Source organism: Amborella trichopoda, chromosome 3 (genome assembly GCF_054954075.1).
Source record: "Amborella trichopoda isolate Santa Cruz 75 chromosome 3, AtrichopodaSantaCruz75HAP2 v2.0, whole genome shotgun sequence".
NCBI classification, from domain to species: Eukaryota; Viridiplantae; Streptophyta; class Magnoliopsida; order Amborellales; family Amborellaceae; genus Amborella; species Amborella trichopoda.
Genome location: NC_142338.1, coordinates 1,548,793 through 1,609,740, shown reverse-complemented (window position 1 = coordinate 1,609,740; position 60,948 = coordinate 1,548,793). Strand labels below are relative to the sequence as shown.

Below are 60,948 nucleotides of genomic sequence, written 5' to 3'. Positions count from 1 at the left end.
TATAACGATTCACATCCCAAGGTCACTAGGAGATCCAAGAGGAGAAGGCCAACTTTTTGAAGGAATTTCTTTTAGTTTATTTATTTTTATATAGTCTTCAAGTTATTTATAGTGTTTGAATTAAAATTTGGGGTAGTTTAGGGATCTTTTATGTTTTACTGTAAGTGAAGGGACTTGTGGGGTATTTATTATAATGTTTTTAACTTGAGTGGGGGTCGTTTTGGTCTTTTTTAACATAATGTAATAAAACGAACCTGATAAGTTAGGGTTTCTAGAACTTTGGGGCATGAATAGTAAAAACAGACTAGGAATAGTGTCAGCAAGTCATATCTAGGGTTTTGGGGTCACTTTTTTGTGCAAGAAAAGCCAGATCAACTCAAATCTGGCATTATTGAATTGTTTTTTGCCCCTTTCTGTATTTTCCTACATTGGTAGTAAAATTTTCCAAGTAGTCGGTCTCCATGTATTTCACCCATGCAAAAATGATGAATGACCTAAAAGGATTTGATTAATACACCAAACAATAGATGAAATGAGCAAAAAAGATGCTAGCCTATGTAACAACCCCTCAATCAATCCTACAGGTTTTCTATGCATAGCAATGGAAACTAAGAGGCACAAATTTGACACTAGGCCCTAGAATTATAGGAGACCAGATGCATGTATAATGAGTGGCATATAAACAAGCGTGTGTGTGCGCACACACATGTACAACATGCAGATAATGTATGGATAGAAAAAGAAGTCTCGATAAGAATATAGAAGATCCTCAAACAGAATAACCAATAATGCAAATAGTTACAAGAAAAACCTCAATTGTTATGTTAAAGCCTAGAAAAAAGAAGTCTCAATAAATGTCTCAAAGATCCTCAAACAGAATAACCAACAATGCAAATAGTAACAAGAAAACCTCAATTATTATGTTAAAGCCCTTCACAAGAAAACCATATTCATGGAAACTGAATGTCCAGGTTTTTCAACTATGTAAAACTTACGGGAAGCACTTTGAGAGATCATACGATAATTAGAAAAATGAGAAGCACGTGTATGAACCAGCTCTCACAATAGACTACAGGTTGTTGTTGAATTCTTTTATTTCATGGTTATACTCTAATGATTAATTAGAAATAGAAAACTCATCACTTCATAGCTAAATAAATCAGGAAGTTGCATACAATGAGCATAGAGGTTATAAATCAATAAATACTACTGATGGGAGGTAAGGGAAATGGCAACTAATTCTCATAAACATAACCCCCGACCAAACTAGAACATCATTACTAAAACACTCCACAATCTAGGTAGGCAATGAATCACATAGGCAGTGAGGACAAACCTTAAAACTAAAACAGCCAAAATAACCAGAAGTCCAGAACCCATATGCCCATTCATCGCAACAACATGTCCACAAGGCACAACAACAAGAAAAATACACAAAGACAAAATTTGAGAACAAAAAGATCCAGAAACAACAATACTAAGTAATTACTTCAAAATCCATATCAAACCTACCTTCTAAATCAAAAAGATTAGTCTTTCCAACAAATAGGGAAAACCCAATTTTCATCATCACATCTTCCCTGAAGAATACAATTGAAGAGGAACAAAAAAGCATTAATGATTCTCCTCTCGCTCCTTGTTCCACTGTTCGATCCTCGCCCTCCTTTCCTCACTTCCTTCGCGAACTGGACTCCTCGTTCTCTTTGGACTCCCATGCCTTCCATGCCTGTCATGCCTCCCATGCCTATCATACTTGTCATAGCTCCCATGCCTATCATGGCTTCCGTGCTTATCATATCTATCATAGCTCCTTCTACCATGATCCCCATAGCCCTTTCTCTCTGATTCCCTCCTGTGACCAGGGCTCACACTCCTACTCCTACTCCTGCTCCTCCTGTATCTCCTGTTCCTTCCGAACAGCTTTCTCCGTAATTCCCTTCCAATTTGCTTCACATGCATGAAATTGCAATACCCACCTCTGTTACAGTTGTTCTCTTCGTATTGCCTACAAGTCGCTTCTCGAAAATCAGTAACAGGCGAGAAATCAATGATTATGGGTCGACCTGAATAGTATCGATATTGCATAGCTTGCAGAGCGGCAGCTGCTTGCTCCTCTTCTTTGAACTGAACATAGACATTACCCACCATGTGATCTGCTAAATTGTCGCACACATTGAGGCTTTCGATCTCACCAAACTTGCTTAATTCCTCGTATATGTCTTCATAGAAATCTTCAAAGTGTTCTTGGATTTTTTGGGGTTCCATGGCTTGGCCTTGGGGATCAACACCTGGTGTCATCATGTCGGGTCTCTGATACATGTTAGAGAGAAGGAGAGTGGGGCTTATGGTTGGGCGATTATGAAGACGAGAACATCGATCACCATGCCTGCAAGCTCCAATCTTGAAATAGAAGGGGCAGTTAACCCTGTCCTTCTCTGTACCAAATATTGAAGCCAAATGCTCAGCCATTGATGGAAGGCCTAACTTGCGGAAAGCCTGAGTTGAAAAAGCCCTGAATTGTAGAGACCCTGAACAAAATTTCAAAAACCACTGGAGCCAAGAAGCCCAAATTTGCAAAACCCTGATGACGCAGCGTCCCAAGGTTGCCGATTCACTGAGCCACGGAAACCCTAAATTGCAGAGACCCTGAATGCAAGCAGTATTATTGATGAAATTCCGATAACCCCAACTTGCATTTATTAGCTGTGGAAAGAAACCATAAATTTCAGCGCTTTGCACACCCACGCTGCAGAAACCCCAATTCACAAACCCTACGCTTCACAATCTCAAGTTGCAGACGCGTGACATGCACTTTCTAGACCCGAAACCCAAACTTTCGAAAACCTTAAATTGACGAAACCCTAAACCTCTACTAACAGTGTTTAGGAAAAGGAAACACCGACATAATGCTGCATTGTCTTAAAAAGTCCATGGCATCACTGTTCAATCGTATTCGTTGGTTTTCATTGGTTTAATAGTAGCCGTTGAAAAAATAATATATTTCTTATTGTTCTTGATGAAATATCATGTCGTCCTCCCAAGCCGCATTCGTCCGTCCTCCCCCCGTTTTTAGGGGCTTAGTGATTTGTCAAGCCCACACATTCTAATTTGGGGTAAGGTTTGTATAAGGTTTCCTCTTTAAATTGAAGAAATGAGGCGCGCCTAAAAAATTTAGGGATGTTTTGGTGTGGAAAATGCTTGAAAATCTCTTTTCATCTTTCGTTATAAAATTATTTTTTTTAAAAAAAAAAATCTAGATAATTAAATTGGTGCCCACCTCAAAATTTTCATTAAAAGAGGTTGTTTTGATCCCCAAATATCTTCAAATTGATTATCTCGGCATCAAGATGCATGCACATGATAAAAAAATGGATTTCAAGTTTTTAAAATAGTGCATCTTGTAATGAATTTTTTGACAGCCAAGTCTCAAGATTTTCAAGTTTTCATAGATTTGCTCTTTCTATATTATTTTTTAAGCTTTAAATTTTATGATTAAAGATGAAAAATATATTTTAAGGCTATCAAAAAGATATCCAGTATTGAACCCACATTTCTCAACATTATTTGAATGTGTATTTTATTTTGATTGTTTAGAGCCTCGGCTCTATACAAACAACACATTTTAAAAAATTGTACAAATAAACATTTTAAAATCTTGGAAATTGACGGTCTAGATAACTTGTTACAAGATACATTGTTTTTTTTATTTTAAATTATTTTTTGTCTTTGTGTCCATTAATCTCGATATCGAGAAAATCACTTGGAGTTCCAATACCAGAACACTCTCCTATGTAAGACTTTTGAGATGCACCTTACTTCAACATTATAAAATTACAACTTTATATAAATTTCAACAGTATAAGATTGCACCTTACTTCAACAATATATATATATATATATATATATATATATATATATATATATATATATATTATTTAAAATTTTAATTAATGTATTTTTTGGCTCCAAAAATGAGATCTAACCTTTCAAAATTTATCATTTGTTTTTTTTATCATGTCTTGCTTTCCTAGATAACCTATGTTTGTTGCATTTTCTATATCCTCAAAAAAAACTATTTTTGGATAATTTTTCAAATAAATTATTTTGGAAATTCTTCACTAAGAAAAAGTAGAGCAAAACGACAACGCCTGTTCTCTCTCTCTATCATTCTCTCTCTAGTATAAATATCTCCATCCTTATTTCATGCTTAAAATGGATAAGGAATTTATTTCATTTAAATAAATAAATTTACATTTTCTTGACTGTCTTTTTAAAAAGGGTGCGGTTTCTATAAGGATGCAACCTTAAACAATCTAATTAAGGCGCACCTTAAAAATTTATCATAACATGTAATTTTGTTATAAAAAATTCCTAATATTATCATAAAATCTATTTTCATACCTAATTAAAAATTTTAAATTTAAAAAATAGTTAAAATCAAGTAGATATATAAATATATGAAAATATTGAAAATGGGCGGTCTAGATAATGTGTTGCAAGATGCATTATTTCCGGGAACCTTTTTTTTTTTTTTTTTTTCATATTCATAAATCTTAATGTCGAGATGATCGACTAGAGGTTTTATCAACATTAAAATAATATGTTCGATAGATTTTTGAGGCGCACATGTGATTCTACATTTGAAGGTTGCAACCTTACGTATACTTTTCCCTTAAAAAAATTTGACAAAATGACCTAAGATATTAACTTTAACCATTTATCCAATTCTTTAGTTAACTTCAAAGTGCCATCAAAATACACATATTTTGAGTTGGAATAGTAGACATAAATGGTAAATAGTTATAAATAAGGAAAAAATTTATATAGAGTGAGGCTCTAAACAATTAAAATAGAGCCCACCTCAAAAAATTCACTATAAGAGGTTATTTTGATGCCTAGATATTCTCAAATTAATCATCTCAACATCAAGATGCATAGACATGAGAAAAAAATGAATTTAAAGTTTTGAAAATAGTGTATTTTTTAATGTATTTTTTTACCGTCAATTTTCAAGATTTTCATAGATCTGCTCAATCTACACTAATTTTTAAGCTTTAATTTTATAATTAAAGATAAAAATATATTTTAAGGCTATCACAAAGATTTCCCTTATTAAAATCATATTTCTCAATACTATTTTAAGGTTGACTCTAATTGATTGTTTAGAGCCTCAACTCTATACAAACCGCATCCTTTAAATAAATATGATTTAAATATTACATATATTGATATAATATATGTATCAAATATATTTAAATACCAAACAAGTTCCCACACATATGTAACTTATCACACATTGTTTTTTAAAATTGTTACCAAACATGATGAAAATAAATTTTGCTAACGTTTTCCCTGCAAAGAGTTTACATGTATAAATATTTGTTCCGAGGAAATATTTATACACCAATCAAACTTGCCCTTATTTCAACCCAAAATAATGTGTATTTGGATGGATATTATGAAATAAAATCAAAATACATATTAAATAGTTATTATCTTAGGTGCATTATGATAAATTTATTTTGTCCAAGTTTTCGTTCATATAAATCGCCCCATGTATAATTTACATCATTTGAAAATGAAAAAATTATATAAGTTTGAAAAAGGTGCATTTAAATAACTCAAATGATAAGGTTGTTCTGATGTTAAAAAATCTAAAATTGATCATTCAACCTTGAGATTTGTGAATATGAAACAAAAAAGTCTATGAGTCCTAAAAATAATGTTTCTTATAAACTCCAAACTAATAATTATCGAAATTTGCAAGTTGTTGAGCTTCAAATTTCATAATTAAGGATAAAAATAGGTATTTAGGCCATCATAAGGATTTTTAGCACTGAAATTGGCATATTTTAATGAGATTCAGAGGAGTACATTATTTATTTTTATTTTTTTTAAGTAAGTAAAAATAATAAAAATCAATGAGGATTCGAGGCCTTACCTTATAGTGAGAATGGAATAGAAGACCTTACCATAAGGCTCGATAAATTTGATCATTTAATGTTGATACCATTTACAAATCACACCAATCTAAAACTTATGATTAATAAAATTTCAAATCTCTTATGAACCCATACAAAAATCATGATTAATATATTCCAAATCTCTTCAGGTGCCAAAGTAATTTTCTCTCTCTAGAAAATCACAATTTCTCTCTCATCATCTGTCTCGTACCTTCTCTCACCAACCCTCCACTCTCTCTCTCTCCTAAAGTTTATCAGTTATTAAAATAATCGCACTTTCCCTCTTCTCCACTCTCTATCTTCATGACTTCGGCACTTTCCTATCGTTTCAAAACTTTCTCTCACTTAAATGATCGCGCTTTCTCTCTCATCTCATTACCACGTGGCGCTCTGATTCGAACTTCTGTTTAAAATCTTGAAGCCCGTTGCTGGTGCATCTCTCTTCTCTTCTTCGTGGTTAATGCATAGAAAAGGCCATGGCCATGGAAGCTGTTCTCGTAGACTGTATCAACACAAGCCTGCGCCTCTATATGTACAGAAATGCCACCTTCTTATGCGAGCGCCTCTGTGCAGAGTTCCCCTCCGAGGTAAACCCCCCCTAAACCCTATTTTGAAGTTTCATCCAGCCATTGAACACTGAAACCACTAGTTACGTTACCCTAGGTTTGTGGAGTGTTTGTTTTTCTAAAACCCTAGTTTTTGTGTAAGAGTTGGTTTTATTTGGTAGCAGTGATGGAAGTTTTGATGTCAAATACGTTTTTTGTCCCTGAAAGTCTGGTTTGTGAAATGGAAAGGGGTTTTAAGTTCAACAATTGGAAATGGATCTCCTTGTTTGGATTAGAGTAGTTATGAAGAGCAGTCATGGTGGAGAAAGGACATGTGATTATCTTTTTGCGTGTTTTAATGTTATGGAGCGCTGGAATCACTGAAAACGAGACAGGGACTGGTTCCGTTTAATGCAGGAATCTTATGGGATTGAATTATATTATTGGAGCTGTATTATTTTTATGGTTACATCTTCAGCGGCCCATTCAAAAAATCATAATATTCATCTAGGGTAAAAATTGTTCAGAAGAGTATCAATTTTCAACTTATTTAAGTGTCTAGAAATTACACTAAAAAAAAGTGTCTAGAAATTAGAGAGCATTCTAGCATGGCTCTCAATGCAGTGAATTGCTCTGTGAGAACGCTTTTAAATCCCTTGATTGTGGGCAAAACATAGGTTTTCTGACTTTGCTGAGTCTTCTGATGCATACGTTTTGAGATTATTGTTAAGCGTGCAAAACCCCACAGAATGAAAGAAGAGCACGAGTTTTTGCAAAACTGGTATATGCAAATGCAAATTACCTTCCAAAATTTGAATTTCATGCATTTAGAATGAGGATCAAGGTTTCATATGTTTCTCTGTTTCTTCTACATCCCGATCTGCTTCTACCATTATTTTAGTGCTACAATATTTTGGCTCAGTTCAAAGTATTGTGCTTCTGCATTCAGCCTCTACCTGGCAAGTACTGCATTGGCAGTTGGCATTGCATTTAGTGTTCTACTTTTTTAAGAAATGAACTTTTCTATTCGGCCATTCGACACTCTCTCAGGAGTTAACATTTTCCCATCATCCCTTTCAGATAAACTTGCAATTGTTGGCAAGCTGCTATTTGCGCAATAATCAAGCGTACTGTGCGTATCACATCTTAAAAGGTAGGCATTCTCAGAAGTACCCTTTTGCAAGGTAGTTTTATGGAACCCTTTTCCATTTAAAGTTGTTTGATGAGATGTATTCTCATACCCATGTGGTTTAAAATTTTATAGGAACAAAAATGGCACAGTCGCGCTACTTGTTTGCATTATCATGCTTTCAGATGGATCTTCTTCGTGAAGCTGAAGTAGCCCTATGTCCTCGCAATGAGCCCAATCCAGAGGTTGTGTTCCATGCTAATAATTTATAAATCTAGGCTTTATGTTTGAAGAGCTATTCTATGTGGTGTAATGTGCTGCATGAGTACAATACCATGTCGCATGGCATGGCTATTTGGCGAGGCTTTGTCCACATTGAAATGTGTGGTTCCTGATTATACTTGAATATGAAAATACTTTGGGACAGTTGGGTTGGTACATTCGGCAGTTTATTTTGTTGGTTTTAATTGATCTGCACTCTGATCCGTGCGCTCCAGTTGATTTTTTTAATACAACCAATTGCTGTAGAAGATCTGCTAACCAGTCTTTTTTATTTTTGGTCTATACAGCTTCCAAATGGTGCAGCTGGACATTATTTACTTGGGTTAATTTATAGGTTGGTATCCACTTGGTTTTGTAATTCCATGCGATTTTTCATAGACATCTTTTTTTGCCTATGGCATTTGTAGCTGATATATAAGCGTGAAGTTATCGTGTGAATGTTTAATCCGTTTAAAAGATCAAGCAGGTGTAACAAACAATATGTTGCTTCTTTTTCTCCAATTTTCGACTCACTTGTTCATTGCAACACTGTACTTATTACACAGTATTAGTGGTAGAGCTACTTGACTGGCTTGTCTGTTCTGTGTCCTATCTTTGGCGTTGTATCTAGAAAAGCTAATAAGGTCGACAAGTCGTCAAATTACTTGTTGACTTTGAAGTATCCGGGACTGCCATTGAGTTAAAAGTTAGCTTCTTTGTTTCTTTCTATTTTTTCAAAGGTTCATCTAGTGTTTATTTGTGTCTAGGAAAGCTGATTGGGTTTGGTACCAGGCCAAGTTCTTCTTGGAGTCCACTTTTTAAAGTGTGGATGTAAAACATTGCCATTAGCATGATACATTATAGGGAGATTATGATCTACAAAATGCTAGTTGTTTTGCTTGTATGGGACTATGATATGGGCAGATAATTCTATTATGGCTGAGAGTTTGACTGCTGATACAACTTTGACCGAGGCTCTGGTCCTCATGCATTTTGAAATTGGATATTGGTGGTATTGTTGATGGCCTCGTAGTGATTGAATTGATGGAACTTAGAGAGATAACTGCAGGATGTCACACATCTGGATTCTTCAAGTCCATATAGTCTTCCTCTTCCAAACATTTCATATGTACCTGCATTTGGGCATTTCCTTATACTTGTTATTGTGGTGTACCAGACAAGGGATTTGACACATGCTAACATCATCCATTCTTCTCTCTTGTTGTTTGTCGAGGGCATGAACTAAATGTACCACCTAAAAGTTATGTGATTTAAGAAAACAAAACTAGAAGGGAATGATATTGACCTCTAGCACTGATGCAATAGATGGATCCCTGAAATACATAATCACCTCCATATGATAGTTTTGTCTGTTAGAAGCTGGGGAAAACCCCCTCTTTAAAACCATAGTCCCAAATAACCCCTTGGTCCATGAAAAACCCATGGAGCCCCACCATGGTAAAAGAAAAGGGCATTTAACTGCCTATGCATCTTTTTCTTGGCTAATTACAATATTTAATTTATTTTTCTAATGATCCCTTCATCAAAATCCTAGAAAAGCTCTCCCTTTTGTTCTCTTGCTTCCTCACCTATGAACCTCTTTTTCCCTCTCTCTCTCTCTCTCTCTCTCTCTCTCTCTCTCTCTCTCTCTTGCAACTTTCATTGAATCCTCATATCTCTCTTTCATCTCATGAACCACACAAGTAGGATAAAATAGGCATTTCAAATTCCATTTATATGATGGGGTTATTAGAAAAAAGAAAAAAGGGAAATTTTATAATTTGAACAATGAAAAAGGTAAGGAGGCGCTTAAATGTCCTTTTCTTTTAACTTGTAGGGGTCTATAGGTTTTCCATAGGCTCAAGGGGTTATTTGGGTTTGTAATTTTAGAGAGGGGGTTATATGTCTTTTTCACTAAAAACTATTTATGCACTCAAAGGTACATGATGTAAAGCAGCTGAGATTTTGCTGAATGACCTTTATGATTTCCAGGCTTCTCTTTGTAGGACCTTGTAGGCTTTGTGGCTTAGGAATTCTTCACCAGAATGGGGGGAATCCTTTTTTTTTTTTTTTGTGATAAAGTTAACCTTTAATTATAAAGATAGAGAGTACATAAGAGTAAAAGAACGAGAGACTAACCACAAGACAGAAAACTCAATATACAAAAATCCCTTCTGAAAAAGGGGGGTGAAAGAGGAGAATCAAAAAGCCATCTTTTTAATAGTTACAGTGAAATATTATCAAAGCAACCAACAAAAAGACGCTGATCCCCAAACAACAATCCTAAAAACTATCTTGCGCCGCTCCTTCCTTAGCTTGTGTGTTTATTGCTTGGTTTCCTTCCCTTCATATAGGGCTCCATAAGACGTGCATATCCATGCAAAGGTGGTTAATCTCATCATAAATATGAGCTATAACCCAGGGTGGTGGAGAAGAATTTGTAGCCCAAGCAATAACATTCTTGGAGTCTTCCTCTATAATAAAAGACTCTAATCTGATGGGAAGAATCTGATGGGAAGAAGGAGCTTAACGCCCTCAAGAAGCGCAGTTGCCTCCTCCTCCATAGAGTCGGTATGACATATGAATTTGGAAATGGAAGCAATAGTGGAGCCGGACTGGTCCCTGAGAATGGCACCAATTCCTACGGGTCCGAGGTTCCCAAGAGAGCATCTGTTGAAGTTAAGCTTGAAATGACCCGGGTTAGGTGGTCTCCTCAGAGGTAGTCGCATACTACCATGCTGCATGGTCACAACCCAATCCTGGATAAAACTGGATGGGAGGACCCCTTTAAAGCTCTTGTGGTTGGTAGCCCAAAACACAACCGAAGATTTAAGCTTAACAAAAGTATTGTACCAGGAGAAGTGATCTCCTTGGAAAATTCTATTGTTTCGCTTGATCCATATAGCCCAAATAGAAGTTGCCACCGCAAATTTTCACAGTAGAATACCTGGCTTAGGTTAATGTTAAAGTTGCATGGATGTAGGGATAAGGGGTATCGAGGCTGGTAACACCCACCAGACGTTGAAGAGTTGTAGCAGTTCACCCCATATCCTAAAGGCGAACGGACAGTGTAAGAGCAAGTGTGCGTATGCAAAGAACACATCAATTAGGTAAAGGAATACCATATCTTTGAAGCTGGTCTATAGTAAGTACCCTTTGGGAGAGAGCAAGACACATGAATACTTGAAGCTTGGGAGGGGTGAAGGATGACCATGCTAAAGCTACACTGGAGGAGGGAGAAAGAGGTAAGGTGGGTGGTTGGGTAAGTTTTGATAGAAGGATGAAATTGTGAAGACTCTTGTGGCACTAGGAGTCCAAATGATCTTGTCGTCTCCCTGTGGGGCTAGTAAAGCAAAGATGCAGGGCTGCGGCAAGATCCGAGAAATTAGAGATCTCAGTCTTGTTAACCGGATGCCTGAAAGTTGGATTCCAAGAGCGAGATGACCCTGCGGCTGCCATCTCGTCTGCCACAGATGCTCCTTGTGAGCAGGCGAGCAACTAGAGGTCTGGGTACCTATCCCTAAGAGTTTCGTGACCGATCCAAAGATCATGCCAAAACAGAACTGGAGAGCCACCTCTAGGGTGGAAGCGAATGCAGTTTTTGAAAAGCTGAAAAGAAGAGCATAACGATCTCCAACTTCTAGATGATCCACGGTTAGTTTTGCAGTCGGGTACTCAAGGGGAAGAAGGAATGTGATATTTGTGCCCAAAGATGTCGATCCAAAGTTGATCCCTTTGGGTAGCCAAACGCCACCATCACTTACCAAGAAGCGCTAAGTTATGTTTTCTTAAGTTTCTAATCCCGAGTCCTCCTTGCCTTTTCGGTTCACTTAATTTATCCCAAGAGATGAGGTGGAATTTGTGATTAGCTGCCTCTCCTGACCAAAAGAACCTTCGAATTAACTGTTCGATCTGAGAGCTCACTGCTACAGGCATGTGAAATCAGAATGGGAGAACTTTGGAAGTTTACATATGTACTCATTGGGAAGCCCCTTAACTTGGTATTTTAAATTCACCTTTGATGGCATCTCTCTTGAGAACCCTGACCCAGTAGGAGGTGGCAGTGCACTAGAGATTGCTTAGAGTGATGTGGAAGACTTTCTTGGGTTATTTGTGACTCATCTCCATTGGGGTCGATTCCCTCTTGGCTTGCTTGAGAGTCTTTGTTTCCATGTTCTGTAGAATTCTGCTGAACTACTGGTGGAGAGCAAGTTGCTCGATGTCACCAGGTTGGTGTCTTGAGATTCTGCATACCCTTGTAGATTTGTGGACTTGGGCTTCACAGGAGACCTCGTTCACCTTATCCACTCTATTTGACTTTATTTCTCTATTTAGGGTTTCTCTTCATCATATGCTTTACTGATAGGTTTGCTAAGGAGGTTGTGGTGTTGGACAATCTCTCATCATGGGGCATTCTCTCTGGCTGGTGACTCTGCTGTTCCTCCCATCTTTCCTTTTCATTATCTCCTCTGTCTCTTGTTGTGTGTGCACTCTGTTTGTCTATGCTTTAATTACAACATATGGTGTTCATCTTTCAGTGGATGGATGCTTATTAAGAACAGAAGCTGGTCTCGTGCGGTGGTCAATTGTGGTGGTTACAGACGTTTCGTATATGATGTATCATAAATCAGAAGAATTGGATAAAATATGAGTGGGGGCGCTAAGTTGGTATTTGATGGATTCTGTAAATTTGGGATTGGGTGCAGAGTGAGTGGTTTTTGTGGACTTTGCCTTCTTAGTAATTTCTGTCTGACATCATCTGCCATGGAGTCAACATTCATTGGAATAAAGCACTGGGGATATGTACATTAAATGGAGTCTTAAGGTACTATTGTGTGTGTAATAGTACCTTAAAATGCTTTATAATGGATTTCCATATCGAAAGGATGACATTTTTGAGTGGTTCTTGAAATGATGTATGATGATATACATATTAGTGTGATTATCTAGGCTATATATAAGATGGAACTTTGCTGATCACTTTAATTCTTGATTCTTCAATCAATGTTACATGTTTCTTGTGATGGATTAGCCTTTTGTAAGTTCTATGACTCATGAAATGATATTCTGTCAAAACTATTGAGCATATGTTTCGATCAAAGCTATAATTCTATCATTTATGCCTGTCTTGATCAAAATTTTAGGTACACTGATAGAAGGAAAATTGCAGTGGACCACTTTTTGAAAGCATTGGAAATGGATCCATTCCTTTGGGCTGCGTATGAGGAACTCTGCATACTGGGTAAGTGTGTTGCTGGTTTTTGTTATTTTTTAAAGTATAAAGATCAATGTTTCCAATGTTTCATTATGAAGCGTGCAAACTAATTTCAAGCATGGCAGCTGGAGCTGGTAATAATTGCTTTTAATCTTGGGGTTATTAGGTATGTAGTTTCTGACACAATTCCTCATGAGGGGTCCTTGAATTCGAACTCAGGTGTATGAGTTGCAGTTTTATGCATGCTACCGCTCCCTTGTCTGTTAGCAAAATATGAGATGTCCAATGTTGGTAGACTGTCTGTCAGTCCTAAGCATGAATTATATGTCACCAAGCATTCTTTGATAGCCGTTTTATGAATATGATCCTGCCTGTATAGACTTGGAGGAGCAATATTCATCATCTCATAAATCTTTGTCCTCAAAGGTTTTTACTATAGTTTTAAGTTTGATTTTGTTGGTTTTTATTTATTTATTTAATTATTCAATTTTTTTTGGGGGGAGGCACTTTGGCATTTTAGATAAAAGATTAAAACACCAAAGAAGTGGTGGTGAACACCATCAGGAGCACTCTTGTAGCAAAAAAAGACAGTTTGATGTAGTGTTATGAGATTTGCTTCGTTTTGGTCTCTTCATTTGAAGTCTTTAGGTTTTACAGTCAAATTGACGCAAAGCGAATCACTTCCTGATATACTTCAATATACTTATTAATTTAAAAAGTCCCTCTGAAATATATTCAAAATTTGTATAGAATACCTCGACAATATTGAGATTTGCTTTGAACTACCTCTATGATAATGGGAATTTGGTAAAGGTACCTTGTATATCAATACGTTTTGAATTGTACATGTTGTTTTTTTAAATTTTTATTTTTATTATTTTTTAAAACACACCCAAAGACTTCCCTTGTATTCGATGAAGAGCCGAAGGTATTTCCTTTCCTGGCCAAAAAAAGAGCTGTTTGAAGCGAATATGACAACAGTGGTTTGAAGCATGTGTTTGGTGTTTAACGTCAAAGAACTGTATTGAAATTGTTAACTTAAAATATTTTTAAGTTGAAAGTATTCTTAGAAATTTGTTTGTATAAAAGCATGTTACCAAGAAATTTGTGATCAATTAGAAAAATTATCCAAAAAAAGAACTTGGATATACAAAATTTGGAATAAAATGCAGTTTTTGGAATTTTAAGTGCTTCGGTAGTATGTCCCTTGCAGGAAGTGCCCATTTTCACGTGAATTTATATGCATCTTCTCACCTTTCATCCTTCTTAATGCATATATAAATCTTGGATAACGATAATTAATGCTTAGGTCTACCATTATTATAGTTGTGAAAATATATATGTGAGAAGCTCAAATGTGCCCGAACTTCATTGAGGTTTGTATCTTGATGTCTTTTGGATTACTGCGAAATTTCTTACTAGGTTTAAGAAGCTTGTGTTTTGGTGGGGCGTAACAGGCTGGGCCACGGTTAGTCCCCCTGCTCTAGACTCTGGTGGCTTACCCCTGGCCCTGTTTGGGGCATACCCTGGCTCAAGTTCCCTGGCCCTGTTTGGGGCATACCCTGGCTCAAGTTCCCTGGCCCTTTTGGTCTATGGGTGGCCTTCGCGTGGCCGAGCTCTGCCCTATTGCCCAGTATTTCTATCCTTACAATATCTTCTAATATAGATATTGTTCCTGTCATGTAATATATATATATCTCTTGCTGATTTAGGTTAATGTAAATTGATTTTTTCCTACATCAAATGGCCCTCTCTCTCTCTCTCCTCTCCAATCTGTTACAGCATGTTCTATATTTTTCTCGTTAATTGATTTTACCTCATACATAATCCATCCATCTATCTCTTTAAAAGGAGTCAAAGAAATTTTCAAAGAATGAAATAACAGAATATATTAAATTTATTTTCTCTGTTAATAATTTTCTCTCTAATTCACCTTTTGTTCTTTAGGGCATTAAGAGAGATATACTAAAAATTTGTGAGGCTTCCCGCTAGATAGATTAAAAGATATGGAGAGATCTCAAGGAGTCTTGTTATTATTGGAGGATTCTATAATACTCCTTTAAAGTGAGATACTTACTTATTTCCCTTTTTCTTAGTTGCTTCAGTGAGAATGACATGAGATAAAAAGCAAGATAAAAAACATTCTCATCTTGAAAGATAAATTATTTGTATGTTTAGATATGAGAAGTTTTAGACTCTTCAACTGGGCCTGGATTTCAGGCTTGGGCCCTACATGTGGGCCAAAGCTTGATTATGCCGGGCTGGGCCAGGCCGGCCAGCCCATTGCCATCCCTATTTGTTTGGAAATGGAATTGTTCTCAAGTATTTTTAAAAATATTCATGCTTGACTCTTTGTGTCACCATTGCATGATGGTTTTGGTGTCTTATGTTCAAAAAATTGTTTTTAAAATATTTTAATAATTCATTTCCCTTGTGATTCACCCACATTAGATCTTTTAGGTGGCACATAACTGATCACCCTCTATGCCTGGTTATGTTTTTTAATGTCTCCATATATACCTTAATTGAGGTTCAGGGTGTTTCATTTGTGTTTTTAAGGTGCTGCAGAAAAGGCATCTGACATCTTTGGGGAGTCAGCTGTACTCCGCCTTCAACAAAAGCATCTGTCATGGGACATGAGCTCTAAGTACTCAGAGTCTGGAGCTGATGATCACAGCACTCTGTTGGGGACTAGGTCATTATCTGCAAATGATTCAAGTCCAAGGCATTTGAAGCAATTACATGATAATGGTCATAGAGAAATAGCTGCCCATTCTCAAGGCACTACAGTTGGAACAGGGAAAGGGACTCAACACTCAAATAGTGGGCCACCTAATGTATCACTTTACAGTACTCCTTCTCCGGTTTCAACCCAGGTAATAAAAGAATTATCAGTTTCCTTTAAACATTGCTTTTTGTATTAATGATGGGAGTATTTATCTAATGAACTTTTTTAAAGTACTCAAGTTACAAAGATTGGGAACATAAAGTGATCTCTTCTAAATCTTGTTGCTTATCTATTGTCTTTGTTGGTTTTGCAGTTTTCTGCTGCTCCTCCGCCTTTGTATAGAAATGCTCATGCTCAGTCAAACATGAGCATGGTGGGTGGAGAAGGTTCTCCCAGGTCAGCTGCCAATGCTGTTAATCAAGCCCCTAGGAAAAAAATTATGGATGAGGGGAAACTGCGTAAGGTACCCATCCTTCGCTTATGACATTTCAATTTTAAGTATCCATTTGAATTCCTTGGAATCATTCCTTTGTATCGATGGCAATTTGATATTGGGGTGTGTTACTCCCTGTAAGAGAGTTTGTAGTCTTGTTGAACAAGTCAAACCTGCAAATGGGTTCTATTGGTTATGTACCATTGTGTAGCTTTGTATTATCTGGTAGAACCAGTCCGTAAAATTTTTGTATCAGGCTATAGTTTGATAGGTCAAGAACCATCAGAATGCCTGTTATTTTCCCAGAAGTATCATCAAAGATTTTCATTGTTAGAGACAAGAAATTGATTTCAGCTTGCACGTCTTGACCGTTGTGAATTATGTGATATAATGCTACTAATTCTGCATTTTCTTGGTCTGCATGTTCCCTTTCTTTGGATTTCCATGAGTTAAGCTTGACCTCATCTTGATGGGCAAGTGTGTTCCAAATCCAAATCATTCCTTGTTTTCTCCACATTCTGTTGCCATGAAGTATCAGCAGGCATCCTAAAGCAATTGTTATTTCCTGTCACCTGTCATTGATGACTTTATAGTTTTCCCTTAATCATTCCTGTTGGTTGGGGTTGAGTGCAGAGTTCTCGATCATCTTCTGCCCGTGCTGCCTATTCTCAGGTGCATGCTCTTTCTTGTCTTTTTTGTGTTGTGCTGTCTTAATCTTATTACTCTTTTCTGGACCTATTTCTTGTTCCTCTCTTTATCTATTTTCTGTATCCCTTTATCCATATATCATCCTTTGGTGGCTAAACATGAGATGCATACTCAAAAACTATGATTTGAGACAGTCAGAAAGAGAGACCCCATTAGGAGACAGATTAAAACCCTTCTTATCTTGTTCCTTGTGTTCTTTTATTTATTTTTGGTTTAGTTGATGTTTGTTAAAGTTCCTCCATTGGTGTCAATGCATTGAGGAATACTTGTTTCCCTTGTTAGTTATCAGTGGCATCAAGGTACCCATGAATTCCTCAGGGAAAATGATAATCTTTGCATGTGCTTATGATATTATGTGTTGTGATTTGAGTTACATATATTATATATATGTACATGTACTTCTGAAGTGATGTTATGGCTTGAATGCTCCAATGTCAGGTTTCTGGGAGATTATTTTCTGATTCTGGGCTTCGGAGAAGTAGCAGGCTTGCAAGTGACACATCATCTCAAGCAAGTTCAAATGCTTCACACGTAGGGGGAAATGGACCCAGTCATTCTTCTGCCAAACTATTTGGAAGTTTTCCTTCGACTTCTAAAATGAATTCTGGATCAGGTCGTTCAGGGACAGCTCGCAAGGGACATTCCTGGAGTACTGAAAATTTTGATGAAGGTGACATGTCCAAGTTTTCCACCAGTTGCTCATGAATTTTTGTAACTCACTGTTGTATTAAGTGATCTAGTGAATTGCTTTTTATGTTGTCTTGTCAATTCTTATAATACATTATTAGTAAAGAATCAGCAACTAGTCTGTGTATAAACAACAATATACTTAAATAAAAAAAAAAGGAAATACTTATAACATCTGTGATAAATGTAATATTACATTGGAAGAATTTATGTGAGAAATTGAGTTTCCCACAGTTTTGTGACATCACCCAGCCATCCAATGTCAACAGCAGACTGCAGTGGTGTGTCATTCCACCACTCAATGTCCCTCAAAAGAACTTGATGGACTTTGAGCTGAGGAATGACACGCCCTAGCTGTTGGAATGGTGTTAAAGAACTGAGGGATGCTTAAGTACGCATACTGTATAAAAACTTATGATCTATTAATTTTTTATTTTTAGACTTATGAGTTGTTCTACTTTTCTGGCACAACTCTCTCTCTCTCTCTGCCTCTCTGTGAGCGCGTGCATACTTGTGTGCATATGTGCGGGACTGCAGGTGGATGGCTGTGTACCTGCATGGTGTGCATCCTGTAGCAATTTGTATCATTGTGTAAGGTCTCATTTGCTTTATTATATTACATTTTGGCTGACTTAATTGTTCTATTACTGCATTGTTCTGTTATCCGTACCCGAACCACATCTGATTTTTTAAGCTTTGGTTTGCTGACAAATTACAAGTGGTCTTTGAAATTGATAATCTATTTAATTCTCTATTATGTGATAAATATTTCAAATTTAAAGTTTGTTCAATGCTCTCACTCTTACTGTCATAGAATCATTGTTGGAGTACTTTTTTCTACACTCCTCTTAGGAGATGAGGCGAGAATACCAGATTAAGAGAGCTGATTTTCCTATAGGATTGCCCAACCCATAAATCAAGATTGCTGAAGATGAGAAAATATAATCATGATTATTGAACTTCATGTAAAGCTCTGCAGTATGGACATCCGAGCTGCTTATAGTTTGCATCTTTCTGGCATGATGATCTTCATTAGAGTGTGTTGATCTTAGAAAAGAAAATATTTATGGATCCTAATAATCTCATCTTGTTCTCAGGGAGAAGAATTGATGCTTCTGATGATGCTGGATCTGATGATATGGCAGTATCTAGATCTGCTATATCAGTCTCAGGCGATGACAAAACTCATTTACGGGATAGAACAAATTCAGTAATAGGTGTAGCACCAAATAGTTCGAGAATTGCAAGTGGTGCTCTCGAACTTTTAGGTCTCTTGCGGACTCTTGGGGAAGCCTATAGACTTTCCTGTATGTATAGGGGTCAGGTATGCAATAGCTGTAGATAATAAAAGAACAGGTTCTCTTCCCATTTACATGCCTTATATATTTCACTCTTTTACTCTGTTGATTCCAATAAAACAGGAGGCATTGGAAGCATATCACAAGCTTTCACAGTCTCAGTATGCTACGGGATGGGTGCTTTGCCAGGTTTTACTTTATTTGAACTATGTTCTTCTCCCCTTTCATTCTTTTACATTTCAATTTATTTTGAAAATTAGGTAAACATCCAAATGCTTAAAAATATGTCTTGTAGTGTTTTGACTTGTCTGAAGAATTGGTTGATGATTTTTTATATGTGCCACATTGTGTTGTAATTTTTTCTGAGATGAAAATTAAAGTGATATAGCAATCTCTGTAGCTTGTTTGTCTGAACTCTAGAAGCATTCGTATTGTTATTTGAATCCATATTTAAGCTTTATTTGCCAAAAATAGTGGATCTTATCCATGTATTTCCCCTTTGTAAGTAATGAACCATGTCTATGTTATCTTGTTCAATTCGTGGTTCTTAGGATGCCTTTCCAGCAGTTTTGGTACTCCTTTATGCAACTGGAGTATCTACTGGAAATTTTCAGGGGAGTATGAAATTTTTATGAGCTATTACATGACATCAAGTAACTTCTCCATGCTTGTACTGATGTGGTTACTCTCTGGGATGTGATGTGCTAATCTCCTCTTCAGGGAACTTAATACTAAACCAGCAGTCCATGAGTCTCCAGAACTTTGGCAAGTAGCTTCCTTTTCCATTATTGCCCTCGACGTGTTCTCCTCATTCTTGTTGCGCATATCTACCCTCATTCTCTTGCTACTGATGTCACTTACATGCTGAAGAATGATTTTGTTCTTCTTTATAATGTAACTCTTTCCAAGGGCTCATGTTGTACACCTTCCTGGCTATTTTTGGGGATAGAGACACAATGTCTACTGTAACCATATAAAGAATCAGGTTCATTGGTCAATGCTTTAAAGTTTAAACCTCCGAAAGTTTGCATTGAGCCATGTCCTCAAGATCTTTTATAAAAAAAACCTTTAAACTTCTGAAGTCTTGCTTTGTGATAGCTCTGTTACATTTTGAATCTTGTGTTCATATATTTGTTACAGGAATACATGTATCACTATCCTTTGTCCATTATTTGTAAATGACTCCTCTATACATTGTTGTGCGGTTTCTCTATAATGAAAGGGAAATAACTTATAGAAATTCTGCTAAATGTTTTATAAAGGTGGGGTTATTTTGTCCATATCCATTGTGTTGTTTTTTTGTTATGCATCTTGGAATATTGTAATGATGTAAACATCCAAAAGGAAAGAAATCCATTTTTGGAACTTGATAAATCTTCATATATTTTGTTGGAATCTTCTCACGTTTTAGACCTGCCTGCTCCCGTGCAAAGTAACAGGAAGAAATTTCTTGTAAACTCTAGATTAAGTTTGATTAACAGAGACATGTTGAAGATTTGGGACTATAGTTATTCATGGTAATGATGGCTCTAGTGTTGCGTGGACGACTGCATGGGTGTCATACCTAGTATATGCCTTTACTCTCTGGTACTCCTGGCCAAAAAGCTAGTACAAGTATGACACATTTGTGCAATTATTTTATAAAATATCTTATATTGTAGCTATATACCAATCTAAAATACATGAAAAGATATTATAAATATAAGAAACATAAAAATACAATTTTATATCATGCAAACAATGTGAAAATATCAACTTCATAATTTTTATTTTTTAAACTAATAATGCTTTTCTCTTTGTTCTCTAATAATAATAAAATGTTGCCTGTAAAGCACTCGACCTTGCCTCCTCCCACTCTTTATCCACTCACAACAAAGCCTCACTCACCCACCCCCCCAAAAAATCCAAGGCTTCACCTGGCTTACTATCTTAAACCAAAACTTAAATTTAGATCGACTGAAGAGGAGAGGATTCAACCTTGCAAAGAGATGTGCTCTTTGCGGAGAGGAAGAAGAATCCCATTCTCATCTTTTTCTCTGCTGCAAGTTCGCCTCTGAAGTAGGGGCCAAACATCACAGAGACTTTGGTTGGCAATGGGTCACCCCAGAGTCCATCAAGGAACTTTTCTCCTCCTCTTCCATTCCCTCTGCCACCCCCCCTACACCTTGGCAGGCATTTTTTTTTGGAGAGATTCCATCCAAGAGACCATTTGGTTCATTTGGGGGAGCAAAACTCGCGGATCTTCTGAGAAGCCAAAAGTTGCGAGAGCCATTGCAGAAAGAGCTAGAGATCTGACGATTTTTTGGGGGAACAATTGGAAGCTTTTCAAGTGCTTTTCCCGGCAAGACTCCCAAACCAATTGGAGGGACATACTACAGTCCAAAACAACGAACCAGGCATTGTCCAAAGTATAAGGGTCAACATAGATGGATGTTCAATGGGAACTTGGGTCCGTACTGTGTTGGTGGAATCTTCTGAGACTTGGTGGGGATCATCCTTGACTCTTTCTCCACACACATCAATTTCGACGATTCAAACTGGGTGGAAGCAAAGGCCTTTCTTGAAGCTCTCAAGAGATTCAATCCAAGTTGGGGGAACCACTTGCTTATAGAGGCTGACTCCAGAAACGTTATCTATTGGGCATCTTGCATATCACAGTCTTCTTGGCGACTGACCCATATTTTTCTATCACATTATTCATTTATGTGGGCCACTTTGAGTCGACTTCCGTCATACTTGGCAGGAGGCAAACTTGGTAGTTAATTTGCTTACAAAAAAAGAGCCGCTCTTGTACCCACATCTCTCCAGCTGTGATTTTTTGGTTTTTCTGTAATTTTTTTATTTTTCTTGGTTTTTTATCTTATGGATTTTGAGTAGAGCCCCGGCAAGTGGGATGCCTACCTAAGCAACCTCCGTCCTGCACTGCAATTATCTCAGGTCGTACATTTTCTTTTCTCTCTTCTCCCTCCTATCTTCTCCTTTCTCCCTCTTTTTTTGCCACTTTTTTCTTATCTCCCTGTTCTTGCTCTCACCACCCACTCTTATTGATACTAACTCATTCCTGTCTGTTATCTCATCTCTACTTCCATATGGTCTCACTCTTCTAACCTCACCTCTCTCTCTACCTGCGAACCACAATATCTTATCTTTTTATATTTCTGCGACCTGAGGGGTGGTTTTACATGTCTTTTTTGTTTTTTTTGTTTTTTATTTTTCTGGATTTTATCACTATGTGGAATGCCCACACCCCTACCTCGAGGGATTTTGTAGAAACTCATAATATGCATTAATGTATTTTCACCAGCACTTCAAAAAATAATAAAATATTGGCTATCATCTCACATGCATCATGGGTTGCACAGGTTTAGGATGTTACTCCTCTAATTGAGTGGTCAGGGGATCAAACCCTGCCAATGGCAATCTTTTCTGACTCACCATATGCAATGACCTTTCACACAATGACCACCATACACATCGCCCGTGTTATACGTTATCCACCACATTACACAGCATTCCGTCATACACAAGACCAACTTACTCTACGTAATTGTTCATACACGATACCAACCCACCATATATAATCATGTCTCCTTCACCGATATGTCTGACTAGTATTGACACTCCATGTTAGAGGCTTATCACAATCAACAAGTACGATTAGCGTGTCTGACACATATTTCGATGTGTCTACACATGTCTAAGGTTGACAGTAACACAAAACAAGAATTGGGGTCGGGTGACAGCTTGGCCATGCCATCTGGTTGAAGGGAGATTATGGATTGGTCTTCCTGGTATGCTGGTGTATAGGATCATGAAACGTACAAGGAATGTGTATGAGTTAATGTTTGCGTGCATATAAATTTTTTAATTTATTTATTAACCTTTATTGATGATAGAAGTGAAAAGTAAACAATGGATATCAGATGTTACAATGAAAGAATGGAATGATTGCGTGTAGTTATAAAACAGTGCCTTTGGCAAAGCTTGAACTACCACCCTTCTCTTATGAAGAGAAACCTCTTATTGCTATGCCCCACCCACTGCACTTGTGCTATGATATGCAATTTTTTGTAATTAATGGAGCAAAGAAGCATTATTTTGAAAAATAAAAAATATAAAGATGATAGTTTCAATTTCTTTGCATGAAAAAAGATATTTTATCTTTACTTATTTGTATTACTTTTTGTGTTTTTAATTTTTTATAAATATTATATATAAAGTATTTATATAATATACTTGGACGGATGTGTCTTAGCCTTGTTGGCTTTCGACTCATAGCACTAGACACCTATTCTAGACACGACACTAGTGTCAGTGTCCTTCTAACGTGAATCATTATTCCATTTATCACCAAAATCAACTTTTTAAAAATATTATAACAGAATGTTTATATAATATACTTGGACGGATGTATCTTAACCTTGTTGGCTTTTGGCTCAGAGCACTAGACACCTATTCTAGGCACGACACCTGTGTCAATGTCCTTGTAACGTGAGTCATTATTCTATATGTCACCGAAATCAACCAAAACTCTAGCAAGTAATAAATGTTTTCAATCCTCTTCTGCTCACCAAATCTAATTTATATTTATTGTTTGTGCCATTTGCAAATGTCCATCTTTTTCCTCATCAAAAACTGTATTTTATTCAAGAGTTCCAATTTGACTCGTTAGCTCTTGGTCTAATCATTTGAGGGAGAGTTTCACTTTATTAGCATATTAATGCGATAGTATAATAATTAATTTTATGAATTTGCACTCTCTTGTAGCTGCGTGGGTATTGAACTTTGATTTTGAGAAGTTCGGGTTTGTTTCTGTCATATTTGAATCTGAGAGTACATATAGATCCTTGACTGGCCTCGCCTGTCCCAAATCACTACTTTGGGAGCTTGGCTCATCTTTATGCCACCATGCCAGCCTTGGGCCCTTGAGCCGGGCCCCGGCCCATTGCCAGCCTAATTAAGGCTTCCTTGCACATGTAGAATAAAGATTGACTTCTAATTTCCTGGACTTATATTGTCTTATTCCATTAGATTTGAGGAATATTCTATCACCAATTTTATTTTTAATTATCAGTCTCTTTAATATGATAGTCATTATCAAAGTTATGGTGAACTCTTGGGCTAAAAATTCTAAATCTTTCAAATGCTATGTCACCACAGATTTCCTTAACAGTTGGCAGGCCATCATAAAAGCTAGGCCACTTCAATTCTCTCAGTTTCCTAAGACCCCTGACATTGGGCAGATCAAACTTTGATGGTTGCTCACTCAGCAACCCTGGCTAAGCTGGTTTTGGGGGACTCTTTAGAGACTACGACGAAAAGTCCTTCCTCTCTTTCTGCGGTTTAATTTGGCATACTGATTCCACAATGGCTGAAACTTGGGCTCTCCTGAGGGCATCAAAAGATTCAACGAGGGATGCGGTAACTTTGTAGTCATTGACAGTGACTCAAAGCGTTTCATATCTTGGGCATCTGGTGCTTCTCCCTGCCCAGGGTGGTTCGAGCACATTTTTGAACAAATCTTTGACCTTCACAGGCATATTCTTGCTAACTTTCGGCTTATTTGGTGGGAGGCAAACTCTGCCGACACCCTTGCCCAGAAGGAGCTAGATCTGGAAATGACTCTGGAACTCCTCTGAGACCTTTTTGGTCTTGGTTTCATTGACTTTTGCTCTTTCTTCAGTTTTTCAGGGATTGATATACCCTTTATGGTGTATAGAGTGTTTTCCTAAGCACCCATTTTACAATTTTTGTGATGTTTAGAGCACCCGTGTTGTGGGTCACCAAGGCAATGTTTGACTGACCTTCTCTGGCCGAATGGGTCTCGTGGACTCCCAAATTGGCTGAATTCCTAGCCCTACTTTACAGAATCAAGCTTTTTGATCTCGACTGGGCTTGCAGCCTATAGTAATAGGGAATTCCAGCAACGTTATACCCTCGCTTTCGAAATCCATTCCAATCCATTGGAGACCTGACCAAGTGTTCACCAGTATTTTTTTTCCTCCAACTTCAAGTGGCCTTTGTCCACACTTTGAGGCAATCAGACTCCACTGCAGATTCTTTGGAGAAGGGGGAAGTCCATAAAGCAGAGCTTTCTGTTATTTACCAGCGGCTCAACCCTTAATTCAACTGCAGCATTCATTCCTTCTTTCGTCTTAGCGCCATTTTCTACTTCCTGATTCTTTTGTATAGAAACTTTTTCTTGATAAACCCAAATTTTGTATATCCTGTCATCACCAACATTTTGTACCATTTTTATTGGGATACAATAATTAACATTTTAAACAAAAGAAAAAGATAAGAAAATGAATGCTCATTTACTATTAAGATAAATTATGGATTTCTTATTTTTAACTCTTTATTTTCAAGTTAAAAATAAAGAAAATAATACCCCTATTTAAACTTTTTTAGATGTGAAACTTTTATTGGATTACTTATACTACATCTATTAAATTTATATTGCATAGTTAAATCATACTACAGGCATTCAATTTCTTAAGATATTAATATTTTAGTCATTGCCAGGTGATGGTAGCTGTCCATTTTGTTTAGTTTAATAGAAGCCTTTGGATTCTTGTTTTTACTTCAATTAGTAGAAATTCTTTACTTGGAAAGCAGGAATCTTTTCCTAGACATTACATTTCTAGTGAATAACAGAATAAGATATGCATGCACACATTTTCCAGTGAATTAAAATAGGAATTTAAATTTTCTAGGCTTCTTTAAAAAGTAATAGTATGCTTTCTTATTTATTTTTAGAATTTTTCAGACTTTATTGTATGAAATAATTTATTAAAAAGATTAAATAAGAGATTTGAGAAAACAGTTTTTTTCTTTTTTACATAATAGTTCTAAACTTCTAATAAATAAGATAAAATCTTAATTTATGGATATTTACAATTTATTCATCCAAAAATAAAGTGCACTTCTGATATTCTACAGTTTCTTATTTCTTATTTCGTATATTTAATACTCTATATAGTCTACAATATAAATCTTAGTCTAAGCTGGAGCCACTGGACCAGGCATTACGGGCCATGGCTGCCTAGCTGAGGCCCCTGCCTGATAGGCAACTGGGCTTGAGATTTCATCCCTGGGCTGGCTTGCCCACGACATATGGGGTCCCAGGCCTGAGCCCTACCCAATGGACCTTAGCCAGCCCAGGCCGCCCATCCTGATTAAGGCTGGCCAGTCTAGCCTGGGCTGCCTATGACCCATTTGAGGGGTGGATTGGTAGGAATTGAGGATATTGTAATGTTGATCAATGCTTTTGGGCTTGGGTTTGGGCCGGGGTTGGTTAAGCCTAGTCCTACGCCAACTAGCAATTGCACTGGCCCGACCCGGCCTGGACCCCAAGGGTACTAATCCAAATAGGGCCCGCGCAAGCCCTGCCAAATGAACCTTAACCATGCCTTGTCCCAACCAGATTAAGTCCAGCTAGCCTAGCCTAGGCTGGACTCGACCCATTTGACGGAACCTGTGGCAATAAAATTGAACTGCCATGAATCCCATTCAACCAATTTTTGTAGCCCTTTATGATCCCCTTTTCTATTCTCCCTTATTGATGTTTGACTAGATCATCATCATCATTTGAGCCTTATCCCAACTATTTGGGGTTGGCTACACGAATCCTGTCCTGCCATTCTGCTTTGTCAAGGGCTATAGCCTCAGTTAGACAATAAGTCACCATATCTTTTATCACTCCCTCCTAATTGTTGCTATTCTAGGTCGATGCTGCACATGGCTAGACCACCTAAGTTTACTTTCCGTCATCTTATCGCTGACTGGAGCTACCCTAAATTCCCTCAAAATTTTGAAGGCATGGTCTCTCTCTCTCTCTCTCTCTTCTCATATTTCTTTGCTACTCTCTTTTTCAGTCTCTTCATATTTCTTTGCAGCTCTCTTTTTCAGTTTTCCTCTCCCATCCCTCAAAGAATCTCTCGCTCTTCATCCATTTCTTGAGACCCAAGAAATCCTCTCTCCTTCAAGAGAGAGAGAGAGGGAGAGGCTAGAGGATTTTTTTGTATACGGAAGTCTTCTCCTGCTCTCATTATTCTTTCTCTGAAACTTTTATCTGTCGATGTGCTTCCTCTATCCCTCAAATAAGCCCTCTCTCCCTCTCCATTCATTTTTTTCCTTGGAAGCCCAATCAATCCTCTCTTTGTACACCAGTGGTTGATCTTCACTCTCTCTCTCCCGTTAACACTATTGGTATATCTTTCTCTGTCTCACAGCTGAAGAAAAATATAGACCGCCAATTCTATGCATTTCTAACCATTGTGTTTCTATCTCCTTTATTCGTATCTCCTAGAGAACCCAACCCCACAGCCACCAACATACTATAACCCTAAAATGCCTTGCAACCTGTGGTTCACTTGTCCAAAATCCTTTCTAGCCCTGGCATCATGGAAGCTTGCCAGGTCAGGCTAGTCGTTTCCAACCAGGCTGTTGGTTTCTTATGCCTACCGCTCTTCCCTTAAATCAAATAATACCCAGTAACCCAGTTTAACTCGTCAAATTTGATATCCAATGTCTTTGTAAGATGATTTTGCATATAATAATATCGAAGTGTTGAATGCCAACTAGGGACCAGTTCAGACAGTGGTCTTTTTTAAAAGTTGAATACTTTTTTTCCAGTTCAAATCCCACCATGAGCATACTGTTAAAAATAATATTTATCAATAAAGGGCCAATTGCTCGTATTATTTATACTTTAAATTGAACTTTGTGGAGGGTATTATGATCATTTTATCACAAACTGGCTGTGCTGACCTGACTCAGACCCACTACAGCCTGGTGGATGGAGCCTTGCTAGGCCTGGGCCCATCCCAATCACAAACTTGGACCCAGATTTCCCTGCCTTGGCAAGCTCGATAGTCAGGATTGAGGCCTTGTCTGGCCAGGCATGGCGAGCCGGGCTGGTCAAATTTCATCCCATCCCTAAGTTCTATATTGTTTCAGATTACTAAATGTCTAATGAAGATGTAATCATGTGACTTCTCTTCCTTTCATGGGGCGTGTGGGGTCTAGAATTAGTCGATGATTTATGGGATACCCTTTGAAAATCAATAAATATGATGTAGCGTTGTCTTCTTTTTCAAATCAGTGAGGAAGTGAATTGTCAAGAAAAAGAAACTCAATTATAGCAATTGTAATCAACTTGTGCTTGAGCATTTCCTCATCCTAGAGGTACATGAGAATATGGGATGTTGACTTTGCGTAGCATAATATCATATTCTGTTTTTGAAATCTTTATGTTTAATCTGAGGTTTGTTCATGTAGACTTTGTTGGTGTACAGCATCTTATCATATGTATGTTATTCTCTGCTTCCTGCAGTTCTTTTTTCTACTTGGTATTGGTATGATTGTTGGTGCTAGAAAACACACTTGATTCTAGTTCTTTTGCCTGCATAATGTGTGATCAGAGGCTTTTAGCTATAGACTTGCAGATTGTGTGTGTTTGTAATTCTTTGTTGCTACAATATCTGCAAATTTAGGTTGGAAAGGCATTCTTTGAGATGGTGGATTATTTGGAGGCTGATCGTGCCTTTAGTTGGGCTCGCCGTGTCTCACCGTACACTCTAGAGGGGATGGATATCTACTCTACTGTTCTTTATGTGAGTGCATTTAGCTTTTGAGCAGTTCGTCTTGCATGTATTTCTGAAATTTTTTTGGGTGTTTTTCTATTCTGTTCTTCACTTGTCCCTACATTTTCCATGGGGTTATTGTGGCTAATTGCAGATAACATGATTTTGTGCCTGCCATGCTCTAAATACAGATTGTGATATAATGTAACCAGAAAACTGTAATCTTGACCTATCTGTTTTCATGGATTTTCCTGGTGTACAGCATCTAGAGGAAGAGATGAGGCTAAGCTTCCTGGCCCAAGAGTTGATCTCAACTGATCGGTTATCTCCTCAAGCTTGGTATGTTTTTGTATTTCACTTCATATCTTTACCTTGTATCCCTTGGTTCAGCTTTTATGACATCTGAAAAAGATAAAATCTTGTTAGAATGAAGAATGGAAGGGTATGTTATAATTTTTTGTCTGGGATTTGAGTATAAAATCTTGTAGTTTCTTTTGTGCTTGATCTTGTAAGTGTGCATGTACTACTTCTCATGAATGAAATGATCTTGCAGGTGTGCTATAGGTAATTGTTTCAGCTTACAAAAAGACCATGAAACTGCTCTCAAGAATTTTCAGCGTGCTGTGCATCTCAATCCCCGGTTTCCTTATGCTCACACGCTTTGTGGCCATGAGTAAGTTAATAGTATTTCTTATTTTATGTTTCACCACACAAAAATGGTTCTTGTTAGAAATTTATGCAAATATTCTCACTAGCTACTGTTGGCGGTAATTGTGTAATTGGCTTGGCATTGTGCACAGGTACGTTGCATTGGAGGATTTTGACAATGGGATAAAGTGCTTCCAAAGTGCACTTCGGTCAGATTCAAGGCACTACAATGCCTGGTATGGTCTTGGAACTATTTACCTTCGCCAAGAAAAATTTGGATTTGCAGAACACCATTTTCGGAGGGCCTTCCAGATCAACTCACGTTCCTCTGTTCTTATGTGTTACCTGGGAATGGCTTTGCATTCTTTGAAGGTTTGTAAACCTAGTGAGAAATTTATGTGATGCGTTTGTTTATTTAGGTGTCTTTATAATTGTTTTTATAATTTATTGTTTTTGGTATAAATGCATAAGATTGGTTCAACATTGATGAGTTCATTCCATGATTCCTTTGCGGCAGTTTCAGCTTGCAACCATGGAAACTTAGCCTTCTCATCCGGCCATTCACAGTGTTGATTAATGAGCCCATATTCATTGCTGATTTTTTGCCTTTTCTGGTAGTTTCTTTACTTTGTTCGTGTGAGTGGTTTGAAATAGCAAATAACAGTAATTTAGAGAGAGTGGTTTGAAATAGCAAAAACAGTAATTTAGAATTACAGAGCTAGAACATTTCCTACTCTAGTGTATCAGTGGCTTGACGGGAAAACTGGTAAGTGAAGTAACATCAGACCATTGACATTTTTGGGGGAAAGGAAGATACAAGCCTTTACAGAATTTATTGGAGTTGAAGAGGATGAAAGAAGCGTCTAATTGATGAAAAGAGGGTCAGAAGGGTCATATCACAGATAAGATTAGCAGAACGTGTTTAGGCACGAGAAGTCACTAGGCATCAAACAACCACGGTAACGTAGTCGGATGGGCACTGCAATATATATTTTATGCTAGCATATGAATAACCACATCAGGTTTTACTACAGTGTTCTTTCATGAATTTCATGAACGTGTCTGGATCAATATGGGATTGAAGTTCATCACCTTTGCATTAAAAGTGGCAGTTGTAAACGACATTCTAGATTTTCAACATACTGGTTTGGTGTTTGGCATTGATCTAGTGAAGGTTGTTTCAGTTACTAGGAATTACCTTGTTGACTTGTTTCCCCAATTAGTTGGGAAAAGGCTTTGGCGATGATGATGATGATGAATTACCTTGTTGGTTTGTTTCTCCTTTGCTTCGGGCTTGTCGCCGATGTGAAGAGGCTATTGAATCTTTGAAAATTTAATCTCTAGTTCAGAATTAAAACATAGACTTAATTTGTTTTTATTTTTTGTTCGTGTCCCACTTTGTTGCGGTCTTTTTATTCTCATTTCAACCCCAGGATCTTTTATGTTTTGAATCAGAAAGTGGTTCAGGTATTTGATGTTGGAACCCTTTTTTTTTTATGTCTAGGCTGGTTTAGACAAACAATATCCGAACGAATTTTGTACTAAAAAGAAAAATGGATTCTTACTTAGGGTGCAAGAGTTCCCGAGATCAATTCTGGGAATGCTCGTCTTTCCATCATTTCATCATGGCTCTAAAAGTTACTCTTGAATGGTTATTATATATATATATATATATATATTTTTAAAAAAGACAAGGGTTTGGGTTTGGAAATGTTTTAACTGAAAAAGTGAAAGACCATTGTTCAGATATCGAATGTCCAAAGGGAAGGGGGAGGGGAGAAGGAGGGGATAAATAGGGAAAAAAAACCAGAAAAAGTCGGACTTGAATGTAAATTAAAAAAATTTAGTATTATTTTTAAATTTCAAAAATTAAATGGGAGTAGAGCATAAATTTCCTTGAATATTTCATTCTTTGGGCTGTTAAACGTGAGAGGAACTCTTGCAGCTAAATAAACCTGTAGACACCCTCTTGGACAAAAAAAAATGTTTAGTAGTTCTTTTTTTTTTGCTTTTTTACTGCCAATTAGGCTGAACCTTAGTGTCAAAACATTTCTATGATGACAAATCCAATTGATAGTGTCCTAATTTTTGCAAAGATGAGAGATTCTCATGCTTTCAACACATGCATTCAACTTATATACTTCATATATCTTGATATGTTTATTTCATGTATGTGCTACGTAGTGCTCAGTTAATGTGCTTCTTTATATTGAATGAAATGCTTTATGTATAGCTGTGAAAAGTATCATTTTAATGTGGGGAACATTAAAATAAGGCACAGTTCAGTGATTTTATTCTTTATAACTGCAAGAGTTTATCTAAAAACTTCTACTTGCATGAATAATTGTGGAAGCTGATTTGTGGTTTACTCTTGAACTGTTTGATGATAAAATACCATTATATGGCAGAGACATGAAGAAGCCCTTGAGATGATTGACAACGCGATATTAGCAGATAAGAAGAACCCTCTACCCATGTTTCAGAAGGCTAATATATTATTTAGCCTTGGGAGGTTTGATGAAGCACTCAAAGATCTTGAACAGCTGAAAGAGTTTGCACCTCGTGAAAGTAGCGTCTATGCGTTAATGGGCAAGGTTTATAAGAGACTCAACAGACCTGAAAAAGCAATTTTCCATTTTGGGAGTGCTCTAGACCTAAAGCCGTGTGCAACAGATGCTGCTGCCATTAAGGTCACTTGCTCTTCTCATTGCCTATTTCTTCAGCTCTTGCTCTCTTAGGTTTCTGATGAGTTCTCAGCATTTATTATTAGATGGGGTGATTCTGTAATTACTACTGCGCATGATTACTGGCCACTGAACTTTCTATTAAATTATCCAACGGCTTTTCAAAATTATTAAAGAACTCCTTGCCTCTTCTTTTCGTTTATTTTGTTAAAGATGTTTGTGTTAATTTTTTCATCATGCTGGCATAACTGTTTTCCCAGCTTCATAATATATATATATATATATATATTGATAATCACTGGCATTTTGAGTTTTATTATTTTTTATTGATGGCGTAAATGTTTTCCCAGCTCCATAAAAGAAAATTGTTCCATATCTAGGCTATTCAAAATCCATCCTTATAGTGTGGAATTATTTTGATTAACTGAAGAAAAAAAGAAAATTTTTTTCATATTTTTTGGTTTTATCAATTGATTTCCCGATCCGACTGAGCTATATTTTCCATCTCAAGTTCTTATTCTCATTTTGGTGCCTATGGGAACAGTCAGCCATTGAGAAATTGCATGTGCCAGAAGAAATCGAGGACAATTTGTAGAATCAAATGATGCAGAGATTGGGAAAAGTTTCACCTCCATGCCCCTTAAAAACAAGGGACTGACCTGCTCGCGCTTTCGACAAAATCATACACGACCCAAATTGGAGAAGAAACTTAGTCACACACGGGTCACTGAGGCAACCTTGTATAGGAGGTAATCCTCCATTTCTGGTTGTCTGAGTTTGCCTGCTTAGTCTCATTTTTGTTGCCTTCTTTTTCCCATTTTTCTTGTATCTGGCAATTAGCTAGAAAAAAAATGAGTTTTAAGCATAACTCCCTCCCTCCCTACTGGCAATTAACCAAAAAAAATGAGTTCAAGTACACCTCCATCCGTCCCTTCTGGCAATTAGCTAAACTAAAAGAGTGTTAAGTATCCCTGCCTCCCTCTCTCTCTCTCTCTCTCTCTCTCTCTCTCTCTCTCTCCATTTTCGAGAGTTATGCTTTGTAATGAGAGATGAGAGGGTCTTGTAACAGTTATCTACAATCGCCATACATGGCTTGTAACATATCAGGGATCACAATAGCTATCACCGTTTATATATTAATTGATTCACCAGTGTTTCATATAATTTTTCAGAAAATGTGATTTTTTTGGCGGGGTTGGGGGGCTTTCTTAAGGATAATGTGTCCTACTGATTTTAATTGCTTGTCTACAGTTGCAAAGCCTACTGTTTCGCCTTAAGTGATTTCATTGCAATATAGGAGTTGGATTGTCCATATTGCCTTTTAATCAATTGACCTGAAATTGCTTGTAGAACTCACACACACATGCGTGCACTCTCGCATGCACGCACACACAAATAATCTCTCTGCCTTTCTCTCTCTCTCTCTCTCTCTCTCTCTCTAAGAGACGTACATTTGGATTTCTAGTTAATTGATCAATGGTGTGGTTTGACTCCGATTTATGTATCCACTCTACATACCTTTAAGTCACAGTTAAAGGTAGGATACATGACTTAAACTAGTTGGACCCCATTGAGAGAGACCTTTAGGGTACATGTTGAGGGGGACCCTACTGCACAGTGGGATTCTTGGATAATATACGTCCTAATTCAAGCCAATCTATATCTCTTACCATAATAGATTCCTGCGTTGAGAATATAGGGTATGATACTAATTGGTGAAAACAATTTCTTGTTTAACAGATTTCTTTATCTTTATTCAAATTTATGAGTAATATTTTAGAAATAGGTACCATAGTTAGGAGGATTGGATTAGACCATTAGTTTGATTGTTCGGATTGTCAACCAGTGCGTTGGTTGGTTTGGTCCAAAATAAAAACTAGATTTGGTCAAAATCGTCAAAACCGAAGGTGGGAATTTTGTTGTTATATATTTAATTTTTGAAACTATTATTACCATTTTTTGAAAATTTGGTCTAATTAGCTCGACCAACAGTGATTGGAGTAGACTTAGCAGTGGTGGGCGGCCTGATCCTGATAACATTGGTAGATACACGTAAAGTGAGAACTCCTTTGTGAATTATCATTTTCATTCGAATCTTGATCTTTACTCGTAAATTGTTTTTCTTTTTTTTTCTCAATCTTGAGATTGAATAATAAAAGCAGACTTCTTTTTTTCTCTCTCGTTTTTGGTTAAACTTGGGGCCTCGTGCGAATAGAATAATTCTAGGTCACCATTGTGGCACCCGTTGCCCACTGCCTATAGCCTAGTCCTTGTATCTTACCGGCTTTTATTGGTACACGGGTATATGTGTATGAAGAAGCGGTGTACGCATATATATATATATATATATATATATATATATATATATATATATCTCCCTCTCTGTCTCTCATTCAATGTTTAGGCGATATCTCTAATGATCATGAAAAGAAGGAAAAGTTACATGGCTGCAGGCGAAATTCCCATGTTTGTTGTTGTTATTATTATTATTATTTTATAGGTATCATTATTATGGAAAGGAAAAAGTTTATATAGAGCAGAGGCTCTGAACAATCAGATTAGAGCCCATTTCAAAAATTTCTCTAAAAGAGGTTGTTTTGATACCCAAATATCCACACTTGTTTCTTGTCTTAATCATTGGTCAACCACTCTTTCACACATTTTCATAGTGTGATTCATAAGTTTAATCCCTCAATAATTCATACAATTATGTATCTCTTTTGTTCTTGTGAATAGGCAGCACAATACTTTTTTTGCATTTATCTAGCATTTTTGAACAACTTGTTAAGTCAACATATGTAGACCTCCCCCATGCACTTCCAAACACCTATCAACGTATCATCTGGTCCTAAAAGCTTTCCTATCTTCATCTTTGTCAAAATTTCTTTACACTTCAAATATTCTAATGATTCAAATGTAACTATGACCTCGACTCTCATGTTTGAAACCCCTGAATGCAGTAGCCTCTACGAGTGCCTTCTAGTTGGATTATGATATTGAACCCAATATTTTGTCCACATTATGTAAAAAGATTAAAGAAATACAGGTTAGGGTACACATAAAAAAGCAATAGGTATGATCTGAAGCTCAAAAGAACACTTAAAAAAGCGGCATCGGTGGATTGGGGGTGGATGCCAACATAATGTCCCACCCTCCATTATCAGTGTTACTATATAAAAATAAATAAATAAATTAATTTTTTTAAAAAAACATATACGAGGTTGCAATGTATTCGTAAAATTATTCATGATGAGCTACCATCAATCACCATGACAAGTACGGCGCACCTTTAAAGTATGCTAGAAAATATAGATCAAGTTTAATTTCTAGAAAATCCAAGTTTAATTTCTATTATGAAATTTTAAATTTCAAAAACAATACAGATCAAGTTAAATCTATAAACACTTAAAATTTTTGAAAATAGACATCATAGATAACTTGTTACAAGATACATTATGTTTATAATTTGAAATTCTTTTTTTCTTTATATCCATACATCCTAAGGCGGAGATGATCAATTGGAAGTCTTCCAACTTCAGGATACTATGTTCTATTGAATTTTTGTTGTGCATCTTAATTCTATGGTATTAGGTTGTAACCTTATATAAGCTTTTACTTTTACATCGATTAGAGATCAAATGTCTAACATTTTGCCTATTTTCAACTATTCATCTGTATATCATGTGTTTTCTCGATGGTATTCATCGTCGTCATTTTATTTTATTTTCAATTAATTGTGGTCGGCTACATGAATTATGGTTTTCCATTCTGCTCATTAAAGGTTATATCCTCAATGAGGTCATGAGTTCCCATATCTTTTCGGACAATTTTCAAGCACGTCCTTTTGGACTTACTTTTTGTTCTTTTCAATATTTTTATTTGAACTAATTCGCACCTCCTAACAGATATTGTACTTGGTCGGCGCCACATACGGCCAGCCCACCTAAGTTCACTCTCTCCTTTTATCGTCTATTGGTGCCATGTCGAAATGCTCTCGAATAAATTCATTTCGAATTCAATCCCTTCTTGTTTTGCTAACATTCCGCCCCAATTCGAATAAATTCATTTCGAATCCAATCTCCGCTACACTCATTTTATGAGTTTATTGTTTTTGTCTGCCCAACATTCCGCCCCATAGAGCAATGCTGATATCACCATTTTCCAATAGAACTTACCCTTCAGCCTAATTGGTATACGACGATCACATAAAATTCTAATTGCGCATCCGCATTTCACCCACCCAACTCTAATTCTATATGCGACAGCTTTCTCGATCTCTCCATTTTTTTGGATTATCAATCTAAGATATCTTAAATATGATCTTTTTTTTATCAAAAGGCATACTTAAAGTGTTTAATTGTTCCTCTCTCATCCCAATATAATAGCGGATTCTGCCCGTCACATAAAATTAGGTGCTCCACCCACATTGAAAACCAGTTTAAAGAGTGCGGGACAAAACATTTCTACATGATGCTCTCGCATCCTAAAAGGAATTCCATAAAAGGAAAAGGATTTGGAGAATGACCCTTGATCACCATTCGCCAATATATAAGATTTGTTTTTTTGTTTCTTCCTTCTTTTTCTTCCCTTCGAGCTCCATACTATAGGGGTGGCAACGGGTCCGACTGGACCTGGATCAATCCGAAAAAAATTATAGGACCCGAACCTAGACCTAAATAGTATTTAGGTTGAATATTTGGACTTGGACCTGACCCGAAATTGGACCCATATCCGGACACGGGTCGGGTTGGATTGTAGGGTCCTGAGTTGGATCCGGCTCCATTGCCACTGCTGCATACTAATCAAATTCAATTCGGAAGACGCTAAATTTGAGGAAGTTCAGAAGTTCGGAAATTTTTTGACTTAATTCATAAGATGATTTTGTGGTGGAAATTGTTTCATGCAGGCTGGACTGCATTTCTACATATGCGGTCTAGAAAGTGTAAAGCATCCATCTTAAAGATGGATGCAAGTAGGTGTTCTATCTAAAAACAATGGAAACTAACGGTACAAATGTTTTTTTACTAGAATTATTATTTCTATTTTTAAAAATTTATTTATTTTTTTATATTCATGATCTCCATGTTAGAGATTACATGTCCTTAAAAATTAAGTCCTAAAATCGTTTTCAAAAATAGATTTATTAATAGGCCCACAATTCTACATATGCGGGCTTGGCCTCATAGAAACCAAGTCCTTTTGTTGTAGGTGAAGTACAAAGATAAGTGCAATGAGGAGAACACATTGCACTGATTTCTAGTAAGATATGTTTGTTTACTAGAATTATTATTTTAGCTTTAAAAATTTATTTATTTTTTTATATTCATGATCTCCATGTTACAGAGGCTCGCATGTCTACATATACGGGCTTGGCCTCATAGAAACCGAGTCCTTTTGTGGTAGGTGAAGTACCAAGATCAGTGCAATGAGGAGAACACAGTGAAAGTTTGGTAGATCATGTTGATCATGGTTCACAGCAAAATGTGTATACTCAATATGAACTTGGAGCATTAAATTGTGTATCTATTAGAAGCAAGCTTCGAATTCTTTGGCTGTGATTCCTATAAGGGAAATTTATCAATGAGAGGTTAGCGGTTTAATACTTTTTTTTTCTTCATATATTTAGATTTAATTTCAAAATACACATAGAATAAACCCATGGTCTTGGAATAGTTTCAAAAAGGTCAATTGTTAAATAGATGATCTCTTCTCAGGTATTTTGATAAAAGAAAAAGTTTATATAAGTACAAGGCTCTAAACAATCAAATTATGGTCACCTCATATATTTCACTAGAAGAGGTTGTTTCGATGCCCAAAAATCCTGGAACTGATCATCTTGACCTCAAGTTACATGAACATGAGAAAAAATGAATTTCAAGTTTTAAAAATAGTGCATCTTATAATGCATTTTTGGACCGTCAACTTTCAAGATTTTTAAGTGCTCATAGATATGTTCAATTTACATTATTTTTGAAACTTTAAATTTTTATAATTAGAAATGAAAATAAATTTTCAGAACATCACAAAAATTTCCAGTATTGAAACAATGTCTTACGAGACAATTTGATAGTACGCCGTATTTTGATCGTTTAGAGCCTCGGTCTTATACAAACCACACCCATAAAATTGAAAGGTTTAAGGGAGTAAACTTGAAGAACTTAAAGAAACTGTATTCAATGAATGGAATTATCTTTTCCACACAATCTTAAAGTCATATTGGTCATCAGTTATCACCACTGGACTAATAGGAATGGGATGTGTTGTTTCTCGGCACCAAATTGATCAAGGTCTCTGATGGAATTACTACAACACATGCCCTGAGGATCCCCTTGATACGGTGTTTAGGGATGACAACAGGTTCGGTCGGATCCGGACCAGGATACCGAAAAAAATTATAGGACCTGGAGCTGATTGGAACCGACCCAAAGTTTTTTTAAAATATATATTTAAATATTATGTTAAATCTACACATGTATTATTTAAAGAAAAAAGTTTATTAAGGTTGCAACCTTAAAGCGTAGAATTACGGATGCACCTAAACAATCCATCGAAAAAGTTTGTTTTAATGTTGAAAAACCCTTTAATTGAACATCTCGACGTCGAGATTTATGAATATAAAGAAAAAAAGATTTTGAGTCCCAAAAATAGTGCATCTTGCAACACATTATCTAGACCGTCCTTTTTCAAGATTTTCATATAGGCATAGATCTATTTGATTTTAACTATTTTTGGAGGTTAAAATTTTATAATTAGATGAAAAAAATAGATTTTCAGATAATCCTAAGAATGTTTTACACCAAAATTACATTTTATAACAAAATTTGGTGGTGCACCTTAATTGGATTGTTTAAGGTTGCAACCCGATAGAAATCACACCCTTATTTAAATATTATAACTAAAATACAGAATTATATTTATTTTAAAAATGATAATAATAAATATTATTAAAATACTATTCAAATAATAGCACTATTCGTCCGGGTCCATTGCCACTCCTACTGATACATCACAAAGTTGGGCTGATGGGAAGGCGATTTAAGAAATTTCATAGCACTGAGTAGTATGTGAGACCTTTCATAAACTAAACCAATGAAGACCTCACTTGTTTTTTTTTTCTTTGGTGGGTGGGTGGGGCGGAAGAGGGAGAGAGAGAGAGAGAGATAATATGGGAAGAGAGAGAGGAGCATAAAACCAACAATTGATGATTGATTGCATTCATCATGACTGAAGCATCAAAGGCATGTTTTGAATGTAAGTAAAGCCGTACTAGTTATAATTGACAACCAAATGCATGTTTTGAAAAGTCTAAGTTGTGATCTTAATTTGCAACCATACAATTGACAACCAAATACATTATACAAAACATGTCTGGCCTCATTGACAGGACTAGTAAAAAAAAATAATTAAGAGAGAGAAAGAGTGAGAGAGGAGGGGGGTTGAAGCCTAACAAAATGCAAAGAACCAGAAGAACAGTTAATGAGACTTAACTGATCATCTTGGAAGACTCTTTAGAGGGAAATTGCGTAACGGGTTTTCCTTCAACAGTTTCGTCTCCCTGTAAATTACATAGGCAAAGAAGGGAACAAAAATAAAATTAATGCTAGCCAAAAGACCATAATCACAAAATAACAGTCTTTTAAGACATTGTTAGCTTCTATATCAGAGAAAAAGAAAAGAAAAAAAAAGAGGAAATAGTTTATATAAGATCGAGGCCCTAAACAATTAAACTAAGACGCACCTTAAAAATTCACTAGAAAAAGTTGTTTCAATGTCAAAAACCCTCAAATTGGATCATCTCAACCTTGAGATACATAGATGTAAACAAAAAAAAGGATTTCAAGTTTTGGAAATAGTGCATCTTGTAATGTATTATCTAGACCATCAGTTTTCAAGTGTTCATAGATTTGGCTTGATTTACACTGTTTTTTACTATTTAGATTTTATAGTTAGAGATGAATATAAATTTTCAGGCCATCATAAAGATTTTTGATACTGAAATGACGTTTTTTGATACTATTTAAGGGGGCACCTTACTTTGATTGTTTAGGCCCTCAGCCTCATACAAGCCACACCCAAAAAAAAAAGTCAAAAGCAAAAAAGTGGGCGTTGGTTTCTTGCTTACTTCTTAAGGTCTTTTGTATCACCATGCCTGAGCTGTAAAATAGAAAGCTTTCCAGAAGGATTAGTATCATGAACCTTTGATGTTGGCCTATTCATGATTCATCATAAAACGAAGTTAGACTTGAATACTGCATAATTTACTAAAGAATTAGCATCAACCTTTGATGTTGGCCTATGCATGATTCATCATAAAACAAAGTTAGACTTGAATACAGCATATGCCTAGTGCTATGGAAAATGTACCATATAACCATCAATGTTGAAAAACTCGACAAGTCGCGAAGCCTGAGTTCCTCGGGCTTTGCAGGCTGCCAAGTTTGGAACCAATCTTTGACCGACTTGGCTGAGTCTGTCTCACCTGACCCAGGCACAGAACCCTAGCGAGTTCCAACCCAAGTCCTTGTTTTTATATACACGTGGAGATGAACCATTGCAGAGATGAACCACTTCTCATTAATTTACAATGGAAGCAACGTGGGTGGTATAAAATGCAGATGATTTGTATTGTACACTTTTCCATATTACCAAGCAATCAAATTTTATCCCTAGGCCGCCATGTAGATTCAAACTACGTTCACATAAAAATCTCTACTTCTTTTGAATCTTAGAATCAATGTGAAGAGCCATTTCCATTTTATTGAGAAATGTCGTGAACTATCAAATATATGTTTACCTCGCACATTCTTCATCAATGAACACCTCAAGAGCAACACCAGATGTTGCTCCTGATCTCACACCCATTCTTTGAGGAATCTAAAAATAAAAAAGAGTGTCAATTAAGGAGTACAAAATAATTTCGAGGTGTTCTTTCTCAACATATGATATTCCGTCTAACTTGACCACTCTCCCAAAACCAACCAAAAATCTGTTCGAAGAAGTAAATGTTTTCTTGTTTGGCATCAAGGAAAGTGATTAAAGTTAGATTTAAAAAGGAAAAAAGAGAGTGGTTTCCATACCTTGTGTGATGTCCATTTGGATGGTAGAGAAGAATTTTCTTTGTTTCTTTCAGCTTGGGTTCCGAGTGTCTTCCATGCATGCCCTTGGCTCTTGGTTGCATCAAGTTGGTTAGCACCAGAGTGTGGATGCCTTGCTTGTGTCCCCAATATTGCATCGTTATAGACAGCGAGGGGAGCATTACTACTTACCCTGAAAAAAAGAAACAGATTACGCTATGCCATAGCTTCACCAAGTCATGGACCTAAAAATTCCAGTTCCACTGAAATCAGGCCGAGGAATTGAGCTTACTGTAAAAGAAATGAATGTTCGACAACACACCTTTGTAGTTTTGCCTTATTCTGGAATATATCTGATTGCCGTGTAGTTTGTCTTCCTACAACATCCAGAGCAAAATAAGAAAGGTAGCAGCAATTAAAGCCATATAGAGCGAAGAGAGAGAAAAAAAAAGGTGGGTTTGGGGAGGGGCAAAGAATAGTGAAGTAAAACTTACGGGCCTCTCTTGCAGCCACTATGGTTCCAAAGCTTCGAACAGTTAAATGATCTTCTACAACTTCTTCCTACAGAGTATGAAGATCTAAGATGAGATAATGCAAGGTGATGGGTGAGAAGAGAATAGGCAAGTGACAAAAGCTAGAATAGGAAATCTCAAGGTCTCAATGTGCATACATCCTGGGCTTTGCTTCTTGCAATGGATCGACCCATGAATTTCTTGTAAGAGCTTTCTAACTTTTTGATTGGTTGTGCTTTCCTAAAACATAAAACAACAATTAAAACACCATATTGACTCACATGTATCAATGATCATGCCAAATGGCTTATACGTATTAATTCCTGATAAGCAATATTGCGTCAAGGTCAATTATCAAGATCCGGTAAAAGAAGCATTTAAAATATATTCAAAGTTTACAATCATCAACTGCTGGGACTGCATGCATACACTTGGATTTCAATTATCAGATATGACATGTAACCATTTGCTATGCTCCTCTAATCACACACAAACTGCCCAAATTAATTGTTCTCATGAAGTACTAGCCAAGAAAATAAAATGTAGGAGAAATCAAGAAAGGGAATGTATAAGCAAGGAACAACAAGAAGAATGGACACTTTCTCAAACTTATTACATTTCCTAAAATCTAGTAGCATAAGTGACCAAATAAACCTAAGCTAAACCAGACATCTGTGAATAAGCATCTAAAGATCAAGAAATTTTGCAATACACTTGTCACTAAACAAATAATGTACAAGTAATTGTCTCCTTATTGACGATTATCATTGCAAACAAATGACTGATTTCATTATCACAACATCCCTAGTAGTAATCCACGCAGTAAAAGATTCACCAGGAACATTCATGATAACTTCTAGGTTAAAAAGATCACAACTATTCTATTGAAGGGTACCATTGCCCATTCTTCTAGTATTTACTAATTTGTGTCTAAAAAGAGCACAACTATTGTATTAAGGGGTATTGTGGCCAATTCTTCCATTATTTACTTATCTGGTTTAAGAAAAAGGGCAGAGCAATTATGTTGAGGTTAATTATTGACACTCTTTCATTATTTACCTAGTTATTGCTAACTTATTGAACAAAAGGCGATATTGCTCCTTTCTAATTACAAAAGGCAGCTTGTTCTATCAAGGACATGCCAAACTAGAGACCCAAATTTACACATGCATGGGCACAGACCCACACTAACCTGCACACACACATAAAAACCTGTATGTATGGGCCTCTTCATTCTTAGCATTTACTGAAGTTGTGTTCCAAGCTATTATGATGTAAGAGATAAGGGGTTGTTCTGAAGATTTGTGCCTTTCTTCCATTGGAAGAATAGAAGTTCTCAAGACCTGTGCTTGCTCTCCACTTTGTGGGAACAAATAGCCTAACCCTTCGTAGGAAAATTAGACCAATGCACTTATAAGATACAAGGTACAAATTAAAACTACAAGAAAGGGTAGGTTCTAGACTCACCTGGCGATGCCAATATTAAATATCTCATCTGCCTTTTTCATCTTATTTTTAGATTCCATATGCAAAGCATATGCCACATAATAAATTGCGTGGTTTTGTCCAATTTCATTTGCATCCAAAAAACTGTATATCACTTCAGCATCAGAACAATTCTCTGCCTGCATCACATTAACCAATCATATTTGGACTTATTTTTCTTCATCTACAAAAGTCATCACAACTTTTTTTTTTGGTAATTGGTAACTCATCACAAACTTTTGACATAAATATCCAATACTCATCTCAATTAAAATCTTGGAGATGATAAAGCCACTTACATACTCCAACCAAACTTTTAAGTAGCGTAGATCATTCTTGTAACGCTCTTGATGCCAGAAAGTGCGCACACATTGTTCGTAGATTAATAATAATCCTGAGTATTCTCCACCAGAAGGGAAGGACTCCTGAACCCATTTGATACACCTTCATATAAAAAACAAAATTTTGCATAAACCACTTTCACGCACATAAATAGCAAACAAGTACCTATATTAATAAAGTAATACAGGCCAGTGAAAATCCAACAGTTTACTAAGTGTCAGTACAAATGCCAACTTGACTTGCAGTTTTCAGCAATATATATATATATATATATATATATATATATATATATATATATATATATATATATAGATACATGGGAAGTGATTTCATGCAACGGTTGTATAGTAATATAATGCAACAACCTTCAAAAACCATGTTACAGCCATTTATTTGATCCAAATTTTGAAATGTACACTTTTTTTATTATAATGAACAATCTTAAAAAAAATAAATTTGAAAGCGGAACCTAAAATGTATTTTTTTAGACCAATTAACATAGGTCGTCCATTTGATATGATGCTTAGATCTAGGCTTCAAAAAGAGTTTTTCTTTTCCAAGTTTTTTAGATGGCTTTATTATCATGATATGAACAATGCTAAAAAAAAAAACAATGATTTTGAGTTTATAAAAGCTAAGATCTTGAAATTTCCCAAATGAATGGTTCAGATTCGTTGTTGGAGGGGACTCATTTTGACCATATCTAGGGTTGAAATTGTTGGATTTGGTGCTATCCAAAATCACCCACATAAGAAAATCCCATATTTTGTGGGATTGATTGAGATATTATCCTATTTTGTGGGATTGAGATATTTCTATATTACGTGGGATTGAGATATTTCCATATTTTGTGGGATTGAGATATTTCCATATTATTTGGGATTGATATTGATATTTGATAAATTTCCTACGGGAAATAGAAATAAAAAAAGATTAGGACTCTTGGATGGATATATCTCTTAGCCTTTTGAGATATATATAATACCAATAAGAAGTTTTCTATTAAGTATAGACTTCTAATTTTATATATATGGGATAAAAGTGCAGAGAATTCGTGTACCCTATTTGGGTCACCATGTAGGAATGATGGTTCCTCTAGAGAGAGAGCTAGAGCATGGTCTCTCTGGAGAGAGAGAGAGCTAGAGCCTCCTATGCATAAGATGAAATTTCCTCTTAGAGAGGAGAGAAAGCTACATTTGTTTATGCAATTTCCTCTTAGAGAGAAAAAAACTTCCTTTAAACAGAAACATTGTGATGGTGCATCTTTTAGACTCCCGAAGATTGAGAGGCTTGTTTTTTGTAGAGAAACGGTTCCCATAGAGATTTGGGTTGTTCCCCTTTTAGTTAGAGAGAAAGTAAGTTTCTCGTTGCTCTTGCGTCTCTATCTGGTGTTGTTGGTAATGGTTGCCAGAAGTAAAAAAAAGGAAGGGAGAGTGGTTTAAAGGGGTTTTCTTGACTTGGGATTCTTGTCGAGGTTTGATTTAAAATCTTTGATGTAACTTTCTTTGGTATAGTCGATTTCTATTTGTCGTGCCAGTAGATGTAGCCCTCTTGGGTGAACCACGTAAATCTTCGTGTTCTTGTGTTGTATTTCATGCTTTATTTCTCATACTGTATTTGCCAAATATTAACTCATTGGATTTAAAGCTTTTGCGCACACAACAAGTGGTATCAAAGCCCGGTTTGGGGTTTTCACTATGGCAATAAAGGTTTCGAATGCAAGGTTCGAGGTGGAGATATTTTATGGAGACACTATTTTTCAGCAAGAATGATGAAGAAATTTATTTGGTAAAAGATGAAGAATCCATAAAGCTATCCAATAGATGTTGGCATGGTGAGTAGGAGATTTTGATATCAAGGTGGAGATTGTTGGATATGGTGTTATCCAAAATCACCCACATAAAGAAATCCCATATTTTGTGGAATTGATTGAGATATTATTATATTTTGTGAGATTGAGAGAGGTTTAAAGGGGTTTTCTCAACTGGGGATTTTTGTCGAGGTCTGATCCAAAATCTTTGATGTAACTTTCTTTGGTATAGTGGATTTCTGTTTGCCGTGCCCGTGGATGTAACCCTCTTGGGTGAACCACGTAAATCTTTTTATTCTTGTGTTGTATTTCATGCTTTATTTCTCATATTTTATTTGTCAAATATTAACCCATCGAATTTAAAGCTTCTGCGCGCACAACAAGTGGTATCAGGGCACAACAGAAATTGGACTTTTTTTTTTAAGGATTGATTATTGAGATGAAGAGAGTGTGTGTCAAAATTTTGGGCCATACAAATACTACAAACATGGTTTTCTAGAAGTGTGGGTGCATCATACTATGATACAATCGTTGCATGAAATCATTGCAATATATATATATATATATATATATATATATATATATATATATGGAAAATGCTGAGGTTAGCCCACTATCTCATAGTTACATATGAGCCCAACGACCCAGATTGAATCTAGGCCGATCTGACAGTCACGACCTCATTTCGTATTTTAATTTTAATTTTTTTCTACAAATCCAAATCACTTGAAATTGTAGACGTGTATTCTTTAAAAATTGAAAAATCTAATAACTATCAAAAACATAATTTGCAAGAAGTAACGCCCAAAACCTTTGAGAGGCATTTTGGTCCCAATGGCTCAGATTGAATCTGGGCCGATCTGATTGGTCAAGACCTCATTTCGTATTTAAATTTTAATTTTCTTTTCTACAAATCCAAATCACTTGAAATTGTAGGGTATTCCTTAAAAATTAGAAAATCTAATAAATATAAAAATAATAATTTGTAATAAATAAATTGACCAAAATACCCCCAAAACTTTTCACAGGTATTTTGGTCTATTTATTTTTTGCAAATTATTTTTTAAAATACCAAATGATGTTGTGACAGTCAGATCGGCCCAGATTCAATATGGGCTATTATGCTCATATGTAGTTGTAAGCTAGTGGGCTAAAATTAATATTTCCTCATATATATATATATATATATATATATATCTATATATATTTTATATAATGATGCAACCTTATAATGTAGAACTACGGATGCACCTCAGAAATCCATCGGAAAAGGCAGTTTTAATGTTGAAAAAACTTTTGATTGATCATCTCGACATCGAGATGTATGAACATGAAAAACAAAGAGATTTTAAGTCCCAGAAAGAATGCATTTTATAACATATTATCTACACAGTCCATTTTCAAGATTTTCATATGCTTATAGATCTACTTGATTTTAACCATCTTTGAAATTTAAAATTTTATAATTAGATATAAAAATAGATTTTGAGATAATCCTAAGAACATTTTACATCAAAATTATATACCATGATAAAATTTGAAGGTGCACCTTACCTCTACAGCTACGGATGCATCCGTATGCCAACTGCACCCATATATCAATGATTTCCAGGACAAGAAGAGATTTATATACATGGCCTTAACAGGTACCACAAATTTTTCATGGAAGTATTTGTGATTGATAGCCTGCTTTGTTCTTAACCAGTCCATTTATTCTTTTATGGCAGGAAAACATGTTCTTAATCAGAAGGCCATAAAAGTCCCCAAATTGTTCCACAAAAACATTGTGCTATACATGTGAAGCCATGAACCCCAGTTCTTATTTGGAATCAAAGCCTACAAAATGACAGAAAGGACTCACTCAAGCCACGGTTGAAGAGGATCTTCTCCTTTATACTCATCAATGGCTTCAATCAACTTCCTGAAGGCAGATAAACAAGAAACGCCATAAATAAGTCAAATACTGAAATGAAAATATCCCCAGTCCCGAAATAGCACAAACGCCCTAGATTTCACAAAATTCAATTCTCACCAAGGCATATAAGCCAAAAAATAAAAGGAAAACCATTTTTAGAAATTTATGGAAACAAAGGATGGATGGATAAATCACAAGAAAAAAATAGTGGGTGCTTGATAATGAAAATTTCTTAAATAGAAATAAGTCACAATGTTTAAAATAGACAAAAAAAACCCCAATTTCAATAAGAATGTCAAAAAATGAGAAAAGATTAAAAAATTAGGAAACCTCCAAATTTCAAGAAGAATAGTAAAAGAAACAGAGAAGATACCTATTATTCAAGAAACCCATCAATTAAAATTACAAAAAAGATACATAATAGCATCTCAAAACACAACAGGATTTCCAACAACAAGGAATGCTTCGCATAAATATGTGGAAGAAATTTGAAAAAAAAAAGAGAGAAAAAATAACCTGCGATGTTCAAGCAGCGATTTCTTGGAGAGACTGTCCTTTTGAGCTTTGAGGGCCCAGTTCAAAAGGTCAACATTTCTTCCCCTCTTTAATGGCCTCACATTCTCTTTAAACAACTCCCAATCATTGCTCGACTTCACGTCTGAAGCCAAAAATTCTGCTTCTGCATCTGCAACTATAGCTTCAGCCATGGCTTCTCCTTCTTTCTTCTTTTTCTTCTTCTTCCACCTCCTGGTTTTAGGGTTTTGGAATGCCAAGTAATTTGAGTGAAGGCACGCTCTGATGTGGTTCGCTGGCTTTATACCAAAGTTTGTTTAACGGTCATGGAGCCACAATTCAAATGTTTGTAGATTTTAGATTTAAATTGTGTAATGACGAAACTGTCCTACTCTTTTATTCAAATGACTATATGTTTCATTCTTAGTTTCGTATTAAGAGAGAGAAAGAGGAGCTCTCGAACAGTGGTTCTAGAGAGAGAAAGTTAATAATTGGTTTGGTTATGCAAGAAGAGAGAAAGAGGAGCTCTCGAGAAGGCGGTTCTAGAGAGAGAAAGAGGAGCTCAATAATTAGTTTTGGTTATGCAAAAAAGAGGAAAAGAAGAGCCCTCGAGACACTGATTTTAGAGAGAGAAAGGGGAACTCAATAATTGATTTTGTAGAGAGAAAAAGGAAAGAGAAAAGATTTCGGGTTGAAGTAGAGGGAGAGAATAGATATGGGGTTTGTGAAGTTTCACTATGTGGATTGTTGGGTCATGGGTTGGGTTTGTATTGGGTAAGAGAACTGTATTTTGATTTAATTTTTTTAATGTATCTTGATAATGCAGTATTTTTTATTTCAATCAAAAAATCTAATAAAATCTTGCAGATGTCCAAACGGTTCAAATCGAAACACAAGATTTTTTTTTTATTGAAATAAAAAAATATTACAATTTTAAGTACATCCAAACTAGATATAAATGTTAAAAAGTAGTATAGATTCAACAATATGGAGTTTTTTTTAAGGAAAAAGTTTAAATAGAGTTGATGCTCTAAACAATTAAATTTGAGCCCACCTCAAAAGTTCCAGTAGAAGAGGTTGTTTTGATGCCCAAATATCTTCAAATTGATCATCTTGATATCAAGATACATGAACATGAGAAAAAAAAAAAAAAAAGATTTCAAGTCTTAGAAATAGTGCATCTTGTAATGTATTTTTGGACAGTCAATTTTTAAAGTTTAACATTTCTATTCGATCTACATTATTTTTAAAGCTTTAAATTTTATAATTAGAGATGAAAGTATATTTTAAAGCTAACACAAAGATTTCCAGTATTGAAACCATATTTCTCGATACTATTTGAAGGTGGGCTTTACTTTGATTGTTTAGAGCTTCGGCTCTATACAAACCTCACCCGTTTTTAAAAACTCCAAATTGAGCATTATTTTTTTAAGCAATTAGGAGTTTTTTAAGTGAGTATATCATATAGGTTAAACATGTTACTTCCCCAAAATATAGGGTCTTAAAAAAAAAGGGATTAGATTAGGTTCCATCGAAAGGCGCAAATGCACAATGTGATCCCTCGAGAGCATAAAGTCCTTGGCATGCTTTCGAAAGAGAGTATTTGGATTTTCGGGTAGATCAGCGGGGAATAGTGATTTTGGATCGCATTAGTGGCTCAAATAATGCTACCACTACAACCCCAACCCCATCCTCAGGGCTTTTCACTTATCAATTAACACAACCTATGTGAGCTCCATTTTCTTATTTGGTCTTCGGACAATTTTGTGGACCTCAGGCCAAGATCCATCTATTTCACATGTCCACATCATGATGTCTTCTAGTTGGTTCTTTTTCTTTTCGTCGTGATTAACGGTTTCAATTTGGTTTCAATTTTGTGGTAACTAGAAGAGTCTTTGTTCAATAGGGCAAGCTTTTTCCTACTCCATAAAATTGCCTAATTACAATGTTATGTCTCGATGTTATTTTATTTGTATATTTTTTATACAAATTATTTTGACATCAAATTTTAAAAAAAATATAAAAAAAATATTCTCAAACTCACAATGGTAACAAATTTTTGACTAAGAGTTGAATTTCTTAATATTCTCAAACTCTTAATCTTAGTCAAAAAAATATTTTGATTAAGAGTTGAATTTCTTAAACTCACACTCGTAAAAAAATATAAAAAAATTATTCTCAAAAATAAAATAACCAAAATACCCCTAAAAGTTTTATGGGGTATTTTGGCCGTTATATTTTATCAAAAGAATCGTTTTAATATTTTTTTAGGCGTGGCCCATTAAAAAATGACTCCCTTAATCTAAATTGGACGGCTGGATAGGGTGGAGATATATATCTTTTATGTTGTTAGAGAAGTATATAAACCTTTTTTTTGTTTAATATTATAACTTCTCATTGTTTCATGCAACATATTTGTGCATTTTGCCCTTTTTTAACCCTACTTGTGTAGAAAATGTCACAAAACAATTGGACTAGGCATGTAATTAGGTCGGGTCAGGTCTAGGTTGACCTTGGTCCAATTCATTGGGAGGTGTCAAATCTATATAATATATATAGACTAAAAACTTGTCTTAGGACGACATAGTGTTTAAAACATGGATCAGTTGGGTGGATCACCCACCCACTAGTACCGATCCGGATCAACAATTTCGATTAGTTGAATTGGTCATCTGGACAACAAAAAAGAAAAGAAAAAAAAAGAAGACATAATCCAAAATATGTATACTTTCTATCACTCGTGTCGAAACTTGGCTAGATGCACTCCAGCATAGCCATTTTGAATTTGTATTATTCAATGTACATACACAAGATATTATATCTATAATAAAGGAACTGGTGTGGTGCGACTGATTCTCAATCTAGATGGGGCAATTGTCACGGATTTTTTTTTTTTTTATATCTCCTTATGCCCAAAACCGCTTCTTTTTAATGTCATTTAATCTAAGCATTGTAGTAGGTCGAGGTAACATTCTTCCAAAAATAAAAAATATCAAATCATCCTCAATAAAAAAAAAAAAAAAAAGCATGTGCAGTATGCGAGTGTGCGTGGATGTCTCAATGAGTTGAGAAATATGTAAACGTGAGAAACATTCTCTCTCTTTTGGATTTTTCACTCTCATTCTTACCTCTTATTTCCCAAGTGCAATATAAATTTTATACAAGTCTCTTATCTCTTATCTCCTAAATGTAATATAAATTGTTTTTATACATGTAACAATGTAATATCATTTAGCCTAACATGAAAACTTACATGCTCTTGTAGGAGCAAAATGTATGTTTGCTCCCATGAGCAAATCCCTAGATAGTAGTAATGGAACCTAGGGCTTGCAAAAGGCCAGGCGGCTTGGTCCGGACCATTGACATACCAAGGAAAAATCAGGCCTGACTCAAATTTCGGCTTGAAGGCTCAGCATGGGTAGGACCATGCTAGGGCCTGTGGCCATGGCTGGCCCAGCCCAACAACTCTAAGGCCATGGCTGGCCTAGCCTAGGCCCTTCAGAACATGCGAAAGATAGGGAAGGGCCACCCAGCAGCCTCAAGCCTAGGCCGGGAATCTAAGGACCCACAGCAGCCCCGACCAGCCCTGGCCCGACCGTTGCCACCCCTGCTAGAAGTCTTGGGGATGTAACCTTCTCAACTTATTGATCAAAGTAAAAAAGAAAAGTTGCACACAAAAATATTATACCCTAGGATTACACACATCTCCAATTTCGATGGTTAGATACTTAAATGTAGGTCTTCAATGCTTCTTAATACTCATTTAGTGATTCTAAAATGAATCTCAAAATTTATTGAAAAAAATGCCATGTAGTTCATTTGCCCAAGGAAGTAAATAGATTTTATATTTCTACAGCTTTTAAAATATGAACATAACCCTGATTTTACCCATAGAGCTTTTGGCCAAGTAATTGATAAGAGTTAATAACATTAGAGAAAACGAAAACAACTGATACAATGAAGAGTACATGTGCTATGCTCACACGGGAACACACTGTACAGCTACTCCCTTGGGTAGATGGCCTATTTCGGAGAATCTTTTGTTTCAAAAATTTGGAATATATCCAAGTATCACTAGATGATTATTTTCATAGAAAAATATTTGAATTTTGAGTTCTTGAACACCTAAATCTTGCTCTCGGAAAACTGGATGGTTGTTTAAATCTTAGGTTGTTGATTTTTTAAGGAACATAAAGGTTCTATTCAATTATCTTTTCCTTCAAAGTTGGTTATTAGGTTCTAGAGATTATATCCCCAAATTTTGGGTCCAAATTTTTTTTCTCTAACATGGTTTTACCCGAAGAAAACAAGTACACAATATGCTCATGCCGGAGCAGCAAATCTTTACTCTATAGTGAGTGGTTATTCCCATTTCAAGAAGAGTGGGCCTTCATACCCAAATGCACATGCAATGGAGTCACCAAGTTTTGATGCCATATGCAAATTGCCATTGATGACCCAAAAATGATAAAAGGACAAACCAACCAAAGGGAGTTATATTTCAATATTTCTATAGAAGGTATTAGGAAAAATGTAGATATTTTGTGTACATAATGTCATCGTTTAATTAGAGGGCATGACTGTTTTTTTATTTTGACATGAAATCACATGCGCTTTTTGCTGTTAGATGTTAAACTGAATGGCTACAAATTTCTTGTTTTTAAAATTAAATTTAATTCTATTTTATTTAAAGTTTTAACATAGTCATTAGCATGGCCCTAGCTGAATGTTGTAAATTTGATGGGTGATCTTGACTTGAATCAAAGGGAAATGGTTTTAGGATGCAATTTATATATGGCGTACATCTAAAACAATAAAAGTAAAACACATCTCCGAATGCTAGTGGAAGGTGCAATTTTGGTGAAGAAAACTCTGGCCTAAAATGGAAGTACTACCCCTAAATATGAAATTTAAAGCTTTACAAAAAGTTGTTGATCAAGGATATCATAAATATTTGAAAATATTGAATATTGATAGTCCAAATAACATGTTAAAGATACATTGTATTCATCGCTCGAAAGTCTTTTACTTGAATATCCATAATTATTGAGTTGGAGATGATAGTTTTACAAAATCTACATAAATTGGTTGAGTGGATTTTTGAGGTGCGCTTCATTTCTTTAAGGGAAAAGTTTATATAGAGCCGAGGCTCCAAACAATCAAATTGGAGCTTATCTCAAAAATTTTACTAGAAGAGGTTGTTTTGATGCTCAAATATCCTCAAATTGATCATCTCAACATCAAGATGTATAAACATGAGAAAAAAATGGATTTCAAGTTTTGGAAATAGTTTATTTTGTAACGCATTTTTGGACCGTCAATTTTCAAAATTTTCAAATTTTCATAGATTTGTTGATCTACACCATTTTTGAAGCTTTAAACTTTATAAATAAAGATGAAAATATATTTTAAGGCTATCACAAAGATTTTCAATAATGAAACTACATTTCTCGATACTATTTGAAGGGAGGCTCGGATTTGATTGTTTAGAGCCTAGGCTTTATACAAACCACACCCTTTCTTTAATATAGGGATGACATCATATATAAATATTTTTCTTCATAGGAAAAGTTTAAATTATACTCATGGCCACTGCATTTTGGCAATCATAAATGGGTTATGACCATCCAATCAAGGTCAAAAGTATGGCCATTACTGCCTAATGAATGGGAGAAAAGCTAAGCCTAATATCACCTATTTGCTTGCTTTTTCTTTTTTGACGCAGTTTCTATAAGGGAAAAGTTTACGTAAGGATGCTACCTTATAATGTAGAACTACATAAACCCCTTAAAAAATTCGGAAAATGTAGTTTTAATGTTGAAAAACCCTTTGATTAAGCATCTCGATATCGAGATGTATAACTATGAAAAATAAAAAGATTTTAAGTCTCAGAAATAGTGTATTTTACAATATATTATCTATATCGTCCATCTTCAAGATTTTCATATATTTATAGATCTACTTCATTTTAAACATTTTTGAAATTTAAAATTTTATAATTAGATATAAAAATAAATTTTAAGATAATCCTAATAACCTTTTACATCAAAATTATGTACCATGATAAAATTTGAAGGGCACCATACCTCTACATCTACGGAGGCGTTTGTATGCCAACTGCAACCTTCTATAAGGCTTAGGCTTTATTTAAAAAAAGTATACCTTCACTAAACATTCCTGTCCAAATAACATTTTGGGCATGAGAAATGGTTAAGATGACTCGTTAATTCATTTCCAACATTGATTATGAAATTTGTAAGGTTCGTCTTCACCTAAATGTGGGACAACTCTTTCCTCGAACAAACAAGATTGGCACGACTCATTTTAACTTCTTGATTTGTGAGAAAATGGATCAACCCTCTTTCTAGGAGGAAATATATAGCAGTAAATCCTTTTTATAATCTTTTCAGAATATTCAAATGTTTGAGCAACTCACTTGTTGACAATGTTGTCCCAAAAATGTCGATTGATCCGAAGTGGACCCAATAATGGAAATTGGGTTAGATTAAGGGGCCGTTTCGATACCTGAAAATCCATTACAAGGAAACAAATTACAAGGAAATTTAGCATTTTTAGGAGCCGTTTGGATATCTGGAAATATAATGTCTGTGAAATCTATTACTAGTGTAATACATTATTGCGTAATTGTAAATGGATTGTTACTATTTGAGTAGTATTTAGATGCAACCTGATAAATACATTGTTATTGTTGGGCAACGTCTGTAAGAAATATAGGAAATGCATTATCAACATTTTACCAGTACGTGCCTATTTCTTTCTTTTTTCTCACAAAATTGTACTAAAATGCAGAATTATCATTTCCTTATTTTTTGTCACAAAATTTCATTAAAATACTGAATTAAAATCATCATCGCACCATTCCAAAAAGATTTCTAATAATAACATCATCACTATTCCAAAAAGATTTTCTAATAATAACTTGTACCATTTTACAGTCATGATACTATTTCCTACTTATTTTAACTGCCTTTGGCACTTATATGCAATCACATGTTTTCTAACATGCCATTGGTTTCAACCTGATAAGTCATTGGAACAACATGATTGGAATAACATATTTATTATGATAAACCTTATTTTTATTTAGTTTTTATAGAAGTCTTTCAAATGTCTCTCTATATAATTTCAAATAAACAACAAATTTATGTTACTAAATTCAAAATCGGTAGGGTACGAGTTAAAAAATGAGAAGAAGTTTAATTAGTAAACTAGAAGGTTTGGTAATTGCACTATAAAAATTTTGAGGTATTGGAGGAGACTAAAGAGATATGTTATTTCAATTGAGATTTTAGTAATCTCTTATGAGGGTTATGTTCTGTGAAATTTTTTATTATGAATGTGTTGTGTAATTTATCTGATTTTTAATTTTATTATTTTTGTTTTTATATGACATTGATATCTTGAGATGAGGAAAGGGAGGGATCATATTATGTTATGTGAAATTCTTTATTATGATTGTGTTATATAATTTATCATCGATTACTGATTTTTATTTTTGTCAATTTTTGTAATATGACAGCTGATGTTTTCATATAAGGGGACAAGCTTAAAAACAGAGAGGGTTTAGGCAAAAAGGTACACGAAAGATTTCTCAAAATTATCCTTCACTCTCTTTCCATTTTCTTACGATTAAGTCTACCCAAACATTGGAAATGTCATATGTCACGTAATAGATTTTCAGGTACCCAAACGCCCCCTTAGTGTTTAGGTACACCTAAAGACTAAAAAAATAAAAATATATTATAGGTCATTTCCCTATATATTATGAAAACTATTACATGTGGGAAAGCCAAGAAATCAATTACTGAGGCGACATCTAATTGTTCATGCGACATCCACCTCTCTTTTATGTCCCTATTCGAGACTCCCTTCTCTGCGTTCTCTCTAAAAACAAGTTGTGTGGGTAATCTTTGCGAGCAAATTTGCTACCTCTCTATCGAAACAACAAACTTAGAGCAACCTCGAGCAAAACTATTATTTTTCTCTCTCTCTTGGAGCAACTTCTCTCACCCTGTTCGAAATCAGCATCTATGTCCCTTACCATGTCTAAGTAAGAGTATTTTTTTTTTTTTCTCTCTCTCTTTGTTAAAAAATTGGGGGTTTTACCTATTTTTCTATGACATAAATTTGCTCTAAAAATTTAGGGCTTTCATTTTTTCTAATGCTCTATAAAAGTAGGGTTTAGTGGGTAAAAGATTTTTACAACAGTAAATATTTTATAGGCCAAAAAGGTTGATTTGAGCAGATAAGATTAGGTTGATTTGGTTCGTTCTTTGTTACTCTTATTTCCATAAATAAGTAAAGTTATAGGTTGGTTTGATTCTTTTTTGTTATTTTATTTTACATAAAATCAATAATTATGAAAAGTTTCAGAAATCTTGATCATAGGGTTATCACACAGTAGTTACCAATATTTATTTCATAATGTCGATCGTTTTTCATTTTGGGTTTTGGTTATATGATAATTGTTTTTTGTGTCTGCGTATCTCTCTGCGGAATTTTTTTTGAGATTTTTGTATGATTCATCATTTGCGAATCTCTCTCTTGAGTTTTTCTAGATCTTTTTCTGAATCCTAGTATGGGCTCTCTCTCTCTACAATTTAGAAAATTTATTTGGAGTTTAGGTTATTTTGATACTCTTTAATATGAATTTCGGTATGTTTTTTTTATAATCAAGGTGAGCTACATGCTGCTAAAATTATCAGAGTATGATACATAATGCTACTGAAATTAAACATAGTATGATACATGTTGCTTAAATTGATTTTTCTCTCTCTGTACTTTAATTATATTTATTTGCTTCTTTTTATAGATTGGTTATTAAGATCAATATTTTGCACTCTCTCTATCTTTGGAATGATGATTATTAATACTTTTGTTTCTCTATCTCTAGAATGGTGACGATGCCATTATTAGAAAATCATTTTGGAATGGTGTGATGATGACTTTAATTTTACATTTCAGTGATTAATTTTACATTTCAATGAAATTTTGCGACAAAAACGAAAAAAATGATAGTTTATAGGTAAATGCTTGTAAAACATTGGTAATGCATTTCCCATATTTCTTCTCGACATAGGCAAACAATAGCAGTGTATTTCCGAAGTTGCATCTAAATACTACTCAAACAGTAACAATACAACATTTGCAGGTAACTACTCAAACAGTAAGAATCCATTTGCACGTAATATATTTATGCAGTAATGTATTACGCTAGTAATATATTTCATAGACAATTTATTTCGAAGTATCTAAATGACCCTTAAATGTTATAGGGATATGTTTAGCACGCCAGTAGCGGGGTGAAGAAAGCGGTATAGGGATATGTTTAGCACGCCTGCAGCGGGGGTGAAGAAAGCGGAGTCAACAATAAAGGAATTGGATCTCATTGCCCCAACAAATGATTCTACTCATAGCTCGTTTTGCCTCTTTTTCCCACAATATCTCGTAGCGATGAAGAACCAATCTAGAGCCATGAACACTTGTAAATGGATGGTCTAGATAATTTATTATAATATATATTATTTTTAAGGTTTGAAATCTTAATTTTTCATAACTATAATAATCAAGGTCTAGATGATAGATTTAAAAGTTTTTTGAGACAAGTACTATAATTTTAGGTGAGTTTTGAGGAGAGGTTTTATTTTTGAGAAATTATCACAAATATATCTTTTTTAGTTTATTTAAAAAAAAAATGTTAATTTTCATAAATTTCGCCCATATCATTTTTTTTCAATTCTTTTTTTTATCAAAATAATAGATAAAAAATTAGAGAAACGAAAGCATTAAGTGCCATATAATATGGTTTAGTTTTTACGGTATTTAAAATACCGTGTAAAATGAGTTACTTTTCAGTGTATTTAACTTTTTAAGTTACTTAAAATAGATAAAATTTATAGGAGTTAGAAGATTTTTTTTTAAATAGACAAAAATTAAAGTATATTTATAGTATTATTTTTATTATAAAAAATTATCCAAAATAAGCTAAAAAGTAGTACGAAGATTTTAAAATAGATTAATTAAGATTGGAATTACCCGATTCGGCACGAAAATCGGGAGAGTGAGGGTATTTTAGATATTTACACTGGGAGAAGTTAGGCATTTAAGAACTTGTTAAGGGTGTTTTCGTCATTGTCGGCAGAGAGAGAGATTATTTCTGCTCTCAAAAAGCAGTTTTCTTTTTAGGGGTTTCTTTCTTCTTTCGTGCGCTTGGGTTTTCCTTTCAAAGAGATCAAAGCGATTTCTTCTTGATTTTTCCAGAATTTTTCTCACCAGATCCAGAGTCGTTTCGTCTAGGGTTTTGAAGGGATCAGAGCAGTCTTATTTATTTAGGGTTTGTTATGCTCTTCTCTCCAGATCCAAGTTTATTTGATCGATCCAACCTCAAACCCCTTTTTCTCTCACATTCTGGTTCTTAAAACCTATTCAATGGCTTCTTTTCTCACCTCCCTGAACCTCTTTTCTTTGAAATCTCTTGATCTTTCCCCTTTCAATACTAGAACCTGTGCTCTACTCCCCAAAAGCCCTTATTTTTCGAAAACTAAACCCAACAAAATCGAGATCCGGCGTTTTTCGCAGGTTCAGGCGGTGGCGAAGTTCAAAGGAACTCAGATGAGAGAGCAGAAGCTCACAGAGATGATCGAGAAGAAGATCACTGAAGCGAAAGAAGTTTGCAAAGGCGATCTCACCTCTGATGAGTGCAAAGTGGCTTGGGATGAAGTGGAAGAAGTGAGCCAAGCCAAAGCTGATCTTCGCCGGAAAATGGAGAAGGAAGACCCTTTAGAGTCCTTTTGCCAAGAGAATCCAGAGACTGATGAGTGCCGGATTTACGATGACTGAATATTTTCGCCCATATTGGCGGGAAATCTTTTGCCCGATTCATGTGGATTCAAAGTTTACCGGTGAGCGTTTGGCCGGAATATATGTTGATGCTATTTCCAGGGTTTGTAAATTTCCGAGTCTCTTCTATCTGTACATACAATAAAGGACTCTTCTTTCTCCATGTTTATAGCCTTTTTTTTCTTTTTTTTTGAAGTTTCGTTTCGCTAAATTTAGCCCTATATCCCAAAATTTCGGCTTGGCCCCCGAGTTTTTGTTTTGGAAAATTTCGGCCGCATACCCTAATTTTCGGCTGCTGCGGCCTGTAAGAAAATAATATAAATTTGAAATTTTCTGCGAAATTTTAAATGGAATTGAAGGGAATCATTTATGATTATTGTTGTGAAAAAATTGCTAATTTTATTTTCTATTTATTGCCAATTTTTATAAAAAATGGGTTTAAGTGGAAATGTGACAGGATTTCGATTATTTTTGCTATATTGTGGAGAATTATAAGAAAATAATATTTCTAAAGATGCCCCTTTTATTTTCTAAATTAAGAAGTAGTCCTGTAAATTTTTTGTAAATTGATTTTATATTTTACGATTAATTCCTACTTTTTAGAGTATCATATTATATTTTGTTCATATCTCTGATCGTCTTATATTTGTAGAAAATATTTAAAAATGGAAAAAGTTTATATAAGGATGCTACCTTATAATGTAGAATTACGGATGCCTCTAAAAAATCATCCATCCGAAAAAGTAGTTTTAATGTTGAAAAACCCTCTGGTTGATCGAGATGAATGACTATGAAATATAAAACGATTTTAAGTCTTACAAATAGTGCATTTTACAACATAGATTTTTATGTCTTTATACCATTTTGAAATTTAAAATTTTAGAATTAAATATACAAATAAATTTTGAGATAATCCTAAAGGCATTTTATATCAAAATTATATGCCATGATAGATTTTACCTGTACACCTACGGATGCAAACTGCACCTTTTAAAAATAGGGAAAATATCTCCATATCCTTTATTTAAATTTTATTTTTAATAAATCCAAGATTTGAAAAATATTTGGCTACTCTAAACCTATTTTTTTTATCTAGACATAAACAAAAATTGAAAAGACATGGTTGTTTTAAACCCAATCCCTTATCTATTCATTTATATACCTCAGTAATGAGATTTTTTTGACCTAAACATAAACAAATGTGAAAAAGTGAAAAGATATGCAACGTTTCAAACCCAATCCCTTCATTTATATACTTCATTTATACCTCAGTAATGAGATTAGCTAAGTACCATTTTGCTCGACTTCATTTCGCTTTCATAATCATTACGGAGAAATCGTTTACGAGGGATATACATTAGTTACTTTTATATATAAAAAATCTTGATTTGGTAGCATAACTCAAGGTCTTCAAAAAGTTGAATGAGTGTTAGAAGCGAGTGATTCAATATCGATGAACCTAATCCCTTCTTTATTTTCATTTATATACCTCGAACTTCACTCTTTCTTGCATCTCGGGTGTTTATTTTCATGGTCATTATGGAGAAATCCTTTACGAGAGAGATATATTGGTTACTTTTATATATAAAAAATTTAGATCAGATGATATAACTCAAAGTCTTTCAAAATCTAACATAACTCAAGGTCTTCCAAAAGTTGAAGGTCTTCCAAAAGTTTAAAGTCTTTCAAAAGTCTAACAAGTGTTACATTCAATCAATTTAATATTGATGAATCCAATCCCTTGATTTAATATTGATGAACTCAATCCCTTCTCTATCTTCATTTATATACTTCAAACTTCTCTCTTCTCTCCCGTATCTTCATTTATATACTCCAAACTCTCTTTATCTCATTATGGAGAAATAGGGAGATACATTAATTCCTTTTAGATCTGGTGATATAACTCAAGGTCTCATTACTGAAAAAATCAGTTACTTGTCTATATATATATATATATATATATCTATCTGAAAAATTTAGATCCCTTAACATAACTCAAGGTCTTTACTTTTATATATATATATATGAAAAATCTAGATCCTTGATATAACTCAAGGTCTTTATTTTTATATATATATATGAAGAATTTAGATCCTTGATATAACTCAAGGTCTTTTCTTTTATATATATATATGAAAAATCTAGATCCTTGATATAACTCAAGGTCTTTACTTATATATATATATATGAAAAATTTAGATCCTTGATATAACTCAAGGTCTTTTCTTTTATATATATGTATGAAATATCTAGATTCAGTGATATAACTCAAGGTCTTCCAAAAATGGATGTTCGAAGGTCTCATTACGAAGAAATCGGGAGATACATCAATTACTTTTATATATGAAAAATCTAGATCCCGTGATATAACTCAATGTCTTCCAAAAGTGGATGTTACTTTTATATATGAAAAATCTAGATCCGGTAATATAACTCAAATCTAGATCCCGTGATATAACTCAAGGTCTTCCCAAAGTGGATGTTACTTTTATATATGAAAAATCTAGATCGGGTAATATAACTAAAGGTCTTCCAAAAGTGGATGTTAGAA

The 60,948-nt window shown here is 35.2% G+C and overlaps 4 protein-coding genes across 11 annotated transcripts; 2 read left to right on the top strand and 2 right to left on the bottom strand.

Moving 5' to 3' along the window:
- Window positions 1–1,358: 1,358 nt before the first annotated feature.
- On the bottom strand, window positions 1,359–2,830 carry LOC18439709 (splicing factor U2af small subunit B). The gene has a single exon (XM_006849867.4). The coding sequence runs from the start codon at window positions 2,467–2,469 to the stop codon at window positions 1,615–1,617; it is 855 nt and encodes a 284-aa protein (XP_006849930.1). The 5' UTR covers window positions 2,470–2,830; the 3' UTR covers window positions 1,359–1,614.
- A 3,386-nt stretch (window positions 2,831–6,216) lies between these two features.
- On the top strand, window positions 6,217–33,050 carry HBT (CDC27 family protein). 8 transcript variants are annotated; one of them, XR_016052680.1, is made up of 18 exons: window positions 6,217–6,550; window positions 7,589–7,661; window positions 7,773–7,882; window positions 8,207–8,253; window positions 13,043–13,140; window positions 15,682–15,989; window positions 16,155–16,304; window positions 16,908–16,946; window positions 17,421–17,652; window positions 18,207–18,260; window positions 18,767–18,993; window positions 19,091–19,156; window positions 28,465–28,584; window positions 28,817–28,893; window positions 29,108–29,227; window positions 29,355–29,574; window positions 31,611–31,892; window positions 32,431–33,050. XR_016052680.1 is itself a non-coding variant. In XM_020670673.2 (17 exons), exons 1-17 carry the CDS (start codon window positions 6,440–6,442, stop codon window positions 32,479–32,481), a joined length of 2,331 nt encoding a protein of 776 aa, XP_020526332.1. In that variant the 5' UTR covers window positions 6,217–6,439; the 3' UTR covers window positions 32,482–33,050. The 8 variants fall into 8 exon arrangements, 4 of the variants coding, with proteins under 4 accessions (XP_020526332.1, XP_020526331.1, XP_088718854.1 ...); XR_016052679.1 differs by having other exon boundaries at window positions 15,673–15,989; XR_016052681.1 differs by lacking the exon at window positions 16,908–16,946.
- Window positions 33,051–39,074: 6,024 nt separating this feature from the next.
- Window positions 39,075–47,810, bottom strand: BUBR1 (BUB1-related (BUB1: budding uninhibited by benzymidazol 1)). The gene is made up of 11 exons (XM_006849865.4): window positions 47,541–47,810; window positions 46,971–47,030; window positions 43,257–43,401; window positions 42,940–43,097; window positions 41,631–41,712; window positions 41,455–41,521; window positions 41,283–41,337; window positions 40,964–41,153; window positions 40,681–40,760; window positions 40,009–40,095; window positions 39,075–39,441 (listed from the first exon to the last, which is right to left on the bottom strand). Exons 1-11 carry the CDS (start codon window positions 47,729–47,731, stop codon window positions 39,378–39,380), a joined length of 1,179 nt encoding a protein of 392 aa, XP_006849928.3. The 5' UTR covers window positions 47,732–47,810; the 3' UTR covers window positions 39,075–39,377.
- A 9,951-nt stretch (window positions 47,811–57,761) lies between these two features.
- On the top strand, window positions 57,762–58,560 carry CP12-3 (CP12 domain-containing protein 3). Its single transcript, XM_011627107.3, has one exon. It carries the CDS (start codon window positions 57,987–57,989, stop codon window positions 58,395–58,397), a length of 411 nt encoding a protein of 136 aa, XP_011625409.2. The 5' UTR covers window positions 57,762–57,986; the 3' UTR covers window positions 58,398–58,560.
- Window positions 58,561–60,948: the final 2,388 nt, after the last annotated feature.

Coding starts and splice junctions, on each gene's coding strand:
- LOC18439709 (XM_006849867.4), bottom strand. CDS start 2,469: ATGGCTGAGCATTTGGCTTCAATATTTGGTACAGAGAAGGACAGGGTT.
- HBT (XM_020670672.2), top strand. CDS start 6,440: ATGGCCATGGAAGCTGTTCTCGTAGACTGTATCAACACAAGCCTGCGC. Junction 6,551..7,588: donor GTGCAGAGTTCCCCTCCGAG/GTAAACCCCCCC, acceptor CATCCCTTTCAG/ATAAACTTGCAATTGTTGGC. Junction 29,228..29,354: donor CACACGCTTTGTGGCCATGA/GTAAGTTAATAG, acceptor CATTGTGCACAG/GTACGTTGCATTGGAGGATT.
- BUBR1 (XM_006849865.4), bottom strand. CDS start 47,731: ATGGCTGAAGCTATAGTTGCAGATGCAGAAGCAGAATTTTTGGCTTCA. Junction 40,761..40,963: donor CCAAATGGACATCACACAAG/GTATGGAAACCA, acceptor TTTTATTTTTAG/ATTCCTCAAAGAATGGGTGT. Junction 40,096..40,680: donor ATTGATGAAGAATGTGCGAG/GTAAACATATAT, acceptor AATCATGAATAG/GCCAACATCAAAGGTTCATG.
- CP12-3 (XM_011627107.3), top strand. CDS start 57,987: ATGGCTTCTTTTCTCACCTCCCTGAACCTCTTTTCTTTGAAATCTCTT.